Here is a 72,089-nt window from a genome sequence, read left to right on the forward strand (position 1 = left end):
TAGACATTGTTCTCAGGACTTCACCTTACCTGATCTAATCCTCACTGACACTCTAGGAAGTAACCACATTATAAATCTCATATTGCAGCTGAGGAAAGTAAGATGCAGAGAAATTAAGTAGCTTGTTCAAAGTGGCACCACTACCAAGCTGAAGAAAACTATGGAACAAAAAAAAGTTGGAGGCCTCAGGGCAAAATTGGCCTCTGGAGCTACTTTGAGATGCCCAGAAATCACAACTTGGTACCTAACAACGTCAGGAACTGACAAAACATTATTTATTTTATTTTTATTATTTTCTTTTTCTTAAATTGGCCTCTCATGCTTTTAAGAGCCAGCCCTGTACTCAGGACGGCCCTCCGAAACTGAGAGGGAGACTGCTGTATGTCCTGCCGGACTCCTCAGTTACAACTGAAATTATTATTTTAGAATCACAGAAGTTAGAAGTATTCAATGTGCCACTAAAATTAGAGAAAAAATAAGATCCAGCCAGAGTATCAGAAATAAAACTAGACCCCACATCTAATAATTCCCCAAATCCAGTAAGTCGTACTCACTTACATATTTTGCATAAACATTCCACAGGAAAAATTTCATTGACTGCAGATGGAAAGTGTTGGTGATGCCAAAAATAAAATATAAACATTGAATCAAAAGTAATAAATAAGTTCTTTGCTCTCAAAGAAACAATAGTGTTGGGGAAGTGGGATAATGGACTCATCAGCCAAATCTGCCTGGGGGTACCAGAAGGACTTCAAATGGGAGAAAGAGCAAGAACTTTCAATAGAAGCCAAAGCAGAGAAGAACAACCCAGGAGAGGAGGTGAGGTCAGTCAGGAGGTGGCAGGTGAAGTTTCTGGGGACTGCAGGGGCCTGATTGCAGGAGGTAAGGCCGGGAAGATGGGTAGATAGAGTCATGAGGATTGCTTATGCCAGGTTGAGGAATAATTCTTTTTGGTGGGGGCGGGGGGATTATAGCTGTTGTTGGTCAGATTTGCAATTGGAAACAAATCAAAATTTTAAAAGGCTGTTGAGAAGGGCTTAGAGCTGGGTTGTATGCTGCGTGGGGGATTTTAAGCATGGAAAAGATCTGGTCAGATATGCTGGAGGGGAGAAGTGGGGCTGCCTCTGAGGAGCTGAGAGGAACATGAATGGGGTGCAGGGAGTCAGGTTCAAGGGCCATTGCATGAGTCGTATGAGAGCTCAAGAGCACCTGTCTTAGGCAAAGCTGCAGAGATGGGGGCAGAAGTGCCTTTGGAAGTAAACTCACAGGCCTTGGTCACAGAATAGGTATAGGGAGTGGAAAAGAATAGAAAGGCAAATCTGCCTCCCTGGTTTCTTTCTTTTCTTTTCTTACATATTAATTCCATATATATATATGGAATATATATATATGGAATATATATATATATAAACACAGATATATACATATACATTCCTTAAATAAATGTTTATTTATTTAAGATTTTATTTATTTACTTGTTTTGTTTTTAAAATTTGTTTGTTTTCAGAGAGGGGGGAAGGGAGGAGCGGAGAGAGAGAAACATCAGTGTGAGAGAGGTATACATCAATCAGTTGCCTCTCCCATGCACCCAAATGGAGACCTGGCCTGACTGGGGATCAACCAGCAGGCTGTGTCTGAATCCACTGAGCCACACAAACCAGGGTTGCTCCCTGGTTTCTGAGCTGGGAGACTGAGCAGATGGTAAAGCTTGCTGTTTCTTTTCTTTTTTCTTTTAAATCCTCACCTGAGGATATATGCATTGATTTTTCTCTTTTTAAGGGAGAGAGAAACATTGATGTGAGAAAGAAACATCCATCTGCTGCCTCCCACACAAGCCCTAACCCCAACCCTGACAAGGGATTGAACCCTCAACCTAAGCATGCGTCCTGACTGGGAATCAAACCTGCAACCTCTTCATGTATGGGAGGATACTCCAACCGACCCACTGCCAGGGCCCTGCTTCTTCTCCACAACACCTGCAGGTTGTAAACAATTCAAAAATGCAGAGCTGAAAGATGTAACAAGTATTAAGTCCCCTTCCCCTTGTCCTCCTTTACTCCAGTGCCACTCCCCAAGGTACAGCCACTATCAATATTTTCTGTATTCCTTCCAATGATTCTCTATATCCATGCCAAACTCAGTAAATTTTTAAACACAAAGAGAACTACTGCTGCAAAGACATATTGCCAAATCATAGAAGTCTCTAGAGGGAATGTGTGCAGTCAACCATGCATATCACAGTGTTGGGGGCAAAGCTTCAGGAACGGAGGCACACCTCTGGGAGTTCATTCTGGGCCACGTCATAGATTCAGCCCTTGTTATAGCAGTCATTCATACGCCCCCCAAAATGGCTGTACAATGCCCAAGTGTAGCACAGCAGTAATGAAATCAATAAACATTTTAAATTAACAATTCTCCTATAATATAGTTATGTTCATTTCCAAAGTTAAATATAAAATATATTACAGGGTATTCAGTGCCCTGGAAATGCCAACAGAATTGTTTGTATGTACATTAGCTTCCGTTTGGAGAATTAGCTATGGCAATTTTTCCTTCTCCTGTGACCTGGACAATACTACTTCTACAAATTAAAAATGAGGCAAATGTCATAAGGATATGAAGAGATAACTTTGATGGCAGATGAAACCACAGTTGGATGGGATCTCTCTTTTTCACTCTATTTCACACACATAGTATATAAAAATCATTCAAATTTTCAGAGGGAAAACAAAGTCTACCATTTTTATAGAGCTAAAATAAAATCATATTGCACACACTAAATTCTAAATATTTCTCTAGGGAATTCACTGGTTAGGAGCTGCTATCAAAAACTAAAATGGAATAAAATAGACCCACTTAGGAACTTTAAATCTTCCTAAAGTTATGTTTCAAAGAGAACCTGTATCAAAAAAATATATTAGAATGGTAGTAACTACATCTTCTAGGACATTAGGCAAGAAAATAATTTAAGTCTAAATTTGTCAAAAATTTAATCCATGTTTAGTACTTTTAATATGAAAATAAAAACTAATATTTATCAAAAATTATTAATTCATTGATTTTCTTAAAACATGCTTATTATATTAATTATTTCCACTGATTCATCTCCCTAGCTCAGAAAGTAATTATAATATGGACAACAATTATTATAATAAAGAATAGCTAACATTTATTGAGCATCTATTATGTGCCAGTTATTATTATTCCATTTCATCCTTGCAGTCCATTATTACCTCCCATTTTAAATATATGACCATTCCAGACTTCTAAAATTGGGTGTCATAGACTCAAGGGATACTTAAGCAGGGTACTCTGGGGTGACAAAACATTCAATGGTTTCAAAAACAGTTGTGCAAAGAAGCCCTGTCCAAATCAGATATTTGGAGCTGCTTCATGACGAGGAGTAAATTGCCCAGGTAGGTTACAGTATAAAGTGGAACTTAAGTCCTTGGTTCCACCCCTGGCACACAGAGTCCAAACTTAGAAACATTATCCTTTTGCATCTTGGACTAGTGGTTGCCAGGATAGGGTGTCCAATGTGGATGCAAATGAGAACTGCTTCCAGATCTTGAATTAAGGAGACAGCATATATGTCTGGGGAAGTTGCAGTGGGTGGCGGTGGATACATGGACAGGGCACATACATCGTCAGTGAGATATCGCTCCAGACAGAGTTGTTGTAAGTAGAATTTGTTGCTATCAAACAGCCCAAGCAGACCAAACAATCACATGCCTGTTCCCATAAGAATATTCACAAAGACATTTGATTAAATGAAAAAAGTCAGATGTATAAGAGTTCATGTGGTATATTATTATTTGTTTAGAAAGCAGGTGGTGGAAGGAGAATGTATTTAAATCTATGCTAAGATAATCAGAGAGTATAACAGGAAGTTCCATAAGAAATTCCCTTGGGGGAGGAAGTCTTTGAAGGATAGAAAATTTAGTTTTCACTGTTTACCATTTTATCATTTTTAAATTTTGTAAATAATGTATATGCATTACGATTTCAGATCAGTGATGATGGTGATGGTGATGATAGATAGATAGATAGATAGATAGACAGATAGATATAGGTTTTGATAATCAGCAGGATTTCTTTCACTTGCCCCTTCATATCCACATTCCACTCTTCTGTACCTTGCTCTATGCCCTGAGAAGCAAACCATTAGTACCCAGTTGGATTTGGCCAATGAGAATACCAGCAGCAGATCAGAGAACAGGAAAGGAATAGAGTCAGGTCAAAGTACTTATTTAAATTGGCCCTCCAAATTAATCATATAATGTAATTTTAGGTGGCAATGTGAAGAAAATAAAACAGTCCAATGGCATGGAGAGTTGTTATTCAAAGTACGCTGTTTAGGTGCAATGGTCCAGAAGGACCCTCTGAAAAGGTAATATTTTCATACTACCTGAAATCAGCATGGAGAGAAAGGACCAACTATTGGAAGATCCAAAGGATAAGTGTTGTCAGCATGGAAAAGGGCAAGGGTGAAGTCCCTGAGGTGGACACAAGCCCTGAGTGTCCTAAGAATAGAAAGCAGCCTCACATGCTGAGTCCAGCATGAGAGGAATGAGAGATGGCATGGGGTAGACAAGCAGGACCACAGGCAACAGTAGACTCCATACTTGTATTATAACTGCAATGGGAAGTCACCAGAATGCATCCATCAGGAGCATGGTGAGACCTGACTTGCATTTACATTTATGAAGGATCATTGTCTGTTAAATAGACAATGAATTGCACAAGGGAGAGAAGGTAAAGGCCATTGCAAGAGTACAGGCCAGAGACAATGATGACAGGACGAGGGTGACGGCAGGGGAGACAGTAACACATGGTCAGGATCAGGATATTTTGGAGGTAGAGCCAGAAAAATGTACTGATAGATTGAATGCGGCAGTGCAGGCATGATGCCAAAACTCCAGAACAACTCTTTGGGCTTTGGCCTGTGCTGAGGCAGAACAGGGGTGCCCTTAACAAGATGGGAAAAGCTCAGGACTGGGGGACAGGGAGTACGTTTTGTTTTGTTCCTGTTAAATGATTTACCCAATTACCATAACTTCATGGTTCATCTTTCAGAGTTCTGGGGGAGACACGGATCACATTCTTATTTTTGGAACTCCCCCACCCCCACCCCATAAAGAAAAGAACCAGAAAAATCAAATAATTAAATTTTTCTTCCTTCTATTTTCATGCAAAAGAAACACATGACAAATAAACCAAAGTGGATTTATTAAAAAAGAACTCCCAGCATGTCATAAGGTTGATAACAGTTTCAGCCTAATCCTCTATACCAACTGTACCCAGCTCTGCCTGATGGCTGATGGTCTAAGTGGCAGTGGTGATGACCCCAGTCACCACAGAGTATTAGAGTGTCTTCTGAATCATCACAGAAGACTAACTCATGTTCAGCATAAGGGTAATGTCAGGTAGGCACTGCCTTACACATTTTATGCCCTCAGCAGAACACTGGAATAAACTAATATGCTTCTTAGAAAATACCTGGAGAGCTGTATGCTTAGTGGTGGCATTTCAATATAAATTAATTGTTTATCTTTCTTATAGGTTATATTTACATATAGCAGAATTCTCCCCTCTCAGGTATACAGTGCTAAAATTTTTGATAAATCTTTTAAAGCATGTAAGCCGCCATGGTCACCACCTCACAAAGTTCCCTCCTGCTCTTCAATAGTTAATAGTTAATACCACCTTTACCCCTAACAGTCATCAGTATGATTTTTCTCCCAACAGTTTGCCTTTGCCAGATGTCATGTGAATGAAATCATTCAACAGAGTCTGACTTTTTTCACCTGACAAAATCCATTTGTGATTCACCGTTTTGGTGTATGTGTTGGTAGTCTGTTCCTTTTTTGCTCCTGAGAAGTATCTCATTGTGTAGATGTACCAGTTTGCTTACCTACCTGCAGTTGGGGGACATTTGGGTCATTTCCATTTGGGAGGCATTTATAAATAAAACCCCTATAAACATTTGTGTACAGGTTTTTATGTGGCTGTATGCTTTCCTTTTTCTTTGATAAATATCTTTGGAGTGGGATTAGTGGGTCATACTGAAAGTATATATTTAACTGTTAAAGAACTGCTAATCTCTTTTTCGCAGTGGCTGTGCCATTTTCCATCCCTACCAAGATACGAGTATATGAGAGTTCCAGTTGCCCCACATCCTCATTAGGACTGGGTATTATCCGTTTTCAAAATATTTTTGTCATTTTAATAGTGGGTTATGGTATTCCCTTGTGGTTTTATTTTTTTTAAAAGATTTTATTTATTTATTTTTAGAGAAAGGAGAAGGGAAGGAGAAAGAGAGTGAGAGAAATATAGATGAGCAAGAGAAACATTGATCAGTTATCTCTCACACACCCCAACCAGGGACCTGGCCTGCAACCCAGGCACGTGCTCCGACAAGAAATTAAACTAGTGAGGTTTGCAGGTTGACACTCAACCCACTGAACCACAGAGTCAGGGCCCATTGCAGTTTTATTTTGACTAATGATATTGAGAATCTTTTCACTTGCTTATTTGCCACCCATATGTCTTCTTTTATGCAGTGTCTGTTAAAATATTTTGCCTGCCCTGGCAGTGTGGCTCATTTGGTAAGAGCATTGTCCTGTAACAGAAGGTTGCAGGTTCAATTTCTGGTCAGGACACAGGATGCAGTTTCAATCCCAGGACAGGGAGTGTGCTGGAAGCAAGCAACTGATGTTTCTCTCTCACATCGATGTTCCTCTCTCTCCCTCCTTCCTCCCTCTCCCTCTCTCCCCCTGTCCCCCTCTCTCCCATCCACCCTCCCTTTCTCCCTAGAAGCAATGACAAAATGTCCATAGGTGAGGATTGAGAAAAGATAGTTTATTCAATAAATGGTGTTGGGAAACTAGGGCAGATATGTGCAAAAAAAATGAAACTAGACCACTTTCTTACACCATAAACAAAAATAAATTCAGAATGAAACAACATCCAAAATGTTAGACCCCGAACCATGAAAATCCTAGAAGAAAACGTAGGCAGCAAAATCTTAGACACTGCTTGTAGAAATTTTTTATTGGCTACATCTTCCCAGGCAAGGGAAACAAAAGAAAAAGTAAACAAATGTGACTTTATCAAACTAAAAAAATTTTGCACAGCGAAGGTAATCATCAACAAAATAAAAAGACAACTCACAGAACGGGAGAACATATTTGCCAATACATCTGATAAGAGGTTAGTTAGTATTCACAATTTATAAAGTACTTACAAAACTTGACACCAAAAAAAAAACACCCCACAAATGACCCAATTTAAAAAATGGGTCAAGAACCTGAATAGACACTTCTCAAAAGAGGACATACAGAGGGCCCCTAGACAAATGAAAGGATGTTCACTGTCAGTCATCATCAGAGAAATGCAAATTAAAACCGCAATGAGATACCATCTCACACCTGTCAAAATGGCTACCATCAATAAATCAACAAACAAGTGCTGGCAAAGATGTGGAGAAAAGGGAACCATTTTGCACTGTTGGTAGGAATGAGGATTGGTGCAGCTGCTGTGGAAAGCAGTATGGAGATACATTAAAAAATAAAAAAATGGATCTGCCTTTTGACCCAGTGATCCCACTTCTGAGAATATATCCAAAGGAACCCCCAAACATTAATTTAAGTGGACATAAGCACCCCTATGTTCATTGCAGCATTATTCACAATCAGCAAGATATGGAAGCAGCTCAGTGTCCATCAATAGATGAGTGGATAAGACAACTATGGGACATTTACACCGTGGAATACTACTCTAAACAAACAAGAATGTTTTACCCTTTACAACAGTATGGATGGACCTGGAATTATGCTAGGTGAAATAAGCCAGTCAGAGAAAGGCAAATGCCATGTGATTTCACTCATATGTGGAATCTAATGAACAAACTGACCTAACAAGGAAAATGGGGACAGAATCATAGATGGCGAGAGGGTGACAGCTAGTTGGGAGATGTTAGGAAGTAGAGGGATTGTGCAAAAAAGGAAAACGGACTCATGGACATGGGTAACAGTGTGGTGACTGCTGGGGGAAGAGGGGTATAAGGGAACTAAAGGGTAACGGAAAAAATACAATAAAAATTAAATTAAAAATAGTTGGCTCACCTTTTTTTCTTGAGACATTTGTTTCCTTATTATTGACTTTTATGTACTGTATACAAGTTTATATATATATATATATATACGTATATATATATATTTTCTCAAAGTCTGTGGCTTGCCTCTTCATTTTTTACAGTGCCCTTCAGAGAGTAGAAATTTTTAACCTGTCGATTTGTTTTTGAATGCTATGATTTATATTCTTTTTCTCTGAGAATCCTTTGCCTAACTCAAGGTCACAAAGATTTTCTCCTAGAAATTTTACATTTAAGTCTATAATATACTTCTAATTAATTTTTGAACCAGGTATGCTTTCCCTTTTAAAATGTCTTTGTTAAAATAATCTTTTTCAAAATGGTAAAACATTTCTTGTGTCACTAATACGAAAAAATCATTGGCTAGTCTACCTTGCATTCCAAGAGAAGTGAAGGTATGAAGTAAAGCTTGGCTCTCGGTAAGGATCCCGGGTTTGTAGAAATTATATTCATTCTCCAGAGTGCTCATGGCTCAGTGCCAAGCATCATTTAAAGACGCAGTGTACTGTCTGATCTGGCTTGCTGGTGATCTTCAACACGTGACAAGTCAAAGCGTCCTGTCTCCCAAGTACGGCAATTCCATCGGCTGTTCCCAGTCCAGCTTAAGTGTCCCAGCTCTCACAACCCCCTTACCCATCTGTGGCTGGTCATCCTGGAAAGTGACTTTAAACAGAAGGCATTCATAGTCCTCTAGGTCATCTGGTCTACAATTTACCTTTACTGTTATTTTTTCAAATAAGTACTATGCACAGAGAATATACACAGAGAAGTGAGAAAATTAATAAATATCTTATATTTATTTCAATCTGAATTTCCTGGCAAGGGACTCTTAACGTAGAAAATTTGCCTTCCTTTGTAAGTGTTTAATGAAACTCTTGGTGACTAGGTTTAAATATCCAGCTTTAACTTTTCACTGCTCTAGTGACTAGCCTATGTTTTACCATTGAGGAGTTGCTTTCCTAAGGTGTGTACATATAAGCACTCTATTCGGATCTTCTCATGGGCAGACAAAATACTTATTTTTGCTAATTAAAATGAGGATGGGAGGGAGGGAGAGAGTGAGTTAAGGACAAAGGAAAGCTATTTGAAAGATTAAGTTATGTGTATAGGGAGACTGAGCTGGGCCAAGGCCTGGAGTGGAAGACAAGTCCCCAATCACCGTAGCTCACTGAGCTGTTGTCCAGTCCCTCTCATGGTCAGCTGTGAGGCCCACCACTGGACCGCAGCCAGCACGCTGCCAACAGCAGACCCACAGCTGGGTTGCCTGTCTGTGCCCCAGACTGAGTTCAGCCCTCTTCACCTCCTTCTGTTCCTCTCCATGAAGGCAATTCCAGAAAGTTCAGCGCTTCAAGACCCCGTGGCTCCTCCAGGATTGGAGGGTGCGCCCTGGACACCTATGGGAGTAGTGATGGCATGAAAAAAGGGGCTCATCCCTGATAAAGAAGTGGCCAGACCAAAGGAGCCTGATTGACAGCTCCTGAGTCAGGGCGGTGTTAGACACAGAGGCCCTGCAACTGGGGACAGGTGGTGCTAACACACATGCCTGCGTGCCACACATGGGGGCCCGGGCAGCCATCACACAGCCTTCGCCTGGGTGACCGTCGCAGCCTGATGCACTGGATGCACTACACCAAGAACCACACCGTGAGAAGAGGTGAAATCAGTGCTTCCCAGGAGATTTCTTTAGAAACAAGGAGGTAAAAAACCAAGCAAACTTTGAAAGCATACCCCTACGCTTGCCTTCCAGGAAGGAGAAGGGTGATAGCCGGTAGAAAAACGGAGCCATCAGTGTGGGCAGGATGAGACAATTCAAGCCCTTCTCTCTGGACAAAAGCTCTACTTCCTGCTCTCTTTCCAGTGACTGGCGTCCAGTGCTTGACTCACATCTCTCACCGCCATGCCTCTATTTTCAGGAGATAGCATCTGATTGCTCCATATGTCTATTCTTAGTCAATGCAGGCTAGAAAGGATAGGTGGCAGAGCACAAATACTGCTGGCATAGATTTTCTATCTGTGGGTATTGAAGGAATTCCTCAAAGAAAGAGTCAAAGGCTAGATGGACACCCCAAATGTGCACGTTACACTGTCGTAGCATTTGGAATGGTCACGTCACAAATGGCTGCTGTGAGCTCATTGTCTAGCTAGTTATCTTTTCACAGAACTGCCTTCCAGCCCTGATTTCCCCAGGCAATCGCATTCTTAAACCTAATGACAGTCTTGTTGCTTTGGTCTCATTCTTATAAACTATTGAGATAACTTTGAACCTCTATTTTGTCTTCTATTATTTTTAGCTGTCTCTGTCCATAGTCAGTGCTCAAATAAAGGTTTGATATGAAGCTAAAATTTTGGATGATGTATAGTTTAGGTTTCTAAGCAAGTCACTGATAAAAATGTATGGGGGAATTAGTTTAAAGATTGCTCTAGCTGGCATTGCTCCATAAGGTAACACTCCTCATTTTGGGAGATTTGACAAGCTATAAATCCACCTAATTGTACTATTATCCAGTTCTTCAGCACAAGAATATTTTAAGAGACTTTGTGATTGGTCTGACTGAAAATTATGTTATCCTACTACCTGGCACCTCTTAACAGAGGAGAGGTAGGAAGTCTAGTGATTGCCCCAGTGTGACTGAAAAGAAATAAATTGATACATACAAAGTGTTTAGAATAGAGCTGACACAGAGTAAGTCCCCATGTGTATCACATTTTTGTTAATACTGCTGGTATTATTTTGATGCAGGGATCAATGAAATTATCAGTATTTTAAGTGTCGCACACCCAAACAAAGAAAAACAAGTACACAACAAAAATAATTGGTAATTACAGAATCAAATGACTTTAAGTTTGCCATCTCAACACATCTACTCCCAGTTATAGCGATGAGGAAAATTAGTATCAATTTTTCTGTACGAGGATAGGAATCGGGTCCATCTATTATTGTTAACATAGTTGTCTCAAACTGTGCCATCTCTCTCCACTTCTTGAGGTTGAGTAATTTTCCCCTCCTTCCTATAACAGCTCAGACATTCTGCTGGGATGAGGTTTAAGTATCAACATAGCCTTGGTATAAGATACCAACGAGAAACCAAGAAAACTCTGAGGGTGTCACACTTCTTATTTGACAGATCACACTAGCAGCAATTTTCCTCCACTTCTGGCTCTCGCTTTATATCTGCTCTGTCAAAGGAGCAGCCCAGCTCTGGAATTTACTCTAAATATCCCCACAACTGTCATCCACCCTGAAAATCCTTGTGCTGAGTTCTCCCTCCCAGTCCAGTTCTGATGTGGGTTCATCTGTATTCCAACAGAACTTTGTTTTCTTTTTCTTCCCTTCCCTCATCCCTTTTAATCCTCCGGTTCAAGCAATTAGCTCTACAAATAATAGCTGCAATCAGGGCCTAGCACACGTGGTAATTTTCCCCTAATAAATCAATCAATTCTTTCTGCGGAGTGTGGTTTTTTTCCCCCTTATAGTCATTAGAGAATTACAATGCTACTTGAGGATCACCAGCAACTCGAATTAGTCAAGAAATGTCAATCAAACCCACCAGATTTTGCTTTAAAGATGAGAAAAATGAGATAGATTCACAAAGACCTCTTGTCTTAGAATAGGAAGCTTGATAAACCCTTGCTGAATCTCTCTCAGGGAGGCCTTGGAATATAATGACCCATTTGGAAGAAAACCAAAGTCAGTGTTACTGATGACAAATCAGACAAAACCCAGAAACTCTCACTTAAAAATGAATAATTGAAACAATCAATTGGAATAATTGGAATTATTATTGCAAATATATTTGCAATATCTTTAACAGATATTTTATAACAGATAACAAGGGAGTATCACAAAGAAAAAAGGAAGAGAAATAATGTAGCAAAAGGACAAATTTTAATTTCATAACTAGCGAAGACATTTTTTAGTTGGAAGGGAGCTAAAGGATCATCTGGTCCGTGCTTATCACTGTGTTGCTCAGAGCTGACTTTAGGGCTGGAAGAGGGGGGCGGGGGAGGGGGAGGTCAGCGGCAGAGCCCCTGATCCCATCCCTTCCAGTATAGAAGCTCAATTTTTACCTCTTCATCCATCCAAGTGTTCCATTGAGGAAATGATTTCTCTGGTTAAAAAAATGTGAGAATGACCTATGTAGTCAAGACCACTTTTTCATGAATGAATAAAGTACATGCCAGAAAAATTAAACAATTCTTAGTTTAGTGATGGACTTGGACCCGTGCCCTGGATCACATATTTCTCCCAGTGCTCTCTCCACACCATGCTATGCCGTCTCTTACATGGAGGGAGCAGATCAGGTGAGAATTCCTGTCTTTGGATTTTGACTTTTTCAGTTTTGTGTTTGAATGACTACCAAGAAAAACCAATGAAGCCAAATTAGTGGGAGAAGAGGCACAAATGCACTACTGGAGGCAAAGACACGGCCTGCAATTGCACTCTTTCTCTGTATTCTTTCCAGTCACACTGAAGAATTATATCATCATCCAGAATCTGAACAGGGTCATGGGGGAGGATGGAAAGGCCTAGTTCCATTTTCTTATGTCACCAAGTGTATTGCTATTAAGACTGGGAGAGGTAAAGATTTCAGTAGATACTTAGTGAAAACTTGCTGACATTAATGACTCAAATTCTCAGATAGACTGCAAGGAAAAATGGTGTCATCACTGTCATTCAAGACATTTAAGATGAAATTTCAAAAGAAGGCTGTCAGGCATAATGACTGCCAGGTTCTATTATATCATTCCCAGAGGGTGGATCACACACACTACTATGCAGCCTGTGGGTGGTTGATATCGAAGTTTGAAAGGAAGCTGTACAGAGAGGAGGAGAGGTGGGCGTAGGACCCGAAGAGGCTGCTTCACAACTGGGAGATATCAGCACTGACATTCACACGGTGACTTAGGGTGAACCTATGATCCAAGGCCTGGTCTTTTATTTTGGATATGCAGAAACCTAACCCATCAGGACATTTCAACAAGATCAATGCTCTTGGTGCTGAACAGAACCAGGAAAGTTTGAGCTATAAATGATCTGTAAATTTATTAATTTACAGTGAGAATGCCCTCTTCTAGTGACTAGACATTTATGTCTCCTTGCATTCTAACATCAGGCAGGTGTAATGCCTAGTTGGTAATCACAGGTCGCTGTGAGAGAGTTGGGTGTAAGCCCTGGTTCTCAGCCTTGGCCGTACATTGCAATCATCTGGGGGCTTTAACACTGAGGCCATACTCTGAAATCAAATAAGCCTAAATCTCGGGAATTATGACCCGGGCATCAATAGTTTTAAAATCTCCTTGAAATGATTCCATTGAGCAGCCAAGGTGGAGACCCACCCGGTTAGAGCAAAGACCCACCCAGTCATCCAGGTCACTATGAGTCTTTAGGCCTCATCCTTTTCACACAGGGATCCACACTTGTGAATGTTATAGACCAGTGATGTTTTGTTTTTGTTTTGCATATTTAAGTTGGTAGCAGATAAAGGTTTGCCAATTTTTTAACTTGCCAAGCAAGGAGATTAAAAATTAAATTACTGGACTACCGGTCAAGATGGTGATGTAGGCAGACATGGCTCACCTCTTCACACAACCACATCAAATTACAAATAAATAGAACAACCATCACTCAGGAACATCAGATATTGAGTTGAGTGGAAGTCTAACAACTATAGAATTAAAGAAACCACATCTATTCAGACTGGTAGGAGGGGTTCAGATGTGGAAAGGGCTGGCCCCACACCCATGTGAATAAAAATTCAGGAGGGACATCTCAGGTGCTAGGAGTCCCAGATCCGCACAAGGCCCCCAGCCCAGGATTCCAGTGCCAGGAAGATAAGTGCCCACAACTTCTGGCTGCTAAAACCAGTGGGGATTGAATTGGTGGAGAAGGCTGCTGGAGTCCTAAGCAGTTCTTCTTGGGGAACCCACACAGAGACTCACCTCAGTCTCACTCCCTCTGAGCATCAGCACTGGGGTGGCAGCTTGAAGGGCACCAGTGGTACACAAGGAGAAACGGAAGGGTCTGGCATCAGGACAAGCAGAGGCCATTGTCCCTTTGCTGAGCCCTCCCCTCACAGAACCTGTAGGCTGGTGTCATATCTGAGACTCCATCAACCCGGCCAACACTGTGTGACCCACCTTGGAGATCCACAGAGGCTCTACCCCAGCCAATTTACAGGCCCACCCAAGCTGCTTTTCCATAAGAATGATTGGTCTTGGCTTCTAAATCCTATCAAACAAGCAACAGTAGGCTTCAGTGAGCCCTATAGGCAGCCAAATTACATTCATAGCTTGGCTTCACCTGGGAATCTCCAGGCCCAGCACAAGTGCCAGCCATCTCAGACTGCTTTACAGCTCAGGCAGGGTGACCCCAGGCAAAACACAGGTCAGGGCTGAGCTTGGCTTACATCACCTGGGAAACCCCACGCCCCACCCAGTGGACAGCTACAGACCATGTCAGAGAACCACTACCCTGCCCCTGCATAGCTAATCCTCCACAGAAGGCAGAGGTTGGTGGTCAGTGGTCAAAACCAGTCTTTGCAGCTGACTGGCCTGGCTAAATCCCTCCCATTGATCTGCCAACCGCAACCCAGGCTCAAATACAAGAGGAGGGTATACTCAGCCCACAAAGGGCACACTTGAGTACCCTGTTTTGGTGAAAGGTCCAGCTGTACTACTGGACACCTACTACCTTGGCCCCACTACCAAGGCATGAGGCGTCAAAGCAGCTCTAACTAATATACAGAGACAAACACAGAGAGGCTGCCAAAACAAAGTGACAAACATGGCCCAAATGAAACAACAGATCAAAACTCCTGAAAAAGAGCTAAATGAAATGGAGATAACCAATCTATCAGATGTAGAGTTCAAAACACTGGTTATGAGGATGCTCAAGGGAATTAATGAGGACCTTAGCAGCATAATAAAGACCCAGTCATAAATTAAGGATACACTAGTTGAAATAAACAATTTACAGGGAAACAACAGTAGAATGGATGAAGCTGAGAATCAAACCAGTGATTTGGAACACAAGGAAGCAAAAAGCAACCACTCAAACAAACAAGAAAAAAAGGAATAAAAAACATGAGGATAGCATAAACAGCCTCTGGAACAACTTTAAATATTCCAATATTCATCTCATAGTGGTATCAGATGGAGAAGAGAAAGAGCAAGAAATTGGAAATCTATTTGAAGAAATAATGAAAGCAAACTTCCTTAATTTGGTGAAGGAAATAGACGTGTAGGGTAAGTGAAGGCAGACTGGCTTCCTACCCCAGCTGTCTGGGTCACTAAGGGAAGCAGTGTTCCCATAGCCTTGAATGGACCTGGTCAGTAATGTTCTCAAAACCTTGAGACTGGATCTGACATACTGTTCCCATAATATGAAGTGGGCTCACACTTGCAGAATCATGCTATGTTATATAATTTTTTTTGCTTTTGGCTAGCTTTGTTTGTCTTTAGTACTTACACAAGTAGGGACTCCTTGCTTGGTGCCAGAACATGTGCCACACAAGGGGACAGGTGACATGCAGTGTGCCACACAGACATGCAGAGGCTTCTCAATAGAGATGTGCAGCTTGCAGCTTGCATGCACTGCCCACCCTGGAATAAAGGCATGTCAGACATCCCCATTGCTCCATGAATATTCTTTTGTCTGTCCGAATACTGTGAACCTGTCAGGCCTTGAACAGTCACAACACAACATGCAAGGGCAGGAAGCACAGAGTCTCAGTTATGATGGACGCAAAGAGGTCTACTCCAAAACACATCATTATTAAGAGGCCAAAGGTTAAAGTTCAAGAGAGACTCTTAAAAGAAAGAGAAAAGGAGTTAGTTACCGGAAGGCTGCCAGATGGGAGGGGGAGAATGGGTGAAGAGGTGAGGGGATGAAGAAATACAAACAGTAGTTACAGAATAGCCATGGGGATGCAAAGGAAAGTACAGGAAACGGAGCAGCCAAAGAACGTATACTTATGAGCAGTGGGCATGAACAATGGTGGGGGGACTGGCTGAGGGAGTGGGGGGCACTGGATGGAGGAGGGAATGGGGGGAATCAGGACAACTGTAATAACATAATCAATAAAATATAATTTAAAATTTAAATTACTATTATTTAACTCACATTCCTACTTAATCTTCCTGATGACTTTGTGTTTTGACTCCCTCATGAATTACCTCTGCTTGGGCCCTTGCTTTTATGTGGCAAATCCTTAGAACCATCTATCTGACAACAGTCTCTTCTTCCCATGACAGTGACCTTGTCTTCTTTACAGCTTCTGGTACTTCTCAGACTCAGAATGACTTTCCCTTGCTATTGTCCTGAAGCAGCCAAATATTTTAATAGAGAGCATTTAGAAACCTAGCCATTTGCACCTGCATCTCTATATTCCTGTTTGCCAGGAAAAACTTGAATCAAATTCTCCATTGACACATTGGTTCTAAATCATAGATCTAGGAGAAAAGGAGTTAGGAGGGCAAGCCCTGCTGGTTGGTGTAGGATACTTCTGGTCTGTGCAGGACCCAGTTTAGTCCAGTATTTTGGCCTGCTATGAAGAATAGTTTCCAAATTCAGTTACTATCCTTCCTGCCTCTGCCAAGACTTCTCTTCCACCGCACCAAAAAAAAAAAAAAACCACAAAAAAAACCAAAAAAACACCCCACAAAAATAAAAACATATTGATATATGACCTTCTCACGTTGCTGAAAATTGCCATAGGAGCCAAGCCTGTTTCTGAAAGTTTCAACTCATCCAATCAGACAAAAAGCTGAGGACAGGGGAGGCATTTATCAAATTACACGGAGGACTCCATCTGTTATCTTAGACCTTTGTTACCAAGTGACACAAGAGGAGATACTCAGGGCAGTTTCAAAGAGTTTTATTTTACAGATTCTTAGTCCAAAGATTTCAAATTAGAGAGAAGTAAAAGCAAAAAAAGAAGAAAAGCCAACCAAGTGTGATGAAGAAGCCTTCTTCCTGGCATACTACTGACATTTAACCTGGCCAGAGCCTCCGGAGATGATGGAGTTGCCTTTTCAGCTGGTTTCTGCCTGTTCAGCCTCTGTAATAAATGCTGGCAAAGGGGCAGTTGCTTCTCGTCACTCACAAAGGTCTTGGTGTTGAACCTGACCCTCACAAAAGCCACTTCTCATTATGCCAAACCAACAGAAGAAAGTCATTTTTTGCATGGCCGGGGTATTGAGCTTTGTGTGTGCCCTTGGAGTTGTGACAGCCCTGGGGACACCTTTATGGATCAAAGCCACCTTCTTCTGCAAAACGGGGGCTCTGCTAGTCAATGCCTCAGGGCAGGAGCTGGACAAGTTCATGGGTGAGATCCAGTACGGGCTTTTCCATGGAGAGGGCGTGAGGCAGTGTGGATTAGGAGCAAGGCCCTTTCGGTTCTCATGTAAGTAGCTATTGCATTTTGTTTTTTTAATATCTTAGGAACACTTCTGCAAGTGTTGCAAGAAATTGTTTTTAAGTGCCTTGCCTGTTGCAGGATTTCTTATACAGGTATAAGCCGTTTGAATTACCTAGGACAGTTCTGAGCAATCTCTTCTCCCTAGTATTAATTATTTTGTGTTTATTTTATTAATTATTTCATCCTTGCTATTTTTAATAATGACAACATATAGTTAACAGGTTGCTATGAAGTTATACTTTTTAAAAAGATAAAAAATTAAAATTCTTCTTGGCTATTAATATTTACATAAGAAACTATGGGTCTTTTAAAAAAGAGAAAGACTTAGAGAAATAGAAAAGCTGTGAGAGCTGATTTTTGTTTTGTTCTTTATTAAAAGGCCAGTCAGTGTTGTGGGCTCCTTGACCAGCCCTAGCTGCTTTTCTACCTTGCTCATGAATTTGTCTCCTGTCCCTTTTCTGTTATTCTTGCTAGATCCTCTCCTGATGACACATATTCTTTTAAACCAATTTAAAAGAGTCACTTGGCTACAGGAATTTAAAACAATCAGCTTTACTAACTGGGAAAGAAATAGTTACCTATTTAATATATAAAGTTTGCAAGTGACTGACCTTCAAATCAGGTAGACAATGTGAAACAGATTTTCCGTCACAATTTTTGTGAAATAGAAGTCTTAACCTCAATATTTATAACCTGTTTATCTTAGGAAGAGAACTTTAAAAAATTATCATGTGAATAGGCAACTAATTAAATGAAAATTAATAAGAAGTCATTTGTTATATCTCTCACAACACACATTTAGAAATTATTATTATTTCAAAAGGGCTGGTTTGAACAATCTTTCGAAGACATAACCAGTAAATTAGTGCATAAATCACTCTTCAGGAAAGGAGGTTACCAATCGAGGCATTTAAAATGAGTTATTATTTTGTCTGGGTATTTTTTCCTCTAGCATAGGTAGAAGGCTAAATAAATTGAATTTATTATTAATATATGCAGTGTCTAATTAAATTTCAGTGCTGACCTATTTACATCTCTGCAACTTATCTTCTTAGCAGTCACTGGATACCAACCTTTAACTCATATAGTGAGTTCATAAGTGTATGAATTTTCATAGGGCTCCAGAGATTCCTCAAGGAATCTCTGAAGATTAGTCTTCGGCTTTTCAAGAAATTGTCGTACACTAGATTTCATCAAGTGGATACCAACTCTTCATGGAATGGCTTTCATTTATTAAAGTTATAGGATGGGGGGAGTTGCTTATCTTTCAGGGGGGAGGGGGCAGAGAACAAAGCAGAATGTCACATGAGTGGCAGTTGTATTACAAAATAGAAAAAGGAAAACAGATGAGTGAAATTATTTAACCGTGAATTACTGGCAGCTTAAAGCATGAGTAAACACTTCTCACACATGAATTTAGACAAAAGCGGGGAGCTTACAGTGAATTTTCTGAGTCTTTGCATTTTCTACACTGTAATGTTTCAAAACAATAATGTTTTCTGAACACTTGCGAGACACTAAGCACTGTGCACATTTTGTCTCATTTAATCCTCGTGGGGCCACATTCCTCTGTGGTTCAACAAAAGGGTTTTCGTGGCTATGTCCTAGGCTGGCCCTGTCTGTGATGTTGATCCGATCAGGCATCGGTCCCCTTGCTTTCTGTGAGGACGCACTGAGCTGGTGGGCTTCAGACAATACCCTCACCTACCTCACAGAGTTACATTAATCCCCAGGAGACTCAAAATTTTCCCTCAGCCTAGTTAAGAAAATCTTACACTTGCTTGCTTGTTCTGTGGGGATAACCATCTCCATACACCATCCTAGACATGTTAAAACCTCATTCATTTCTGAGGCCCAGCAAAGTATACTTACAGTATAACTTTTTCTGCCTTAGCAGAAAATTATTTGTTTCAATGGAACATGAGAGAAAGTTAGAAAACTGTAGAATAAATGGATCCAACGGACTCCCTAAAAAGCATAATGCTCAATTAAATAAACACCCCCTCGGAGTGTTAAAAAAACTTCCTAATGATGTACCTTAGAACACACTGCACCCAGTTTGCACTTCCCTAGCAATACAGCTTAGTGGTCCATGTCTCACCATTCAAAATTCCGTCACCCTGTCCAGGATGTTCTATTAATGTAGCCTTGAAGGAAGAAAGCTCTCTGATATTCTTCCTGATGGAAAAATATAGCCTTGTCTATACAAGAGAATAACAAGCACAGCTGTCTTCTCAGTAACGGTTTCCATGTAGCAAAATCCAGAGACACTGAAAAGCTCAGAGTCCAACTTAAAATTAGAGCACAACTCACTTCCCACAACGTGATTAAGCAAACATTTGGATTTGCAGAACCTCCCCAAGTGTAGCAGGAATGGAAAAGGTAACTACTCATCAAAGTATCCGTAAGTTTGGGGCCAGTTTTCTTCATGTTGTCATGTCATCACCAGTGAATGTAAATTTATATTTCAACTTTGTTGCATTGCTAAATGTTACCTGGTTTGCCACACTTTTCACTTAGATCAGCATTGGCCAACAGAAAGGTAATGCAAACCATAAATACAAGCCACATCTGTCATTTCTAATGTTCTAGTAGCCATATTAGGAAAAAAAGTAAAAGGAAACAAGTGAAATTAATTTTAATGACTTATTTTTCCTTAACCCAAAATGTCCAGAATACTGTTGATTTAACTGTTGATATAAAAAAGTAACAAAATATTTTACATTCTTTTCTTTGGTGCTAAATCTTTGAAATCCAGTGTGTCTGTTGAACTTAGAGCACATCTCAAGCCAGACCAGCCAAGTTCAAGTGTCCATGGGCCATTTCAAGGTGGCTGATCTGTCACACTGCAAAGTGCAAATTTAAATGGAGATTCACTCTGAATCTCCGTATTCTAAATGAATTTTTGCTGGTTTCTGTATAAGTTTATGTGTGCTATTTTTGTGTGCAATGTTTTGGTAACTTTCAAAACCCAGATATATGGTGTAACATGAGGATGAAGAATAGACCAGAAAAATAGTTAGGCAGTGTTGTCCTTTTTGTTCCTATTGACTACTCCATCTCTTTTAATTGTAGCAAGAATCTTCCCTGCCAGCATGCACAAATCTGCTGGGAAACTTCTGCCTCGTTTACTCTGGCTGGTTCTCATCCATTTATGGGTCAGTGGTTCATTTTCTAGAGGTCATTAGCATTCATACCTACCACACAATTTCATTCATTATAATGAAGAACTGTTTTTCTTTCAAGGCAACACAAGTGGCGGGCTTAATTCTTCCTGATATGGCACCTGTAAATTTTTAATGATAATGTTTAAACTCTAAATATGCCATTGAGACAAAAACTGGCAGTTTTGAGCTCAGTGTGTGTGGGTAGGTTTCTGTTTTGGTGGTTTGAAACACTGCAGAGCATCATCAAAATAAGATACCCAAGCATCATATGGTATCAATCATTCCTAGATATGCTGGTCTCTTCATTGCCAAGACAGTAAAATGAGCTGGTAAAAACATATGGAGCCCTTTTTTGGTGGGGAGCGGAATATGAAAAATAAAATTTAACCAATCATTTATCACAGCTTGCAACTTCAGTCATACAAAGCATTTTAGTTTAATGATTGAAAATTTGTAAAAAGCTTCACAGAGGATTAGCTTCTTTCATATTTTAGATAAGCAGAGGTGTTTTTTTTTTCTTTTTTTACCAAATAAAGCATATGGTGCAGACTGCAGAGGGAATGTTGAAACTACTTCTATGAGCAAGGAGGTGGCTTCTCAAACATATTTGGGGGTAGAAGAGTTGGGATTCAGGATCTCTGTCACCTCTGACACTGTCTCCCTGGGCTCCTGCAAGTGTGACTGTTGTCTCTTGTTAAACCCACCTGTCTGCCCCAGGTGACTTCCTGGTCACCATCTTCACACCCTGCATCTTCCCCATCACCCTGCCAAACCACGCAGAGCTACAAAGTTCTCCCATGTACCTTCTTCTGATGATAGCACCTGTCTGGCCTCCCTTCCTTAGTGCATGGCCTGTGTGGAAGCAGGAGTGGTGGGTAGAATAAAAGACTGCCTGGTGAGAGGGATGAAGAAAGGAAGCGACTTGCATCATCTCACCTAGCATGCTTGGGCCTGCTTGCCTTTTAGCTTGGGTCCCTACTATCTAGTCTCACTCACCCATTAAAACTGTCCAGCATGGGGGTGGGCAGGGCAGGGGAAAGTGGTGGTGGGAAAATGGAGACAACTGTTTTCGAACATCAATAAAAATGTTTAAAACTGTCTAGCAGCTAGAGATTTTGTTGTCTACCCACTGGAAAAAAGTGATAAGAGGAATAGAAGAGAATAATATCTAAGAAATATCTAATAATAATAATATCTAGAGAATAATAATCTAAGAAACACCAGTGTAAAGAAAGAATCTTCAATTTCTCTCAGCCAAATAATTTTCCCCCTCTGTCCTTTCCAGACCTTGATGTTCGCTTTATTACTTCAAATCACCTTGTATTATGAGTATTTGAGATGTGTATTGCTCTGCAAGGGGATCCTGAGCCCCAAGAAGGCAGGGGCTGTGATTATTCATCCTGGTGCTCTCTCAAACAGGACCTAGCACAGTTCATGTCCCAAAGAGGTACTTAGTATTTTAAATATGTGGTAAACGGACACTATTTAGATTAAGCGACCTGGGTTTAAGGCTGGTCTCTGCCACTCACTGATGATGAGACCTTGAACAAATCATGTTACTTCATGTCAGCTCTTGCATCTATAAAATGGGGAGTAAAACTAGGTGATTTCTAACATCCCTTTCATTTCAAACTCTCTATGATCTGTATAAGATGGGGCTAGCTATTCTAGAACAGGTCCTTCCAGCTTTAAACTTGCATGACCCTTCTAGTGTCAGCCTCACAAATCCTTTGCTGACAGATTTTTAGTTCATCGTCAGAAGGTAAGTTTTGTGGGCCTTTACTCTTTGGTCCTCAAAGCTCATGATTCTTAAAGCATTTGAAATACCTACCAATTGTCAGGACTTAAATGAATTTTATTATCAAAGTAAATGCTTCCTTTTTTTCCATCATAATCTTTTACTTTTGGTGTAGAAAATTGCAGGTTAAAAAGAAGAGAAAATAAATGAGATGTCTTGGAAATCTAGGAAAATTAGTTGGCGGGCTCCAGAAAGCAGGAGCAGCCGCAAGCACTCAATTTGGATGGTACTATAGAGAAAATAAAACAAGACGGTTGAAAGACAGTGAGAGGCTGAGCTCCTACTTCCTCTGATGTTTTCTTTCTTCATTTTTCCTAGAAATTCTTCTTCAATTTACACTGTAAAATTTCTCTTTCCTGAATCTGATTTCTTTTTTAAAAAATATATTTTATTGATTATGCTATTACAGTTGTCCCAATATTTCCCCCCAGCACCCCCCCCCCCCCCCACTGCCTGGTATCCCCCTTCCCTCCAGCAATCCCTTCCCCACCTCTTAGTTCATGTCCACGGGTTGTGCTTATAAGTTCTTTGGCTTCTCCATTTCATATACTATTCTTAACCTCCTCCTGTCTATTTTGTACTTGCCAATTATACTTCTTAATCCCTGCACCTTTTCTCCCATCCCTTTCCCAGCTGATAACCCTCCAAGTGACCTCCATATCTATGATTCTATTTCTTTTCTGTTTGTTTGCTTAGTTTTTTTAGAATCAGTTGTTGATAGTTGTGAATTTGTTGCTGTTATAATGTTCACAGTTTTGATCTTTTTCTTAAAAAATCCCTTTAATATTTCATGTAATAAGGACTTGGTGATGATGAACTCCTTTAGTTTTACCTTGTCTGAGAAGTCCTTTATCTTCCTGTTGCTTCTAAATGATAGCTTTGCTGGGTAGAGTAATCTAGGTTGTAGGCCCTTGCTTTTCATCAGTATGAATACTTCTTGCCAGTCTTTTCCTGCCCACAAAGTTTCTTTTGAGAAATCAGGTGATAGTCTTATGAAATCAGGGAATTCCTTTGTAGGTAACTCTCTGCTTTTCTCTTGTTACTTTTAGAATTCTTTGTTTTTAATCTTTGGCATTTTAATTATGATGAGTCTTGGTCTGATCCTGTTTGGGTCCAACTTGTTTGGGACTCTCTGTGCTTCCTGGGCTTGTATGTCTATTTCCTTCACCAAATGTAAGTAGTCTCTCATTATTGTTTCAAAAATTTTTTTGATTTTTTGTTCTTCCTTTTCTCGTTCTGGCATCCCTATGATTTTGATGTTGGTACATTTCAAGATGCCCCAGAGGGTCCTGATACTGTCCTCATTTTTAAAAAAAAATTTTTTTTCTTCTTACTGTTCTGTTGAATGCTTATTTTTCCCCCTATGTTCCAAATTGTTGATTTGAATCCCAGCTTCCTCCCCTTTACTAATGGTTCCCTGTAGATTTTTCCTTATTTTACCTAGTGTAAACTTCATTTCTTCCTTTATGTTCGCCATCCTCAATGAGTTCTTTGAGCATCCTGATCACCAGTGTTTTGAACTCTGCATCTCATAGGTTGGTTATCTCCATTTTGTTTAGTTCTTTTTCTGTTTTTTTCCCTGTTCTTTCATTTGGTCCATATTTCTTTGTCTCCACATTGTGGCAGCCTCACTGTGTTTGTTTCTGTGTATTAGGTAGAGCTGCTTTGACTCCCTGTCGTAGTAGTATTGCCTGCTTATGTGAGGTGAAGACTTAGGTAATTGTCAAGGTGGAATTACCCACTTTATTGCTTTGTGGCTCTGTGGGAGGTGGGGGAAGGGCTCAGAGAGGGGACAATGCTGCTGCCTGGCTCTGGAGGTTTTCCCAGCACTCACTCCATTTCTAGTCACTTCACCTCCTATATGTGACTGGCATCCTTCCAGCCGTTGCCCTTGGTGCTGTGTCCCAGGGTGGGTGGGTTCGTGTATGTTATTAGTCCATGCTGGCCCTTTATATGGAGTCTCCTGAAAATCCAGCAGTTTCTTCCACCACCCCACCACCCACTGGTTTTTATAGCCAGAAGTCGTAAGTATTTATCTTTCTGGCACTGGAACCATGGGCTGTGCAGTCTCTGGCCTAGGGCTGAGAGGACTTGCTCTCAAGGTCTCCCTCCTGATTTGTATCCACCACATGTGAATTTGGGACTGACTGTTCTGCTGCACCTGCTACCTCTCCATGTTGCACTGCCTCTCAGTGCCTCTCCACCCATCTCTGCAATTCCACCCCTCCTACCCATCTAGATGAATGTGGCTTCTTTAAATCCTTGGGTTTCATACTTCCATACAGCTCGGTTTTTTGATGGTTCTGGGTGTTATTTGTTTTGAGATCTAGTTGTAATTCTTTCTGGGTTTGCACGAGGAGGCAAAGCGTTTCTACATACACTTCCATCTTGACTGGAAGTGTTCAATCTGATCTCTTGAACTGATAATGGCAAGAAGTTAGGAATGACCAATATATTTAATACTTCAAGGGTATTCTTTCCCCGAAGGAAGAACTAAAGCAGCAATTATCCTCGAATTGGTGAGAAATATGGGGAAATGCTTTTGATGCAAGAAATGTCTGGTTTTCTTCGCCTAGTCTAGGAAGACAACATTTATTTCTCCCTCCTCCCTAACAACTACCAACAATATTCTTACCAGAAAAAATTTTGACAGAAAGAGCTTTGAGAATTATAATTTTGCATATGTGTGTAAGTGTGCATATATAACACACACACATCTTCTTTCTTTTTATATTATCCTCTACTTCCAAACATCCAGATGGCAAATGATAAGATGGCAGTAGTATGTCCTTGTATGTCAATGATACACCCCAATGTTCACAGCAGCACAATTTACAATAGCCAAGAGATGGAAGCAACCTAGGTGCCCAGCAGTAAATGAATGGATCCAAAAACTATGGTACATTTACACAATGGAATTCTATGCAGCAGAAAGAAAGAAGGAGCTCCTACCCTTTGCAACAGCATGGATGGAACTGGAAAGCATTATGCTGAGTGAAATAAGCCAGGCGGTGAAAGACAAATACCATATGATTTCACCTTTAACAGGAACCTAAACAACAAAACAAACAAGCAAGCAAAATATAACCAAAGACACTCAAATAGAGAACAGGCTGACAGGAACCAGAGGGGAGAGGGGAGGGAATTTCAGGGGAAAAGGGGAAGGATTCACAGGAACAAGTACAAAGGACACATAGACAAAAACTAACAGGGATGGAAATGGGAGGGAGGGGGGAGCCCTGTGGGGGTGGGATGGGATAAAAGTAAAAGATAGAAAACTGTACTTGAACAATAATTAAATAAATTTTAAAAATCACTTTAAATGTAAGTGGGTGAATTCAGCAATCAAAAGGCATCAAGTGCCTGATTGTTTGAATTACCCTTCACCTTAACAGCCAGTAAGGTTGTTGACCAGTGCTTACCTGAGAGAAGAAGCAGAGGCTGATGCAGCTGCTTCTGAAGCTGCATGGCAGGTCCAAAGTGGGACTTCCAGAACCTAGCACTGGTGTATGAACTTGGGTGACTCCAAAATTGTTTTCACAATTTGCTGCTCTTCTAATCTCTGAGGGTGACTCCTCCAAGGACTTTCAGACAGAAAGTCCAGAAGAAAAAAAAATACTTATTTCAGCTGCCCGTTTGTTGGGTGCCTCATGGATGCCAGGTGTCTTGCATGTTTTATCTCCAACTCTTACATAGAGGTGCTATGATACTGCTTCTCCTAAACAATGGTAGAAATGGGAAACTCAGAGAGATCACAACAGTTTCCCAAAGTCACAGAGCTAGTAGGAGCAGACCTGGGATTGAAATTCAGATGCATATGATAGACCATGCTCATGGTTCTGTCACTTTTGGCCACCTTATAATATACCAAGGGGGTCACAAAAATGTAGGACTAGCCTTGAATTTCATTTAGTTAGAAAGGCATGTTAGGACTTTACGGGGGCCAGTTCTCATGTATCCATGTGATGGTACTTGGCCTTAAGACTTGAGTTTACTTATTGCCTCTTTTGTTCACAGTGCAGTGGCTCTGATGTCTGAGCCCCATCTTTGACTTCTCTTTGGATGGTAAAATAGCCAAGCCAAGCCTGTTTAATAACCTAGGTTGAGCAGCACACTAATTACTAATCTTTCGCTTTAGTAACCTTATTATCATGATGTTGACTATCAAAGTATGTTTAAGGCAGAGATATCTGATGGCATGTGTGGTGACCTGACTTAAGATCACCAGCAACAAAAACCTTCATGGTACAATCTTCAGAGTTAGTTACTTTGACTCCAACAATCATTTCACCCCAGCAGTTACCCAAATGGCAGTGCTTTCCTCAGATGGCATGAACAAAGAGAAGGCAGGGACAGAAAGAAAAGCAGACGAATGGCATTTTATTTGTTTTTCAATTACTCCCCCCACAAAAATCATTAAAAGCCAATGGAAAATTTGAACATAAATTAAAATCTCATTTTTTAAAGAAGAAGCTCATTTTTATCTCTCAAGCATATCAGGAGATTCATAGTTAAAGGTATGTTTTTAAAAACAGAGCTCACTTACATTAAACAATGACAAATTTGCCTTCAATCTAGTCATGCAGTCGAACACCCAGACTGGTTGTGGTGTGATACACTCTCATTACTGGTGTGATAGACCTGACTAACAGCAAACTGTCCCTGGCAGACTAATTTACGTACAATTCATATTTTGCTCCCTCCTAGCATGTTATAACTGTGGCAAAGCCATTCTCAGGAGTCATTTCCCTGACATAATCATACCCTGTGGATTAGGAGCAGTTAAATGGGTTCTGTTATCAGAGGGGCATAGGTGCCAAAGCAGCTGGAGTCCCTCAGCCACCCCTGGTGATTCAGGCTCACGGATGGGGCTGCCTCCACACAGGCCTGAGTCAGGTAGATACACTTGAGCTCAGAGGAATTCAGGTGAGGTGCTGAGAAAATTGTATTTTAAATGGTTATATCAGGCCATCAAGTCTCCCCCTTTTAAGTGCTGGGGTCATGGATTTCATTCTCCCTGACCACACAGCCATCAGAAGCCTGGCTCAATACCTAGGTGTGAGATTATGGGGATATTAAAGGAGATGAATGCACTGAGCGTATGTCAGGGGTTGCCTTTTACTGAATTTTCATGACTGGCTGCAGATGAGCCAAGGGGAAAGTCAGATCAAGAGCATTTCTGTAAGAAGAAAGAAATTTTCCTTCTTACTCCCTTTCAAGAAAATGAATAGCTGAGCACCAAGCGGCTAAAGACAACTTTTTTGATGTACCTTTTATATGTGAAGGACAAGTTGCAAAGGAAAACAGGACCTCTGAAGCTACCATTATGGCTTTAACCTAGGAAAAGTTGCTGCTCCTTTGCTGACATCAGTGTCTGAGTCTGCCTTCGTTCTGAGAGCTTCACAGGTGGTGTTACCTGCATTTTACTTCTGGCCAGATGAAGGCAAAAAGGGTTGATGAGACTCAAACCATTAGATCAGCGGTCCGCAACCTTGGCTGCGCTTCACAGTCACCCAGGGAGCCTTTAAAACTAGAAATGCCAAGGCCGCAGCCCTTCCCAACTGAATCAGGCTCTCTGGAGGCGGGGCCTGAGCACAGAATGGTTTGCAGTCTCCCCAGGTGATTCTAATGTGCAGCCAAAGGTGAGAACTACTGAGGTGGAAGGTGGCCAAAACAAGTGGAATCAAGTGAGGTCCTGGGTCAGAGCCCTCATTGTTAGGGAGTTGCAGGGGGGACGACACATCAGAAGGCAGACAGAGGGAAGAAGTAGCACTATTTGTACACAGTTGGAAGGTTTTCTGGTCAAGCTTAAGCTGAGATCCCTGCCTTTCACTCCTTTAGCTGTTCCGTGAAGGGTCTCACACTTTGCCTACACCCACTGGACCTCAGAGGGAATGAGTGATCTGACTGATGACTTTGTAATAAGAAACTGAGCATACTTGCCTCTCAGGCCCTAGGCTCTCCCTCTTACCACATCTGCCCAGCAGTGACAGGAGCCTGCTCTCCACCCAGTCACAGCAAAGGAGCCAGTTCTGCGCTGGACACCAGCGTTCCGGCTGTCCAGCCTTGCCTACGGCTGGGTGGATGAGGCTGCCTAATGCAGCAGCACTTGGTGGATGATGTAACCCACGTTCTCCATTGGCTTTATCAGAAATAGAACTAACATTTTGACCTCCATCTGCCTGTCACCTGCAGAAGGGCCCTGCTCCTTCCAAAGAGACTATCCACCTCCTCTTTACAAAGAGGTGTGCCATCAGCCCAGACATCAACTGAGACTACCCACTGCAGGAAACTCCAAGAAATTGCACAAGGAAAATAGAAATAAGAACGGGAACAATATGTCTGATGCTGAGGAAAACAGGTATCGAATAAGTAATTGAACTATAAATCCAAAGTTCCTGGTTTACTTACAGCAATAGTCACCCACCTGTCAGGAAAAAAAAAAGTAAAAATCTGAGCTATAAGATAGAACATTCTCTTGAATCCCATGTAATGTAAAAACTCCTGTGAGGGGATCGTTGGTCCCACATGTACTGATATGTGCTCTGACCACCCATGGGCTCCCACCCACAATGACTAATCCTGAGATTTGAAAATGCAGACACTCTCCCTGCTCTGAGTTCTTATAGCTCCCATTTTTCTCAGTGGGAACACAAATCTCATCATGTTAAAAAATTTAGGCAATTACTTAAAATTTACAAAGAGCTTTCATGTAAATGATCTCTCTTATGAGATTATGGTGTTATTAAAGGGGATGAATACATTCAGCATATGTCAGAGATACTTCATACATCTTTTACTGGATTTTCATAATGACTGGCTAGGAGTGGGCTGAGAGGAAAGTCAGATAAAGAACTCAAACATTCTCCCCTGGCTGGTTTGGCTCAGTTGATTGGAGAGTCATTCTCCAAACCAAAAGGCCGTGGGTTTGATTCCTGATCAAGGCACCTGCCTAGGTTGTGGATATAGTTCTCAGTCAGGGCACATGCAAGAGTCAACCAATCAATGTTTCTCTCTCACATTAATATTTTTTTTTCTCTCTCTCCTTCCCCTCCTCTAAAAAATCAATAAGTATATACTCAGGTGAGGATAAATAAAACAATTCAAAAGTTCTAGGGTTTATTTCTATTACTATCTTCATTTACAGAAGAGAGAGCTGAGGCATGTAGAGGTCCACATGAGTAGTAAATCACAAAACCAGAGTAATCTCAAAGTCTTCTAACTCCAAAAGTATGGTTCTTTAAAAAATTATTTATTTAATTGCTGTTCAAGTACAGTTTTCTGTCTTTCACTCATCCCAGCCCACCCACCCAGTGCTCCCCACCTCCCTCCCATTTCCATCCCTGTTAGTTTTTGTCCATGCATTCTTTGTACTAATTCCTGTGAATCCTTCCCCTTTTCCCCTGAAATTCCCTCCCCTCTCCCCTCTGGTTCCTGTCAGCCTGTTCTCTATTTGAGTGTCTTTGGTTATATTTTGCTTGCTTGTTTGTTTTGTTGTTTAGGTTCCTGTTAAAGGTGAAATCATATGGTATTTGTCTTTCACCGCCTGCCTGATTTCACTCAGCATAATGCTTTCCAGTTCCATCCATGCTGTTGCAAAGGGTAGGAGCTCCTTCTTTCTTTCTGCCACATAGAATTCCATTGTGTAAATGTACCATAGTTTTTGGATCCATTCATTTACTGCTGGGCACCTAGGTTGCTTCCATCTCTTGGCTATTGTAAATTGTGCTGCTATGAACATTGGGGTGCATAGGTTCTTTTGGACTGGTGTTTCAGGGTTCTTAGGATATAATCCTAGCAGTGGAATTGCTGGGTCAGAAGGCATATTCATTTTTAGTTTTCTTAGAAAATTCCATACTGTTTTCCATAGTGGTTGTACCAGTCTGCAATCCCACCTACAGTGCAATAAGGTTCCCTTTTCTCCACAAACTCTCCAACACTTGTTGTTTGTTGCTTTATTTATGATGGCTGTTCTGACTGTAGTGAAGTGGTATCTCATTATGGTTTTAATTTGCATCTCTCTGATAGCTAGCAATATTGAGCATCTTTTCATGTGTCTCTGGATCCTCTGTATGTCCTCCTTGGAGAAGTATCTGCTCAAGTCCTTCACCCACTTTTTAATTGGGTTGCTTGTCTTCTTAGAGTGGAGTCATGTAAGTTCTTTGTATATTTTGGAGATTAAACCTTTGTCTGAGGTGTCATGGCAAATATGTTTTCCCATACAGTTAGTTCTCTTTTTATTTTAATGCTATATTCTTTAGCCATGCAGAAGCTTTTTATTTTGATGAGATCTCATTTGTTTATTCTTTCCTTATGTCTCTTGCTCTAGGGGACATATCAGGAAAAATGTTGCTGCGTGAAATATCTGAGGTTTTTCTGCCAATGTTCTCCTCTAGGACTTTAATGGTGTCACCTCTTATATTTAAATCTTTTATCTACCTTGAATTTATTTTTGTGTATGGTGTAAGTTGGTGCTCGAGTTTCATTTTTTTTTTTTTTGCACGTAGCTGTCCAGTTCTCCCAACAGCATTTGTTGAAGAGACTATTTTTACTCCATTTTATGTTACTGTCCCTTTTGTCAAATATTAATTGACCATAGAGACTTGGGTTTATTTCTGGGCTCTCTGTTCTGTTCCATTGGTCTATGTGCCTGTTTTTATGCCAGTACCAGGCACTGCTTTGATTACAGTGGCCTTGTAATACAGTTTGATATCAGGTATTGTGATCCCTCCTTCTTTGTTCTTCTTTCTCAGAATTGCAGCTGCTATTCAGGGTTGTTTATGGTTCCATACAAATTTTTGAAGTGTTCTTTGTTCTATGTCTGTGAAATATGTCATTGATACTTTAATAGGTATTGCATTGAATCTGTAAATTGCTTTGGGTAGTATGGACATTTTGATGATGTTAATTCTTCCAATCCATGAACACAGTATATGTTTCCATTTGTTTGTGTCTTCCTTGATTTCTTTCTTCAGTGTTGTGTAGTGTTCTGTATACAGGTCTTTTACCTCCTTGGTTAGGTTTAGTCCTAGGTATTTTATTTTTCTTTTTGCTCTATTGAATGGGATTTTTTTCTTGATTTCTGCTTCTGCTGTTTCATTGTTAGTATGTAAAAATGCCTTTGATTTCTGGATATTGACTTTGTATCCCACTGTTTTGCCAAATTCATTTATTAGGTCGAGCAGTTTTGGGGTAGAGAAAGTTACGCTTTTTTCAACCTGCCATGTTACCTTTCAGTTAATGCCTCACTGTTCGTCTCCCTTCCTGGCAACTCCTCCAATCTTCTTGCTTTGGTGGTGAATGATATTTCAACTGCCTAATACTCTTGGCTAATTATAGGTTAATTCTTGTTTTAAAAGTTGTAAGATAAAAGATGTGATTCTTAGACTGGAATCAGTAATATATAAAAGGCTGTATTTAGAATAAAATATAACAGAAGAACTCAGCAGATAGAAATAAAATAAATTTTAAGGCAACTGAAATGAAAGCCATACATTTAGAGATATCAAATAAAGATGAGTTAAGGGCAAGCAACAAAGGAGCATACTTAGGAATTAGTAAAAACAAATTGTTTTTTATCTCCTTCTTATTACCTTCTAATGATCTATTGAAAATATCATTACTTGGCATGTAAGACAAATTCTTTGTAAGTTAAAGGGTATACATACTAGGAAAAACAGAGACATTTATTGAAGAAGATACAAGATACAAGAAACATTACATGTAGAACAATGACACTTCAGTCCCCTTCAAAGCAGGCACCTTGGGGACTCACACAGTTCTCCGAATTGCCATCAGCTGCCCCATCGTATTTTCCTGAATTCATCAAGGTTCTGAAATCTCTTCCTTTTCAAAGGTGATTTTAGTTTTGGGGAAAGCCAGAAGTTGCAGGGCACCTAATCTTGGCTGTAGGAGGACTGAATCACCTACATGATTTCATGTTTCATCAAAAAATTCTGCATGAGATGTGATGCATGAGTGGACACGTTGTCGTGATGAAGCTGCCAAACACCAGTTGCCCATAGCTGCAGCCTTCTGAATCATTCAAATATTTTCTTTGGAGGAATGTTCAAGCTCAACACAAAATTTGATGCAGATTCATTGCTCTACTTGCTCAGTCATTTTGAATGTGATGGCCACACAATACAAATGCTCACTCAAAGGTGTCTACTATCCTCACAACTAGTACAGTGAAGGTGTCATTGTTCATGCATGCACATTCCAGTCCACTCTCTTTGGCTGCCAGGTTACAGTGATGTCGCACAAACCATTCTTGTTATTTTAACTATGGCTGGAATTTTTCTAGACAGACCTCGTATATGTCTCCGATCCCCCAACAACAATAAAAGATCATAGGGTACCTGTTCTGTTCCTAAGCATTTTTCTAAACTGAGGAGATGAAGGGAATAAGAGAGGGCACATGTTCACAAACAACTCAGGTGTTAGCAGAAGTGTTTTTAAATAACCAACCCCTTGTAAGAGCTGTGCAGGTATATGTGAGAATGGGCAAGTTTATGTTTTAGTAACAAGTCCAAATATCACCGATTTAAGTCAACAAATACTTACTTTTTGCTCATGGTACATATTCTTCAGAGATCAGCTATAGGTCATTCCAGGATGCAGCCACCATCTGGAATGTTGCCATTTGTTGTAACAGAGAGAAAAAGTTATAGAGCATTTCACACTAACAACTAAATTCTGACTTAGAACAAACACATGCCACTTCTACTCACAAAATATTTTGTTGGCCAAGTCATGTTACATGGCCATACCTAACTTCAGAGGGGCCAAGATGTGCAATCCTACCATGAGCCAAGGATAGGGAAGACCAGAACTATCGATGGTTGAATAACACTAATTACCATCACAAAAAGCTTCAAGAAGATCCAGAAAGCTCCAAGAAGAAGAGTTACTCTCAGGTCAAGGCACAGGGAAATCAGAGAAAAATTCTTAAGCATAAGTTAGATTTCACTAGATGGCACTGAAGAAGTCATGCCACACAAAGGAACAGCATGAGCTAAGGCATGAGGAGTCTACTGTGTCCACAGTACAGAGTGTGTGAGAGAAAGGGGGAGGAGGAATAAGGTGGGAGAGGAAGGCAGTGAACAGAATGTGAGGGACTTTGCTTGCTGTATTGAAGCAGTTAACTTTTTCTTGTAGGCAATGGGAAGCCATTTAAGGATGTTAAGCAGTATATGACAGGACAGAAGATGGATTGGAAGAAGACCCAGAGAATTGGGGAGGCCAGTCAGCAGGTCCCCCTAATATTTGTGGTCCCAAACCAAAGCATTGTCAGAGGGATGGAAAGGAGAAGAAATATTTCCAAAATAGTCAGAAGCAACAATCAAAAGAACTTGGTGACAGGATAAATACCAGATTTCTGCTAAGCAATGGTTGTCATAACTCACAAAGATGAGGACTACAGGAAGAGAAAGTTTAGAGGGAAGATGACATTTTTTGTGGTCATGTTGAATGAGGTACCAGTTGTGAGCCAGCAGCCAGACATGTCCATGGGTGATGCACAGTTGGAGGGCATGAGAGGGCATGAGAGGATGCAGCTACAGAAGCCAGAACCAGCAGATTAGAGGTGGTAGCTGGAGCTGGAGCTGAAGAGTTTTCCCAGGAAGGGGAATCAAATCGGAGGTGGACAAAGATGTGTTCTAGGAAACACCAATGTGCCTAAGTAGAGGAGGAGGGACTTGCAAAGGAAACTGAGAGGGGAGAGTCAGTGAGCTGGAAGAGACCCACAGGAGAAACCTTGAACAGGGAAGGCCTAACCAATGGTCCTAAGCACCACAAAGATGTCAAATGAAAATAGTCCTTTGAAATTTTACCCCAGAAGTTCACAGGGCTGCTTTTCTAAAGCAGTGCTGATGAAGTGGTGGGGAAGGAAGGTCCTGGTAGCAGCTGAGGAGGAAGTGGAAGTTGAGGACCCAGAGAAAGGCTTAGGTCAGGCTGCAGCTAGAACCCAAAGGCCAGCCTTGGTGCATGTGTGTGTGCATATGTGTGTGTTTATAAAGGGAGGATCTTGAGCTTTGAGCATGATTCTATGCTGAGGGAGCAGACAGTAGGAAGGAAAGGCTGAAGACAGATAAGAGAGGTAGTTGATAGATCTAGAAAGTACCCTGCAAAAGTGGGAAAGTGTGGGTCTGATACACGGAAAAGGCCAAGCCCTAGACAAGAGAAAAAATTTTTTCACTAAGAATGCAGGAAAAGTTGGATATGGACCAAAGAGAAAGTGTGGTTAGATGGCAGCGGGGGGGCTCAAAGGTTGAGAGAATTGCCCTGATAACCTGTGTTTTCTCTGTGAAATGGAAGAATTCAGTTTACTAGAGATTTTTAAGCCTTTTGCAAGCCAGGCATATAAGACTAAAGGAAATGGAGGTGGGGATGTGATAATTGCTTAGGAGTCAGGGGAATTTTGGAATATTTGACAAGGGATAGAAGATGAAAAGCCTGAAAAAGGCTTTGCAAATGGGGGGGACCACAGCTTAGAGGCTTGAGGAGTCACCATCTGACCAGGAGCATGGGCATGCAGAGGCAGGGGACACAGCCCAAAGAATAGGGTCCCCAGCAAATGACTGCAGAGGGTAAATTTCCTACAGAGAGCATCCTGGGGACTGTTTTCACTCTATGTCATTATTGTGACTTGGCTTAGATTCAAAATAGCAGACTATATAAAGGAGAGCATGGCAGCCTTACTCTGCATGCTGAGCAACTTATCCAATGTAAATTACCTTTCTTCCCCTCTGCCTTCTGAGACTTGGGCACCTTAGCCTATTAAGAGAGTGAAGCAATAATAAGTTTCTCCTAGCTCCCTGTCTCTGGCTAGAAATCTTATCAGAAACCTCTGTCTTCAAGACTTCATGGAGAAGGAACTGAGCTTTGAATCAGGGTTGAATGGTGGAATGTAATATGTTTGTTACAAAATATAACATGTTCTTTAAGTCTCTCTCTTTCTCTCTCTCTATATATAATATGTTTAATTTATATATATTTATGTACTACTCATATATAAATATATATAAATTAAACACACACACATACACATTCTTTTAGAAAGCACTCTGACCCAAGTAATTCCTTTCCTGGGAATTCATCCAGAAGTTTATGCACATTCATCGACCACCCTATAATAAGAAAAAATGGTATGTACTTGAAGATGTTCATGAAAGCATTAGCTAGGAGACTGGAACAGTAGAATGCAATAGTTTGTCTTACACCAGTTTGATGGAAAATCCATGTAGTTATCTAAATGATAGTTTTGAAGACAATATTTATAACATGGGAAAATGCTTATATTCTGAGAACAAGAATAGACTGTGACCTCAAAACTACATTTCAATTATAGTAATATAGAAAATAAATATTAACATTGACAAAGATTTCAAAAGAATAAAAATAAAGGAAAATTTTGCTTTTTATGTTGGTAGGATTGTGGGTGAAATTTTTATCTTAATTTCCATTTCATTGTTATAATGTTATTCATTAAAAAGAAAAGTCTACATAGTTTGAGTTTTGGACAAACTAACAGGAACAAGGGGCAAATGTATCCTCCTACTGGCCTCTGGCCCTGCTAACAAAAGAGCTTTGTCATGTTCAGGTTTGAGATGAATTCTTTTCCCAAATCCCAGACTTTAAACTTGGTATTAAACAGTAGTCGGTTTCCATGTAACATGTCGACAATCACCCAAGTACTTTGGATTAAAGATTTTCTTTTAATAAAGGGATTTGAAATTCCATTCCAGTTGCTAACAAGGTCTTTCAACTGCTGAAAAAATAAAACAAAACTTACAGGGTTCTATCACCTATCTCCGTTTTATCTCCATTGACCTAGATTCTCTCTAAAATCTCTTTCAATGCAGCGTCTGTTACCAGCTCCCAGAAACGGCTTACATCAAGGTCAGCAGTGACTGCCTGACTCAACAAATTCTGATTCTTAACCAGAACTCTGGTCACACTAAACACTGCCAGCCTCTCTCTACTTCTCCTCTGGCCCATGTTGCTAAGTGGACTAATCGCTCCTCTTCTTCCTTCCTCCTCTCCACGGTGGTGCTAACTCCCTCAGTCTAAATCAGTGGCTTCCACCAAGGAACCTGAGACGTACTGACCACCTCAGGCTCCGTTCTTGCATCCTACTTTAAGCAAAACATACCCATCCCACAAATATGTGTTCAACAGCTACATCATGCATTCTTAACAGCATGTGTACCCCTGGCGGCATGAAAGTTGGCTCTTTGAGAAAAAAAAATGCCTTACTTAAAAGGTGTTTATGTGCTTAAAACACAGATATCAATACAACACAGAAACAAATATACAACATACCTGCAGTATTAAAAATTTCCTTGGGGAAGAGTAACTAGAAGAAATGTCTACAAAGACTCCTGGGGTGGGAAGCGACAATAAAAAATGTTGAGAAATACTGATCTATTGTGCCAGGCATCTCAAGGTACTAGGAATACAGCATGAGTAAAATAGACCAACACACCTGCCCTCATAGCATGGGGGGAACAAAGAATAAACAAATACATAAAAATACAGAATTTGTCGATGGTAATAAATGCTGTGTAGAAAAACAAAGCAAGGAAAGGGGTTTGGGAGTGGGGCGGTGACTGGACAGGGGTTGCAACCTGAGATAAGGTGGTTAAAGGAGGGTTCCCTGAGGGAGTGACATTTAAATAAAGACAGAGAAAGGGCAGAGCAAGCCAGGAGGATATCTAGGGGCAAATCCAGGCAGAAGGGACCTGCAAAGGCCCCGAGGAAGGAGTGTTCTGGCATGTCTTAAGTGCAGTAAGGAGACTGATGGCTGGAGCACAGTGAGCAAGGGAATCGGCGGCAGAGGTAGTTAGGGATCTGGCAAGGAGCCCAATCATGGGCCTTGCAGGCCATTGTAATGATTTGATTTATCCACTGGTTGACATTCGAGTCCCCTAGAAGGGTTTGAGCAGGGGACTGATATCAAGCAATTCAGTTTTCAAAAGTTTTTGTGGCTGCTGAGTTGACAGCAGGTTGTAGGAAGGAGGGGTAGAATCAGGGAGAGCAGTTAGGGACCTCTTGCAGCCACCCCAGTGAGACATGGTGGCAGCTCAGACCAGGGTGGGACAGTAGAGATGGTGAGAAGTGACCGGATTCTGAAGGTAGTGCCAACAGGTTTCCCAGATGGGCTGCATATAAAATGTGACAGTAAGAGAAGAAGAATCAAGGATAATGCCAAGGAAGAATGGACCTGCCAGCCACTGAGATGAAGAAAGATAAAGGAAGCAAGTGCAAGGAAAGAAAAAATATGGGTTCAGTTTGGGATACACTGAGATGCCTAGTGAACATCCCAGTCAAGATATTCAATAGGTAATTGGAAGCCATGCAAGTGTGCATTGAGGGGGAAGTCTGGGCTGGAAATGTCCATTTGAGAATGCTTCTAGGAAAAGTCATGAACTGGATAAAGCACCAAGGGAGCAACTGATGAGGGAGAAGAGAAGACAAATGAGAACTGTGTCAGCCTCTGGATGACTCAGATGAGGGTGAACCAACAAGTAGACCAAGAGCAGCTGGTGAGGAGCAACAAAATGAAGAAAATGTAGTCTCTGGAACCAGGGGAATAAAGCATTTCCAGGAGGAAGGAGTCAGCCACGGCATCAAATGTAGGCCAGGCAAGATGAAAATAAAGAGCTGACCATTGGGCTGGGCAGCTGGAAGCTCACCATTGCCTCGAGCAATGTCACATTTGTGCAGTGGGTTCAAGAGCAATAGCTGGAGGAGGACTTCGGTGAGGTTTGTTTTTAAGATGAAGAAACCACGACATGTCTATGTGCTGATGGGATGGATCCCATAGAGGGGGAGACTGGCGACTGACAGAGAGAGAAGAGCCTTCCTCAGCGGAGTCTTTGAGGAGGTGAGATCAAGAACAGCAGTGGGACGGACCTGCAGTAGGGGCACCGCAGCCACTGATGTCCATGACACTGATGTCATTGAAATCTCACAAACCCGAGACAGAGGTAGAATTAGCCTCATTTTTCAGGTAAGGTTTCAAATCCAGGTTCAGGAAGTTCACAGAGTTAGGAAAGAAGCTACAATACAAACCTCTGATTTCAAATGGTTGACCATTTCCCAAGGGACACCCTCACGTTGCAAGGAGGAAAATAGACCCCCTCACCTGCTGAGGGCCCTGCCACGCCTGGAACCTGGGTGTTCTGACTCTTGGCCCCATGCTCATGTCTTGTCCTAAAATCCCCTGTCCTTGCTAACTGGACACCTTTGCTGAGGCTGTCTCTCCAACCCTTCTGTCTCCCCCTAAATTTCCCTTGTCCCTCTCTGTGGTCAGTCTCCTCCCCCATCACCACACCTGGGAAACCACTGGTCTGTTTTTGTCCTTATCCAGTTGGTTTTTCCAGAAGGTCATATATAGAGAATCATACAGTATGCAGCCCTGTGAGTTTATTTCACTGAGCATAACGCATTTCTGAGCCATCCATGTTATTAGGCATAGCAGTAGTCGGTTCCTTTTTGTTACTGGGCAGTATTTTAGCATATGGATGGGCCATGGCTTATCTGGCTTTTCACCAGGTGATGACTCTTTAGGTTGTTTCCAGTTTCTGCTGAGTGTGAATAAAGCCACTTTAAACATCTGCATACAGAGCTTTGTGTAGACGTGTGTTTTTTATTTATTTAGGTAAATATAGAAATGGTATTGTGGGGTCTTATGTTAGGTCTACATTCAGCTTTCCAAATACTGAAACAATTGGGTATCTATATGTAAAAAGAAATTAAGCTTAGTCACATACAAAAAATTGCTCAAATGGACCATAGGCTTAAAAGCAAACTTGAAACTAAAAAACTTCTAGGAAAAAAACATAGGAGAAAATATTCGTGTACTTACATTAAGCAAAGACTTTTTGTATTTGACATCAAAACATAATACACACAAAAACTGATAAATTGGAATTCATAAAAATAAGAACTTTTCTTCTAAAGACACTGATAAGAGAATAAAGTACAAACCACAGACTTGAAAAAAGATATTTGTGAGTTACTTATCTGATAAAGGGTTGAGTGTGCATAAAGAATTCTCACAACTCAATAATAATAGTAATACCATCCAATAAAAAATGCACAAAAGATACAAACAGACACTTCAGCAGAAAAGATGTATGGGAAGCAAAGAAACTCACAGAAAAAATGCTCAACAATATTAGCCTTTTGGCAAATGCAAATAAAAATTGCCATGTGATAAACTACCCATATATAAACGGTTACAATTTTTTAAAATCTATCAAGTGCCAGAAAAAATGAGGAGCATCTGGGACTCCTGTCCTTTGCTGGTGGGAAGGTGGAGTGCTACAGCCACTTTGGGAAACCCCTGGCAGTTCCTGATAAAGTCACATGCACAGGAGCTGAAGGAGAGGGACGGGCTGACTGCAAACAGGAAACAAGCAGCCCTGGGAAAAGTGGAATTGCTCTAGATCTTCATTGTGGCGGTGGTTACACAACAGCACAAATTTGTCAAAATTCACAGAACTATACATCAGAAAGGGGGAAGTTTTTAGTGTGTTAATTTTCCTTTAATCTTAAAAATGCGAAAAAGAAAAAGCAAAGGCATCCAACATACTGTGTGACTCCAACTCCCCTGTGTCTTGGTTTTAAAAAATCTATACATTGAAGATAAAATAGTACCTTCCTTATTCTTATACTGTTATGAGAATTTAATATGTCAATTTATGTAATATTTATAAAGTACCTAGAACATAGAAAATGCTAAATAATTATTGACTGTTATTTTTATTCTTCTTATCACTCTTGTACTTTGAAGAAGTTAGGTAATGAAATAATGGAGAGAAAAGAAGGGTAATTAGGGTTTTGGAGTGGTTTAAGTATGAGGAGACCAAGACACATTGACTCATAGACAAAGCGGAAGAAACCAGTGATAAAAGAATGAAATGTCATTCTCAGAATGTCATTCTGAACACACAGCCCAGTCCTGTGCTACTAATGTGACATCAGCCACCATCTTAAGAAATGACTCCTTTTCACTTGTCAACATCTAATCAAGTAATTTCTAGAGGCTAGAAGTGACTTGCTGCATTAATGAAAGTGCTTCTACAGATAAAAATGGGCAAAATTTTGTTAGTGTTGTAATCCTAAATCTAAAAGAATGAAAAGGCCATTTTATCAGATATATCTCCCCAGGCAAGGGAAACAAAAGCAAAAATAGACACATGAGACTACATCAAACAAAAAAGGTTTCGCACAGCAAAGGAAATCATCAACAAAGTAAAAAGGCAACCCACAGAATGGGAGAACATATTTGCCAATACATCTGATAAGGGGTTAATATCCAAAGTTTATGAAGAACGTACAAGACTCAACACCAAAGAAACAAACAACCTAATTAAAAAATGGGAAAAGGACCTAAACAGACACTTCTCCAAAGAGGACATACAGAGGGCCCATAGACATATGAAAAGATGCTCAACATCACTAATTATCAGAGAAATGAAAATTAAAACCACAATGAGATATCACCTCACACCTGTCAGAATGGCTATCATCAATAAATCAACAAACAGGTTCTGGCAAGGATGTGGAGAAAAGGGAACCCTAGTGCACTGTTGGTGGGAATGCAGATTGGTGCAGCCGCTGTGGAAAGCAGTATGGAGATACAACAAAAAATTAAAAATGAATCTGCCTTTTAACCCAGTGATTCCACTTCTGAGAATATATCCAAAGGAACCCAAAACACGAATCCAAAAGAACGAAAGCACCCCTATATGTTATTCACAATCACCAAGATTTCGAAGCAGCCCAAGTGTCCATCAGTAGATGAGTGAATAAAACAACTATGGGACATTTATACCATGGAGTACTACTAGTCCTTAAAAAAGAAGAACATTTTACTCTTTGTGACAGCATGAAAAACATTATGCTAAGTGAAATAAACAGTGAGAGAAAGACAAATAACCTTATGATTTCACTCATCTGTGGAATGTAATGAACAAACTGAACTAACAAGAAAAATGGGGACAGGCTCATAGATGGTGAGCAAATGACAGGTAGCAGTGAGGGAGATTAGGGTGTGGAGGGATTGAGCAGAAAGGAAAAAGGACTCGTGGACATGGACAAAGGTGTGGTGATTGCTGGGGGCAGGAGGTATAAGTGGACTGAATAGTAATGGGGGGAAAATAAAGACTAAATTAAAAAAAATTAAAAGGCCAAACACATCTACCTCCTAGATATGCAATATCCAATAGGATTAAAGTGGCACTTCCCAATATTTATTCAAATGGTTTGTTCTGAGCTTCAACCAAGAAAACGTCATCTTAATGTTAGTTGGGAAAAGGAACGGCTGTTACCAGAGTTCTAGATGGTCATTACAGACACAGGGAATTTTCATTAAAAAAAGAAGAGAAGAAAAGAAAACAAACCTGATAAAATGTAAGTATAACAGGCAGGGATGATTTTAACCTTCCAGGTGACTTTCTCCCCACCATGGGAATTTTAAGAGACTTCATAAGAATTAAAATGCTGCACATAATTTATTTTAGCTTCTGGCTTTTCTTTCCAGGAGGCAAATTAGTGAGACTTCTTTCTGCATTTATTTCAATGTGGTAACAACCCACAACTTTCAGACAGGTTTTACCTAGCTACCCTATTGGAAACAAAGAGATTGCCCCCTCTTTATAAGCAGGGAGATAAAAGGAAGCAGTTTTTTGATAACTGCTGGTAAAAACCAAGTTGACTGTTGATTGAGTGCAAGAATAGCAGGTTCGATTGATTGAGCTGTCTCAGCAGTTGGAAGTACCAGAGGGCAGGCTATCATAGTGCAAGACTGGCTGGCTCCCACTGCACGCCCAGCACCCGGGCAGCATGGACCACGGCGATCACTGACAGCGAGAGCTCAGTACCTGTGAGCTCCGACCCGCACTGCCCCTCCTGCATGTCTCCTGACAGAACTGAGGACTCTCCTTACTCTCTCTCCCATTCTCTTCCTCTCTTTTCTCTCCATTCATCCACATCATTTTGGATTGATAAGGACTTTGAAAAACACAACCACAATACATTAACATAAGCACCAAAATCAATAATACTTATGTAATATTATCTAATATTCAGTCCACATTCAATTTTCCCTGGTTATCTCAAAATGTCTCATACCTGGTGTGATCAAGTCACAAATAATATCCATACACTTCATTTGGTTAACACATCTCTTCAGATTCTCTTAATCCAGAATCACAGGAATATTTTGTCTTCATTGATACTTTAAATTAATTTTTAAAAGTATTGTGTATTCATTAAGTACATAATACTTACGGGGCAGTAAAAAGAATTTTTTGCCCAAATAGTGCTAAAAGGTACATAATGAAATATCGCTCAGTTTCGCTCCCCAGAAGCGAGATCACCAGCTTCACACATAACTTTCTAGAAATAGTCTCTGTCTACACAAGTATGTCTGTCCCTGAGGCCGATGTAGCCTGGTGGTTAAGAGTGAGGTCATGAATTAAAACCTCTACTCTGCCACTTACTAAGTATATTGTTCTTTGAAGAAGCTGTTTTATTGAGTATAAATCTTGGACACATTATATTACCTCTGACCCACAGTTTTTTCCTCTGGGAAGTGGAAAGATAGGAACTAATAATAGTACCTATCTATCTTATAGGGTTGCTGAGAGAATCGAATCAGGTAAGTAAAGTACTTAAATAATTACTTGTTATTACATGCATTTCCCTTTGGCTTGTCCTTCAATGACAGAATGATGCACATTTCTATTTATTTGTTTGTTTGTTTTTTTATCTGACATCACATTTAGATGAGACGTCCATATCTTTTCTTATAAGATTCATTTCATTGTTTGTAATCATTGACTTACACTCCATTGTATGGATGCCATACTGATAGACATCATTCCTAATCTTTTGTTACTACCAAAAAAAGCACTACGATGAATATGTTTACAATATTTTATTGGATTAATGTGCAAAATATCCATAAAATCAACTCCTGGGAATAAAATTGTTCAGCTTAAAAATATGTGCATTTCAATGCTTTAGAGAGGTATTGCCCAAGAAAAATGCACAAGGGCCCCCATTTCTCAGTACCCCAGTTAACCAGAACATTGCTCAAAGTTTTGATCTTTGCAAATATGATTTGTGAAAAATGGTATCTCATAGATTTGTAATATACACTTATTTCTCTTATTATGAAAAGATAAAAGAAAAATAGTGCGACTAACCCTCAGCAGTCAAATGACCTGCCCAGGACACCGGAGCAGGGGCCCTGAGTGAACCCCACCTGGGTACAAACGCCCTTGTCTGTGCTCATGAAGTGGGTGCCCCTGCCTGACAGCACTAAGCATACTGCATGCATGGACACAGGGAGTTAGTTACATCTAGCAGTGGTGAAGGGGTCGTTGTGAACCAGTGCAACTCCCTCACCTGGTCCCTTTCTGACACGCCTTCCAGAGCAGTGCACTGTGGCTACTGGCGATGCGTCTGTACAGCTGACTCCTTCCTCTTTCTTGGAACGTTTTCTTCCCTTGGCCTCCCTTCTGTCCCACTCACAGATTTACTCCTAAGAAGCTCTCTTTCTTAACTCCTTGACTGACTTCTCTCTTTTGCGTGGGAAAACACAGAGGAGCCCTAGGGATCCTTCCCAGCCTTCCTTTCCTCTAACTATACAGCTTCTCCATGGGTGATAACCTTCTCATAGCTTTACATTCTGGGGCCAGGACTAGGGTGAGGCCATTGAGGCAGCCAGGACATATGATTTAGGGAGACCTTCTGTCTCATCTCTGTAGGCGCAGGGTTGGCCCCAGAGAGTGACCATCTCCTCAAGTTTGATGCCCTAGTCCCACCCTGTTATACACCCGAGGCTTCTCCCTGGAGAATAAATCACATAAATCCTATCTGACATCTCTACTTGAAGGTTTTAAATGCAACTCAAAGTCAAAACATCTAAAACAGAACTCTGGCATCATTTCTCATTCCCATGCCACACCTGCTTCTTGTGTCTCTGCTTTGGTTAAGAGCATCGCCTTTTATTCAGTTGCTCAGGTCAAAATTCTAGTTATCCTTGATTTTGCTCTTTTAGCAAGTCCTGTCTTCTATCTCCAAAATATACCCCAAATCTGTCAGCCGCTCACCACCTCAACTCCTACTCCCTCAGGCCAGGCCCTGTCTCTGCCTGTTGTGTCTGGCTGTCCCCCAGGTGTCCCCCGTCCCCTTAGTCTCACTTCTCAGTAGCCAAAGTGGTATTTTTACATTATCAAGGAGATGGTGACACTCTCCGACTGAAAACCTTCCAGTGGCTCCCAAATGAATTTAGAATCAAAAGCGGACTCACTTCCATGGCCAATAGACCAGCATCTGGCGAGGACAGCCACCTGAGCTCAGCATAGCAGTGTCACTCCCACCTCCCCTCATTCACTGGGCTCACTGTTCATTGCTCCCCCAGCTTTGCTCCTCTTCCCTGGGATGCTCCTCCCCAGATCTTTACATAGCCACTTCCTGTCAACATTCAGGTATCAGCTCAAGTGTTACTTTCCTGACCACCCCCACCACTCCCAATCCCATCACCCTGCTTTATTTCTCCACAGCATCATCACCGTCAGAAAGTTCTTATTGTTATCAGTCACATAATATTCACCCAAAGCTCAGGGGCTTAAAATAAAGGTTTATTAGTTCAGCTGGACAGTTTTCTCGTGTGGTTGCAGTTAAATGGCTGCTGAGGTTGACGTCCTCTGGAGACATTGCTGGGCTGGACATCCAGCACTCTTTCCTCCCATGCCTGGTGCCCCTCCAGGTGGTCCCTCTCTCCTGCACAGTAGGCCTGGCCTTCCTGAGAGGCAGTTCAAGCCACTCCAAAAGTAAAAATGTGGGAGCTGCTGGTTCTCTCATAGGCTAGGCCTGTAACTGGCACAGTGTGTGCTGGTGGTCAGATGGTCATAGACCAGCCCAGATTCAAGGAATTGAGCAATAAATTCTACCTCTTAAAGGGGAAATTACCTGTGTGTAAAAGGAAGGAATTTGTGGTGGCCATCTTTGGCAGTAAGTTTTCACATTTGTTTGTTCACCTCTTAATTGTCTCTCTACTCTCATTAGATTATAAGCTCCACAGACAACAGGGAGTTCATCTATCTTGTTTGATGGTTCTCTTTCCAGTATCTAGAAGCACACCTGGCACATAGTATGTGCTCAGTAAATAAATTAAACACTTGGTAAATGTTTCAGAAACTAAAATAGACTGAAATAAACTTCCCCAGACTGGTTTGGTCCAGTTTGCTCATGCTAAGCATGCCCAAAGCTCACCAGATAAGAGAACCCTACATTTATAAAGCATTTTATTTCCTCTGCAAACAAGAAAAACTTATCCCGAACACAAAATCTAGGAATAGACTTGGCATGTTTTCCAAATGGAAAATATTTCTTGTGTCACCAGAAATTATTTTCCCACAGCTTGTGCTATATCAAAATATTGAAGTTGACTGCAAATATCCTATTTTTTAAAGTTGGTATGGGCTAGAAACAATTTTTGTAGCAAAGGAAATATAAAAACCTCCTGCTATTTAAACCCTCCCAAAGATTCTCAACCTGAAAATGTCATTATAGGTAAGATAGAGTAGAAAAAAAAAAGACTGAGAAATGTGATTAAAATTTTAGTCATCAAATTGATGCACAATTTTTGTTTATAAAGCCAGCACTTGTTTGTTTAAGTAATTACATCTCATCAAAGCAGTAAAAAAATTCCCTCAAATTTCTCCTTTGCTACATTTTACTGGTGAGTTCTATAAAATAATCCCATGTTTAAATCTTGTTATAAATCTTTTATAAATGGTAAGAGGAGGTACTCGTCTGAAGGATTTTAGTGATTTTTAAAGTTAAAAATGTAGGGATTTAAGTTTTAAAATTCCTCTTGCAGACAGTAATGAATTAAATGTCTTCTAATCTTCGTTTCATCTTCAGTTTTCCCAGATCTGCTCAAATCAATCCCCGTGAGCATCCACGTCAACGTCATCCTCTTCTCTCTGATCCTGGTCGTCCTGACGATGGTGGGCACGGCCTTCTTCATGTACAACGCTTTCGGCAAGCCTTTCGAGACTCTATATGGTCCACTAGGGTTGTACCTTCTGAGCTTCATTTCAGGTAACAATGAAATTCTACCGAAGGCAAATGTGTTTTTCAATGTCAAATACAGGTATACTCAAATAACATAGAGTTACAGTATATATCCATAAATGTTCATAGTAGCATTATACATGATAGCTAAAAGTAGAAAAAATTATCCAACAGTAGAGATTTCAATAAGCCTGTTATAGTAGTCTGTATGAATAAATGTGATGGTGATATTAAATTATATGTTTGAATAAGAGGTGATCAAAAGGATAAACGCTTGTATCAAAAGTTAAGTGCAAAAAACAATATAAAAATTTTATAAACATGGAACTAATTTGATTTGCATATGTAGAGAGAATATATCTAAGTTATATTGAACATATGCTCTCTCTGTATAGCCTCCATATATGTTACATAAATACATATATAGATAAAGATATATAGAGACAGACAATTCTGTTGGCAGTAGTTACCTCTGATTATAGGTGGTTTTCATACTTTTTAATATTTACAAATGTTCAATAATGTGCATTTATGTATACATAATCAGAAAAATAAATCAAAGTCATCACCAAAAGCAAAGGACCGGTGTTCCACCCACGTGCAAGTTGCCATATTCAGTCCTGCAGGCACCTGGTGCAGCCCAGTGGTGGGTGCAGCTGGACAAGGATACATTCTGAACCCAGAAACTAATTTGTTGATAAACACGTGCTACTCATAAACCAGGACAATGAAAAGAATATAAAAGCCAGTCAAGGCCACAGGGTGCTTAGGATATATTTACCAGAAAGGAAAACATTACAAAATAATTTATGTCTCTGATTTCATCCCACTCCAAAGTTGCAAAAAGACAATACTTTGTCACAGTCCCAGGAAGCAAGTAGCTTTATTAATAATTTCTTGGAGAGGTGTGAGAGAGATATCGCTCACCAGCAAAGAGTGTACTGAAAATCCCTGTTCCCCTGTTTCATTCTCCTCTGAAGTTGTCCTGTGACTGTCACCAGCCCCCAGGCCCCTTCTCTCTCTTCATCACTCCCTCCCCTCTGCATAATTCAAGTCCAGCCACAGACTGCGTAGCTCCCTCTCCATGAAACAAAGCCTGGCCATTAGCAGGCATTTGAGCCTCTGGCCATTACTGCTTGCACTCACTTCTTCTGGTCTTATCTCACCATCATCTTAATAATCAAATGATACACCCTATCAAAGTAGTTCTCTCTCCAGTGGAGGATCTACTAGTATTTTTTCCAGATCTTTCACAAGCAAATAATACCATTTTCAAACTGTGTGGAGGTGATTAACCCTATGAGGGCAGAGTCTAAGTCCTTCTCATCTTTTTGTCTCCAGCAAAAGCATACAGCATGAGGCTCTGCACACAGTAAACCATCAGTATGTACTGCGGACTTCAAAAAGCAAGCCCAAAAGATGTTGACTTGGCCACTTAGTACAGGTTAGAGAAGTCAGAAATCAAATGATTTGGAATTAGCAGAGCAGGCCCATAGGGGTGGTGGGGCATGGGCCGGGGAGAGAGGGGCTGGAAGCTCTTAAAGGGAAGATCATCAAAGGAAGCCCAGGGCTTTGCGATCAGGGCAGGGGAGCAGAGCGCATGTACAGGGTGTGGATGGACAGGCCTGGATAGTGATTCAGTCTCATGGTCCAGGTCAGAAGCGGGTGTTGCCACTGCTTCCCTCCACCCGACACACCAAACCGAGCTGGGTGGTATGCTGTTTTAGTGAAGGCCATTGAATCAACCAAGTCAGGGCATACAGAGTTACAGTGGTTCTTAAAGTGGGGTCCCAAAGACCAGCAGATCTGCACCCCTGTGAACTTCACAGAAAAGCAAATTCTCATGCCCAATCCCAAACCTAGTGAACCAGAAACTCTGAGGCCAGGGCCTGGCAGTCTGTGCTTTAAGAAGCCCTCCAGGTGATTCTGATGCGAGTTCAAATCTGAGAACCAGAGTCAGTGCGAATTGATTAAACAGGTGTTAGAGAACAAAAAAAAAAAAAAATGAAAAGGAGACCCTGAGATAACTCAGAAACCGTAGTTCAGAAAGCAGCTACCATCCCCACGGCACAGAGAACCAAGGAGAGTCTGGAGTTAGCAGAACCCAGAAGCTCAAGGAAAGACCCAGGGCACTGGGGCTCAGACCACTGAAGAGAACACAGTCACAGGACTCCACGAGGTGGCTGTGTGAGTGTGGGGAGGTTTGGGAAGCTCCCACCTGAGTGCCAGGAGTGGTGTCCCCGCCCCTGCTCTCCATTAGCAGAGCCTTACGGGGAGCAGCTGATGAGGCAGGACTGGAGTCTGGGGAGTCCTAACCCAGCACCACAAAGCAGAGAAAAGAAGAGCTGGTCAGCAGCCAAGATACAACAGCTTATTAAATGGCACAGCCATCTCATGCTAGCTTCTGAATAAAATTCAGAGCAACAGCCCATTTGGAAGACAAATTATTTGGCAGTCTAACGGACAACAAAACTAACAGTATGTGAAAAGCAAGATGACTCAGAGAATGCAGAATTTAATCCAAGTCCCAGATCTTATCTTGGCCTTTGGCCAAGTCTAATGCAAAGAAAATGTGAGCACAGAATATATGTAGGAACACACAGACCCTGTGCTTACGCTATATCTTATCTTTGGACTAGTTGCAGAAGCAGGTGTTCGACAGCATTTTGTGGATGAGGGAAGGAAGAGAGCAAGAGAAATGAAAAGAAGGAGCCAGTTCCAATCTGTGTCTTGCAGAGGATAAAGGCCTAGTGTTTCTAGAACCTCTTGTTTTCTTATTTGAAGCCCCAGATTCTTATTTTTAAATACCAAAATTTTCAATAACTTTTTTTGAAAAAAAAATGTATTTTAATTGTTGTTCAACTATAGTTTTCTGTCTTTGACTCCCATTCCATTCCACCCCTGCAGGGCTCCCCGCCTCCCTTTCATTTCTACCTCAATAGCTTCTAAAAATATATTCGAGGGTCACATGGACTCAATTTGTGACATTTGGGGATGAACAGTCACTTGAATCACGGACTCCCTCACTCCCCCTCAACCTACCGACAGTACCCAGAAGCCCTTGGAGGTTTGGGAAGGTCTATCTAAAGCTGTAATATTCATGGAGACCCCCAGCTCTAACTCCTGATGTGGAAAGGTGGGGATTTTACAGCCCTTATCTCAAACCCTCTGAATGTGAGCCAATAAATTTCACAGTCAGAGGCTAGAGCCTCTGTTAAGAGGTCCTTTGGTTCCAGTGGGAGCCATTTCACTAGACACCCCTCAGGGGGCAGCTCTTTTCCTCCTTCTGCCCAGGTGGCCTCCCTCAAAGTCAGCAGAGAAAAACACCTTCTTCCTTGGTCTCCTTTCCCTTCCCCTACTTCTCCTGTGGTGATATCCTTTCCCTGTGCTGATATCATTGCAAGTCCATTTCTCCAGCTGTCTCGTCCTGAGGCATGAAGGCAGAGAGAAGGGAAATGGAGAGAGGTCCTGCTGTCTAGCCAGGACCTTCCATACTCCCCGAAGTAACAATGCTATGCTCACCTCTGCACATTTCCTCATGTGGTGCATGCAAGACCCTGGACATAGAAAGGAAGGGAGCAACACTTTATATCAGGCCACCAATGGTTTCAGTCCCCACAGCTTGCTCACACTATCGCCCTCCTGGACCAGGAGTGCCTTCCACTTCTCATGGCCTCCAGTTTGGCACATTGTATTCTCCAACTTACTTAGTGTAACATTTCTGACCTCTCTCATTGTTCCATGGAACCCATGCAAGTCAGTTCTGCTCTCTTATCCCATCAATTGTAAACTGAGTCTGAGAAATCATTCCCCTCTTTGGGATTTTAGTAACATCTTAATAGGCCCCCACAGTTATTTTGGACAGTGATTCTGTTCCTGGACTGTACATCAGAGTCACCTGAAGAGTTTTCAAAAATACTGATGCCAAGTCCCACACCACACTACTTTAATTGCAGTCTTTGCAGGTGGAAGCTGGGCATTGGTATTTTTTTAAGGTCTCTTAGTAATTCCAATGTGTGATGAGTGTTGGGAACCACTGGTACAGGCGCATACATTTCGTTTACTACACAAACTCTGAGTGAGTGCTCACTGAGTGCCACTGTAATAGGCACCGTGATATCACAGTGAACCAGGCACACAGTCTTGCCTTCGTCAAGCCTACAATGCTATGGGACAGTCAAACAAAAGTGTATGCAGGTAATTAAAGATCACAGTAATTACAATCATTGTGATAAACAGGCTGCTATGACAGAACATGGAGGGGGAAAGGAGAAGGGCTTCGATGTGTCGGTCAGTGACGGGTACTCTGAGTAGCTGAGTTCTAAGGTACAGAGGAGCTGAGGACTATCAGAGAACTTCCCAGGGAGAGGAGAAGACATGGGGACTCTGGGGAAAGAGCTTGCCTTGTGTAGGAGCTGAAGGTAGGCCCATGTGGCCAGGAAGTAGGCAGGGATGGGAAAGTGGAAAAGAAATCAGATTGGAGAGGTCAGTTGACACCAGTTAAGGTTGGATCTCTACAACCATGGTGAGTCTTTTAGAATTGCTTCTACCTGCAACGAGAAGCTTGTGAAAGACTTTAAGATGTCACATAACTGATTTACCTTCTAAGAAACATCTGGGGAAAGACTGGGCTATTGCACTGGAGATGGAGAAGGATGACGAGATTCTAAAAACATTTTGAAAGTAGATCCAAGGCATTGTGTAGGTAGCTTAAGCAATTAGTAGACAGTGGTGACATTAACCTGGATAAATAAGATAGGACAGGAACAGACTGAGAGTTCAGGGCAATAAAGAAGCGGGGAGAGGAGCTCAGCGCTAGAAACCAGGTGTTGTATTGGGAGCATGCCAAGTTTGAGATCCTGTGAGGTGCGCAAGTGGACATGTCAAGTAGACGGTCAGATATATGAGTCTGGAGCTCAGAGAAGAGGTCTAGATTAAAAATGTAAATTTGGGAGTTGCCAGGATATAGATATTATTTAAAGCAGTGACAATAGATGAGATCATTTAGGGAGAGAATGGAGTCAGAAGAAAATTGGCCCAGCACCAATCCCGGAAGAACATTATCAGTTAGTTTCGGGTTGAGGAGGAGAAGAAGCCAGCACAGGACACTGAAAAGGAGCATCCAGAGGTGGAGGGAAAAAACCAGGAGGCCACAGTGTCCCAGAGGCAGCAGGAGGGGATGTTTCAAAAGTATTTGTCAAAAGCGAGCTTTGTGAAAGAGTCAAAAGGAGAGTAAATGGGAGGGAAGGAAAAGTGGCAGGAGAAGGCAAAATGAGGGGGAAGGGTGAAAAATACTTCCCTTGAGGTTTAGAACACAGTAGAGGAAAGGGAGAGATCTGTATAAATTAAGGAGGTGAAGAAAGAGAGGAAGCCAAAAAGAGGACCGAGGACAGAAGCATCTGGACCCATAGTTTCACAATGGAGCGTTGATGTATGAGGATATGCCTTTGTGTGTTCCATTCTAGAAGTTTGCACTTGGTGGATGAGTCCCATATCTGCATGTAAAAGAGAGCAGTCTAGGTAGAAGACTCGCAATGAATTAATGATAGAACATCTTAGGTAGTTCAGCGAATAATTTCTGAGGCTTATATGAAATGTATTGGCTTAAGCAAGCCTTTTGGAGATGACGAAAAACTCCAAAATGTGGGCTTATTGCCAACTGCATTTATTATGTTTTCTTGTACATAGGGCACCATGTTACAAGTTATACCAAGCAAGGTAAACAAATAAAATGAGTGTCTTTCTCTAAAAGGGGCATGCTACTTTATGGGTCTAATTAATTATGGAAATTACAGCTGTGGCAGGGAACATAAAAAAGCACAGTCATATATGAAACATGAAGACTGGAAAATAAGGAGCAGGACAAAAATAAAAGAATGCTGACATCATATATCAGTTTTAGTATCACTAATGTCCTGTCCTCTGTAATATGTCCAAGACTCATTATTCTGCAACTCTCTGCATCTTGTTTTACTTCAATCCTTGTGGAAGGGCTGTTTTTAGAGTCTGAGAAAGACATACAGGGTGTCCCAGCATCAAAGCCATGGAGCCTGAGGAAGAATAAGGATTGAGGTAGGAAAAATCAGCAATAAAAATATTCTACCAGTTTATTAGTGTAGACTTTAGAAAGGAGGCCACAGAAAGAAAAAGGAAGTTAGCCCACCCGATGGCAATGGGCAAGGAATTGTTTTGATATGCAGGCAGAGCTGAAGGGTCAGAAGTGTGGTGAGAGGTTTGCACTCCAGGCCACTCCTGTGGGAGGTGCAGTATAACACCTGTTGAGCTCACTCTGCAAAGGGCAGAGCCATGACCTTGTGCAAGGAGATGTTCAATCTTGTTCCATCATGATTGTGGAGAGACTCCTTACCTGCTCAGAATGTGCATGTATGTCTTCTCTTCTTCACTCAGAGTCAAAGCCCAAGTCCTTGCTACAACCTCCAAAGCACCACTTGATGTACCTACCCCAGAAACACGCACACACACACACACACACACACACACACAGCTCACCTCCTATACCTCTCCGCCGGGCTTTCTTCCTCTCTCCAATGTCACCACCTGGTTCCTTTGCACTCACTGTTCCCTCAGCCTAAAATGCTCTTCTGCTCAAATTTGTGCATTCTCACTCCCTGGCTTCCTTCAAGGGGCTCTAAAATGTCATCTTTTCTCTGGGGCCTTCCCAAGCCTTCCCCCTTCCCTGTTTTGTTTTATTCTCCTTAGTGCATATCACACTCCCATAAACTAAAGAATACACTTTACCTATCTTGTTATTGCCTCTCTCTCTATTGCCTCCAGCGTCAAGAAGCCATGAAGACAGGGATCTCCCTCTGGTTTGCTCAGCACTGTGCCCCCTGGTGCCCAGAGCAGTGTGTAGGCCCCCAGTAAATATTTAGGAGCAGCCCTGTGCATTCCCTGGTAAAAAATAGCATTCTCCCTTTCTGGAAATCAATTCAAATTAGAAAAAGACTGTGTTTTTAGACCATTTCTTCTTTGCACAAATCATCCTTTACACTAATATGACATTTGTGAAGCTTGAGTTAGCTGTGGCCTTGAACTTCAACTTTCCACTACAGAAGAGGAAGACAAAAGGCTGGACCCAACTGGTGTCACATCCATACCTACTCTTTGGACACATGTGACCAACTTGCTATCCATTATGACCTCCAAATCTCCTCTTAGGTACCAGTTTGTTTTGCTTGACCTCTGCCCCTTTTCTAGTCGGGAGCCACTGGTCTCTAAAAGCAGTGGACACTAGAACCACTTCCTTTCGGGAAACAAATCATTGCTAGTGATCTGACCTTCAATACCTGCTTTCTCGTGAGAAAAAAAGAAAATTAGTACTTACCCCTGCAAAGATGTGGCTTTCCTGCCCCCGACTTATTATCTCTCAAGGCTCCTTAAAGAAGGAGATTAGCAATTTTTCATTTGGGAGAGGAAAATGAAATACTTCTGTTTGTCATCTATAAGAGGGTTTAAAGATGACATGTTAGCTTTTGGGAAGTGTTGGCTATTACTTTCAATGGAATTGAAATTCTAATTTATTACTTTCCAAAATACAGTCTCACTGATAATGGGAGAATGTTCCATAGACTTTTACCTTTGAAGACACTTCTCTACCAAAATTCATGTGACCCTGGACTACCCCAGATCCTGGCAGGATGTTCCCATCCATAAAGGCTCAATCACTCTCAGGGGCCAGCCGGCAATAAAGAGGCAGTTTTCTTGTCAGCCATGACCTTTGTTCACTATACCATAAGGACTGTGGGAGAGAGGTGCCCAGTTCTCAGACAGCTGCTGGAGAGAGAGTCATGCGCATGCTGTGTCTAGCACATTACAAACGTGTGGTAATTGACTGATAATTTATGGTGTGACAGCCTTAGAACTCAGCAGTCCTATTCAGTCAGAAATTAACTCAGTAATCAAAGTCATTAAAAAGAAAAAAAACACTATAGTACCAGCCAGATGGTGGGGAAATCTAACACATGAAGGGAAAATGGCTGGTCTTTGAGTAAAACACTGGGCAGCAAAACCTGGGTCCTCTGCCTGTTTCTATTCCAAATTCTAGGTTTAGCAAGGTTTCAGGCTTTCCTGAGTCTAGCGTACTCTAACCTCTCTGTGAGCAGGGCCAGTGCTGGTCGGATGGACGGATATGTAGGGTGTCTGGCCAACAGCCCTGGCTGAGTTTGAGCTTTTAGTGCACACGGAAAACTGAGAAAAGGAAGAGGGAAGCATGTAGACCTGCTCTTAACATTTGTAAGGCCTTGGGCAAAAGTATGAATGAAAGCTCACATACCCTGTGTTTAAACATTTAAAAGTTAAAAGCTAATAAACCACTCACTGAGACATGTTCTACCCTCCTGCCTTAACAAATATCTCTCCACAGGATCTGGAAGGCCAGATTCAAATTTAGAATTCTCGAGCCCTGGGAATTCTCCACTTGAACGTGGTGATGGGAGTCGGGCTGGCCTCTGTCTGCCCTCTTTCCTTCCCACATCTGATTCCATTTATATTGTAACGGGCCTCCAGCATATGCATCGGAACACTCCCCTGCATATCTGTGCTCTGACCATGCCCCCAGACAGCTGTGCCTCGGATACCTTCAGGCATCAGGGCTATGTACCAGGCACACAGTCTGCCCCTGGGAGGACTGACCCAGGGAAGATGCCCATGTAGCCCTGGAAAGTGCTTTTCTCTGCATCTTCAAAAGAAAAGATACAAAGAAAACAGCATTGCAGCCTTTTTGTTGGATCTATGGGGAAGGAATTCCCTGGTCCCAGCAGTATTTCTAGAATGTGAGTGAGGGGTTCTAGATGGGCCTGTCCCATAAACTTCAGGAATTCCTTATTCCATGCAAGGGTGCTCTCCAGAAGAGAGAGAGAGAGAGAGCAGGACCCTTTGAGTGGGGGACCCTAAGCAGGAGCCCCTCTGCTGGAATCTAAGAGCTACACTAGAAATGTGCTAAGCCCTGTTCTCACCATCATTCACATCTCTTACAACCGTCCTCAGCATGTTCCTAGCGGACCATCAAAGGAAGCACTGCATAAGTACCTTTTGGTTCATAAGTCATAAATAGTTTCCTTGGCCTCATGTCTCTTTTAGAGCCAAAAGCAGAGAACAGCACAAATATTCTGAACTCACACTGAGTTGTTCCCCTTCACCTCTCTGAGCAGGGCTGGCAGAGACTCAGGCTGGGCTTCTATGACCTGACTTAGAAATGGTAAAGTTGACCACGTTGGCCAAGCCCAGAATCCAGAGCCAAATTTTGGACCATCCTCTCAACTACTGGACCATGTGTTCTTGTTTGAGAGCTTGTGATCTTAAAGTATTAGCTACAGCAAAAGGCTGTGAATTTAAGACACCCCAAGTACTTTTACTTTAGGAATTTGAAATGCAGTCTCACTAGGACGCTGTCTCCTTAACAAAGTAGTACCTTTAAAATATTTAACAACTTGAAAAGGAAACCAAGCTTGAATTTTCCTTTCAAGCACTAAGGAAATAGTGTTTCTCTTCTGTCTGGAATTTACCGTCTCAGACAAAGAAGGCTCTTCTGGTAAAAGCAATGGTCTTTTCTCCACCATTTTCAAATGAAAAGATACAGAGAAAACAGCATTGCAGCCTTTTTGTTGGATCTAACAATAAAGGAATAATACAGTTTTGCCAGCGGAAAGCTTTGGTGTTAAGCTCAGAATACAAAAATAGGCTGACAAATCTTACAGAGGAATATTCTCAACTTCTACTCCGAGGCTCGTGAGAAGTGAAATTTCAAGAAAATTATATCATTTGATTATTTTTTGGGGGGGAGGTGGATATTACGAGGATGATCAAGCTGATGGGACCAATCTTAGATGAAATTCTAATAAAGAAATGTGATTTCCCCTTTCCTGTTCACCCCCATCCCCCACCCCCCATGAGCCAGGCTGTACCTCCACCCCAACCCAAACCTGGCTTCCGGAAAGGGAATGGGGGGCGGGCATTGCTTGCTTTGCAGCTCCCACATCTGGAATGCCCTTCCCACACACTGTCCAGCTTCCCTTTGCTGGGCAAACTTTCCCTATGGCCATGTCTGAGGAACCTTCCGTGATGTTGCCCACCCTCTCCGTGACAGCCCTAGCCTGTAGCTCCCTTCCTCTCACACTCACTGCTGTTGCTTTAATCATTGTTTTATCTGTGTTCCCCACCTGATTTTGCACTCTGTTAGAGCAGAAACCATATGCATTTCCTTTAATGTTTAATTCTCCATCACTATTCCCATGCTTGGCATGTAATAAATCTAGCTAAATAAATGAATGAGCGAGTAAATCAATAGGAACTTAAGACGCTGTGTTGCTGCTCTCAGGGTAGTTGAATGAGCTATAATTAAAGAACCAAACTCACTTACCCCTCCCATGGAGTCATAAATGTAATGGGAGGCACAAGGCCCTGATACATTCTTTTGCGTTGCCTACCTGATATAGAGAGGGCTTTTTTGGTGTGGTGGGGTAAGAAATTATGGTAAAAACTTTTGAAAATAATACATAGAAAACAAAGGAATAGCTACCAACTGGTAAGCATTTATGCATGTCAATTCTAATGCCAAATGCTAATCATGTATTATCTCTGTTATACACATTTTATAGATAAGGAAATCAAGATTTGCTCATTTTAACTGCTTAACTTCACAGGTTATGAACTCAAATTGGTTTGATCTAAGTCAGAAAACCATCTAGCAAGTATCCTATTAACTGGCACCCCTTTGTGATGGCCTGGAATACACATTCCTCTGTGCTCCTGACCCTGGCCCCCCAGCCATCTGCTTCTGCCACTGTGCCACCCCCCACCTGGGGGTCCCCCATTCTTCATTCTCAGGGGGAGAGGTCCTATCAGATTGTTCTGGCACCAGGAGGTACGGATGCCACATCCTGCCAAGGTGGGCAGGTCTCATCCAGGTGGCAGTTGCACCAGTTAGGATTAGATTAGGCTACCAGTTAGTGATAGGTAAGAGAAAAATGAAAACAGTGGATTAAATAAAATAAATGTTTATTTTTCTCTCACACAAAAACCTAATCCAGGCAGAAGTCCAGGGTTAATCTAGTGGCTCCAGGCCTCTGGGATTCAGATTCCTGCTTTCTTGTCTGGTCACAGTACATGGCTTCCAGTTCTGAGACCACCTGTTCCAAAATGGGTTGCTGGAGCTTCAGCCAACGCTTCCCTAGTCAGTTACAGGAAGGAGGAAGGCCCTAATACATGCAACCTTAAGGAGACTTTCCTGCCCTTACATCCCAGCCACTCCCAGCCAAACAATGTAGTCTTTATTCAAGGCTCCATGCCCAAGTGAAAACCCTGAGCTCCGTTACAAACAAGGAGAACAGATAACTCTCTGCCTCAGCATCCTAACCATGACTCCTTTGGCTCAGGGGCTCCTCTGGGCAACTGCAGCCAGATGGGAGCAGCAGGAGTCATGTGACCCTCTGAAGGAAGCCCTAGCACCTTCCATGGGCAGCTGTGTGGCTGGCACTCATCCTTCATGACCTGTGAAGTATTTTGAGAAATTTGTTCAGAGAAATGTTGCTCTCTTGAAGCCACATCATAGCAGTGGCTGCTTTGTAGCCTGAAAGTTTGTGCTTTTAAGGTGCCCAGTGACTCAGCCTCCTCATCATGTACAGAAACGTCTCAGCCTTTGTAAGATCAGGGACCCCCAGGGGTCATCCCACTCAGAGTCATCATCCAGGTACCACCCCCCATTGGGTAGGAAATCAGACTCATGACTGCTAATTTGAAATGATATACTTTTGCAGAAAAATGTGAATGAGGGTAAAAGGCTCTCTTTTGTTTGCACATCCACCCCCTTCCCTGTCTTTACAATCAGGAAGTACGTGTCCCAACGTGTTGTTTGTTCCTTCTGTTGCAGGCTCCTGTGGTTGTCTTGTCATGATTTTGTTTGCCTCTGAAGTGAAGATTCACCACCTCTCAGAAAAAATTGCAAATTATAAAGAAGGGACGTATGCCTACAGAACACAAACTGAAAAATACACCACCTCATTCTGGGTCGTTTTCATTTGCTTTTTTGTTCATTTTTTGAATGGGCTCCTCATACGACTTGCTGGATTTCAGTTCCCTTTTGTAAAATCGAAAGACACAGAGACGACGAATGTAGCTGCGGATCTAATGTACTGAAAGGCCAATGTCTCTGTGGTTTTCCAAGGCAGTGAGTGGGCTTGCTTTGGTCACTTGGATATGGTTCAGTTTGTCCATCCTTTTGAATGCCCCAATTAAAGCACCCAAACCCTTGGTGATAATGTTTACAAACTATGTACTAAGGACACAGGCTGGAAAGTAAAGGGGGCAGAGAGAAGGCTTTGGAAGGCTGTGTTGCCTGGGGGGCAATGGCTCCCCCCGGGGGTTTCAAGGCAGTCGACTGGAATAGACACGTTGTTGCTCCACACACGCATCCACAAGCACAATGCCTTTCCATCCCGGAGCCATCAGAAGGCACGGGGAATATATTTTAATACGAACAAATACCATTTCTGATCTACCCACATATGTGTTGCTACAGACACCAGAAAAGAGTACTCGAATAACTTTTTTAAATGATGGTGCATTAAATGAGCTTTTTAAAAAAAAAAACGTTTATTTAAAGCACAATCTTACTATCTATGCCTGCTGATTATAATTGACAAAACTCTAAATGTAAAAAAGAAGAAAAACAAAGCTAAGGGTACTTTCCCTTCTGTGCCTATGACCCCACTGCATTCACACAGTACATACAAGGGAGAGAACTGCGAGGCCCACTGAGGAATCATGAAAAATGAGTTTTCTTAGTGAACTCGATACAAAATGACCCATAGGGGCTGCTGCTTGCTACTTCAGTGTCTTGAGCACTAATTCCCAATTATGAAAAGTATATTACACTCTGGGATTATGATGGTAGCACTTCGTCCTCTTGGTTTCTGGTCTGGCGGTCGCAACAGCATGGCCCAGGTCAATTCCGCACCCCCCCCCCCCGAATTAGCCATGAAATTGATCTGTGTCTGACCAACTGAGCCCGAAACCAACCCTTCCTCTCTCCTCAACCTCCTGGCCTCAAAAAAGCACACAGGAAGAAGCAGAGAATGACAGAGAACACATCACCAGGCCCCTTGCCATTGTTGCTCAATACTTAGTGCTCATTCCAGGGTTTTGAAAGTGCTTGTTTAAAAAAAAAAAAAACAACTTTTTCCCTTTTGGAAAACTTGACAAGAAATGAAGACTATTTGCATGCCTGGGAAATGACTTACACTGGTGGTGATGGGCCCACAGGCTGACTTGACACCACACCCTCTGTTTCCAGATGCTAGTCCCTCTTCCTTCATTCAGGAAACACACCCAGAGAATTTCTAGAAGACCACAAGCCAGTCTAGTGATAAGGGAACCTTTGGTTCAGTGACGAGCTAGAGCCTGTAAGAAAGAACTCTTCAGCCAAAATGGTTAAATACATAGAATTGGTAGAATTGGTAAGCTAGGAGTGAGCAGGAAAGCAAGGACACCACCCTGTGAGTAACTGGCCTGAGATCCCTAGGGCCAAATTCCCCACAATTGCATTTGACACCTCTTTCTCTCTCTCTTTCTCTTCCTCAGAGGTTTAAAAAACTTCTAACACCAAGGTTTCTTCTTTAGAAAACAAGTCTCTGTTTGTTTTCTGTAAAAAGAGAAAACTTGGAGCCGCAGCTGAAAATTCAACGAGAACCTCGCAGGCTGACTAACAATGTTCCTTCGGGGGAGTAGAGGCTGGGCTGCCGGTTTCTACAAACTGTGCTGCAGACAAAAATAAAACGAGGTACAATCTGGCCCTCAGAGGAGTGCACGTAAGTTGTCTCCCTGTCTTCTCTCAGAGGAAACGTGTGGTCATTGGTGGCCTAAGGGTAGCCCTTAGAAGAAGGATGTGGCCGGGATCAAAGGCTGGGGAAGTACATTCATTGTGCTGTATGGGACCTCCCACCCAGGTGGCAGCTGGCATTCCCACATTCTCACAGGAACACAGGGTCCCCTGCGGGCTCCAGGGCCACAAACACAAGGCCACATTTGGGAGCTCGGTTCAGGTGGTCGGCAGACACCCTCAGCACCAAGAATATCAGCAATTACTATATGGTGGGAAAGAATGGCAAGAAGCTACGAAAGCCAGCTGAAGTCCTCTTGTGTAGACCCTACACTGAACTTGGCAAGACAAGGTCACTGGAATGGGAGGAATCTCCTGGACTAAACTATGCAGAGGACAGGCTACAATGAGAAAGAGGGGGGCACTTTACAGATGACAAAGTTCTTTTCCTCTGGTGGTCCCATCTACTTCTCTAAAACAGCCTCTCTCGAGTCAGTTTATAAGCTTTCAATATGGGATGTGGATGAGTTTGGCTGGGCTCACACATATTGCAACCCTAGGGCACATTCTTTTTCCTCCCTCTGCCCAGTTTCAGGGGGAGAGGCAGTGGGTGGAAAGAGGAGGGGTTTGCACTGGCCACATTAGCGAGCACCAGCTCCCAGCTTGCTGATAGAAGGGATATTGGTCCCAACCATTTGTCTATCAACACCTGAACAAGAACCAAGGGTGACTGGAGGGTATGTGGACAGCAGAAGAATTACCCCCTCTCTCAAATGTCCTCAATCTCTCCCCTTCCAGTGAGAGCCAGTGGAGGTAAAAATAGTGTGGTTGTTACAAAAATGCTGCTCCAATACCAGTCCCAGGCCACCTGCCCTAATTCCCTAACTGCCTGCTGACCCTGATCAGATACTCAGATACCCTGACCCTACTCAGACACTTGGAGTTCGTGCTATCCGTGCACTCAGCATTGGATCCCCACGGCAGTTGTTCACGACTCAGGGCAGATAAGCCCCTTCCTCCAAGTGATAACAGACAGAGCCCTGCTGACGGGCAGAAAGAATGACTGGGCAGGTCTGGGGTCCCGGATTCTGGGATGAAATTCCCCTTCAGGGAAAAGCCTTCTTGTTCATCAAAATGCTAATATAAACTCAATAAATTTAGATTTATAGAATTTGTGATTCTGCTGCCACCACCCACTTACGTAACGGGTCATACCTGTGGTGTCACAGCACAGAGGTCACTAGGCTATTTCTGAAGCCCAGAGGGGCCCAAAGCTGACTGGGTGACTCAAGTCAGAAATCTCCAGAGAATGTCCCTTGCAGGGCCTAAAGGACAGTATCCGACAGTATCAGGCAGTATCAGACCTGAGGGTGGGGTGGCAGGGAAGAACAGGTACGATGCTGTGTGAGCCACCTGATAATTAAAGGCAAGTGTCTTAAGGGATTGTGTTGCTTTGCTAGAACCCTGGTCTGAAGGATTTGGGCCTCTGAGAGTGGAGAGAACAAGCAGCAAGGCAATTGTCTCCTCAGTAGGCCAACGTCCACTGCTGCCGATGTGGGTCATGACTGATTCTGGAGGGAAGAGAGACACAGGCACTCCTAAAAGCCTCTGTTCTCTGCCTCCTCCAGTCTGACTGGTAAGGAGTGGGTGGCCTGGGCACCTCAAGCAATTCAAACCCATGCCCTCCCAGAAACACGTGATCTCAGTGCACATGAGCGGCTCACCTGTCCTGAAGTTTCCTCATCTCCTATTCTCCATGTCCTTAACCTGGGCAAAAAAGTGGATGTGTCTGACTCAACGGTATGCATTCTGGATGCCCCATGAATTTGCACTTCAATTGCTACCCTTCCATTTAACCAAGAACAATAAAGATTGCGTCTCAGCTTAGGTAAGGACACTGTCTGCTGGACATCCCAGGCCAGAGACCCCAGTCGAAGCTGGTGCATTCCCTTTCATTTGCTGCCATTTCAATGCTCTCTCCATGCTCCTTTGCTGGCACCCTTTCCTCACTGACTGACTCTCTGTGGTAGACAGTACTGCCTGTTCCCTATCGCATTTCCTTAGGTACAAGCTAAACTACATTTCTCAGCCTCCTTTGCAGATGGGTCTGTGTGGGTGAGTCCAGACTGGTAGGATGTAGGCCAAAGTGACTCACGCTACTTCCAAGCCCGGCCCTGGAGAATACCCCATGCTGCCCTTCAGTTTTATCTCCCCCTGGTTTTGCAGCCTGGGAGGTTGTGGGATCCCGAGGGCAAGGCTACGAAACAGAGACAGGCTTTGTGACCTGAACTGGAGTGTAACAAGAGTGATAAAGCAACTTTCTGTAAAGCTACTAAGTTTGGATGGTTATTTGTCACTGCATCTCAGCCTGCCATAGCCTAGCCAATAGGTGCTCTTCTCCGGGATAGCTCTCCTGTTTCATGCCAGTGAGGCACGGCTCTAGGTCTCTCTGGGTGTAGCCCGAGGCCGGTGCCCCCTCCACCAGCAACACTGTCTGCGCCACTGTCCTTGAAGCTGTGGCCCTCTGGTCACATGGCCCATTACCTGCTGAAATGAGGACCAGAGAGAGAATTTTTTTGCAAAATCTCTAAAGAGTAAATAAACACCTTTGCTTATGCTGGCATCCTTCACAGTTCTTTCCAAGTGGCAATTAATAAGCCCTTCTTCATTCATTCAGAAAGACTTTATGTTGCATTTGATCCACGATGGATCCAGCTGTGTGTAAGGCACAAAAGATTTGGGGGAGGAAATGTAAAAAAAGAGTAAAAGATTTTTTTCTGCTTGATCTTTGGTTAGGAGTAAAGAAGACTTTCTTTCGAGACGTTCCCTTCTTTGTTTTTTTCTTTTGAAAGTTCAGTTTATTATTAAAAGCAGAGTTTTCCAAGTTTCCCAATAAAAAGAACAAACTAATCAGATGAGATTCCTTTACTACATAAATCACCCCCAAAAATCAACAACTAGAGTCTCAATTTCCACAAAATGCTGTAAGAACTATGTACTTCATTTAAAAAATGCCAAGTAAAGTTTTGTAGTGTATCTGAAAGAGCCAGGAGGGAGGCTTCCATCACTGCGGGAGTTTGGAGGTGTTGCCTGAGGGGTGCTTGGTCAAGAAGCCACTCTCCCTTCCATACCCTACTCTCCTCACGCCCTCCCTCCTGCGGGGCTTTTCCACCGTTCTGGGTCAGGCAAGGCCTGAGCAAGTCCTGGAGCAGCACAAGGAATGTAGCAATAACTTAATAACTTTGTGTGGTGACAGATGGTTACTAGACTCACTGTGCTGATCACATTGTAAGGTATATACATGTCGAGCCACTGTGTCATACACCTGAAACTAATACAATATTGTATGTACTACAATTGTACTTTAATTTTTTTTCAAAAAGTCTTGGAGCCCAAAGCAGTATCCCTCCTGCAGGTTGGTTGACCGGCCACCTACTTCCTGCTGTCAGCTTGGGCTTCATGTGGTGGCAGTGAGGACACCCGGACACTGATTCAGTTTCTCCAGGGTTCTCTGGGACTGGAAAAAAATCAGGACTTGCTCCTGCAGAGATCCCAGGCTTCATCCAGGAGTACCTCTCTGCCCCTCCCACTCAGCCCTACTCTTAGGAATTTTCTTGCTAGTTTGGAGACAAAAAGCAAATGTGTTCAATGAGAGTGTATCTGACTCTGATTTACATCTAAACAAGTGACTATTGAATTTAACATCACTTTTTTAAGTTCACCCTAGTCACCGCTTCTCTCCAAAGTGTATGTGTAGCTGCCCGGGCAGGGCAGAGGTCCCCTGGTTACAAGGGAAGAAGTGGACGGAGCACAGTGGGCAGGAAAGCGCAGCATATGGGCCCGTGAAATAGTATCTCACCACACACGGTAGCACTAAACTGGACACTCTCTGCTTCAGCTTTTCTTAAAAACTTTTCAACAGACTTCGTAGCTGCCCCACCCACAAAATATACTTGTTATTTCCTTTTTAAAACACATAAATATATACAAATGTGAAATACATTTGTCATATCAGTTAACTCTCTAAAGGAAAGAAAAGCTTCTGTTTTACTTAATAACTTGGTCAGGATGCATTTCATATGAGAAACAAAACCCCACTTGAAACATCTTAAGCAAAAAGCAAGAGCGGAGGAAGAGACGGGGAGAGAGAAATCAGAACGGTGAAGCGCAGCCTACGAATCAACTCTCTTGGGTCAGGCACCCACCCCTACTGCACACAGCTAAGGTGAGGAGGGAGGGTAAGTCATGGCTGCAGGGATGGGCTGGATACAAAGGATTGGTGTGTGTGTGTGTGTGTGTGCCTGTGTGTGTAGCAGGGGAATCCTCACAGAAGATGTGAGTTTGGCAAGTAACCCTCAAAAAAGTAACCCTTCAGTACCAGTGCCTCTGTTTTGTACTAGGAATCTTTGGGCCTAAGTTCTAGCCTTATAATGACTGACCAAATTTCCTTCACAATTTCTAACCCATTTTATTTTTTGCTAAAATTAGTGAAAGAAAGACATTGAGATACATTAAGAGAAAGACGTGGAATCACAGCTTAGCTGTTCTGTGTGTATCTATCTCATTCACAAATAGCCCAATTGACTGAATAGTACTTTTCAGTCAATTTTTTTTCCAAAAAAAGGCTATCTAGATGATTTCCACTAAATAGGCAAAGAAATAAGTCTATTTTTAGACTTATTCATCTTATTCTAACATGACAAAATGTTTCCATCCTTTCTCTCATTCACATCACAGCACACCTATGGCCAAACCCGTAGGGATAAAAAGAGCCATGGAGCCCAATGGCCTAAGATTAGATTGCTCTGATCATGTTTACAAACACACATTTCTATGCAAGATGCTGACATCAAGTTTTCTTATCTCCCTTATGCCTTGCTTCCAGCTATCCTGTGAATCACATTAAGTTCTTTATCTCAGGAGACACATGCAAGATCAATAGCCACACCTTTACCATATTCCATGTCTGTGCTGCATTCAGCTTCAGGGACTGACTTACCATGGGCATTCTTGCCCCTAGTTACTGCCTGGAGAAGGGGTATGAACTCAGAAAGTCCCAGCCAGGGGATTTAAGGTGACAGCTCTCCCAGACTGATCTAAGGGGTGTTTGGCTTGCGATGCAGTCCTGCAGCACATACACGGAGTGTCTCGTTTTTGGAGGATTCTTAAAACAAATGTTTTTCCAGTCATAGTATTAGAATGTGTTGTTCTTCTCCCAAAGAACTGGTGTTTTTTTTGTTTGTTTCAGTGGGTGGTACCGTCACTCTACTTTAGTCACGGAAACACTTAAACCCACATCCGTGGCCCAGTCGCTGAGATGTCTAGGATTTTCAAGGTGCATGTTGTATCCTAGTAACTAGCTTTATTTCTGGGATGGTTTTGGGTTTTGATGCTTTCCAAAATTATAAAAACTCATCTTTCTATTTCTACTTCTATTTTATAATTTTATAATCTTCTTCTATTTTATAATCTTCTTCTGAATTGTATACTACTTCATAAATTGCTTTAGGTTTTTTAGAACAAGGTGGGATATAAATTTTACTAATCTAAGTCTTTCCATCATCCTAGGACTATAAGAGTGTCAATGTAAGAAATGTCCAAACCTATGGAGAATTTTTATAAGACTTTGTTTGAGTCACACTGATGACATACGCCAGGGAGCAAGATCTCGAGTGCTCCCAAGAACAACAGGTTTTTAGTTTCTTTTATGGTTATGAAGTTCAGGAGGGCATGCAAGGAAGACTGAAGAAAGCAAGACATGTATTGGATTATAGGATAGTTAACAAGACTATATGTTCTCTTGAGGGTTAATACCCCCTTTGGGAGCTATTACCTCTGTTATTTCAAAGGCGGGTTAATCTAGATGCACAAGAGCAATGGACAGCGCTTACTCAAACCTTTCATTAAAGAAGTTACAGGCCTGGGGTCTGTAACCTTGGTGGGTGGCCAGCCACCATGACCTGTCCAGTTAGAAATATATGATCAGATCACCCTGTGAGGTTCCTTTCCATAGAACCTTTTTTTCATTCACAGAGCATAAAGAGAGATATAAAAAAATATATAACCTGATCCTCGAAATGCTTTTGTTGTAAATCACTTCTCTTCTGTCCAGTGCTGAGTCCCCAGTCCCTAAAACAATGCCTGACATGTGCTAAGCATTCGATAAATGTTTGCTGCATGGCTATAGCCAATTTTCAATCCTTCTTTCTGTCCCAGAGACCTGACTGCTTCTGATCTTTCTGAAGTCCCTAAACTCTGTTCCCTTCCTAACATCTTGAGTGTGCCCTTCCCCCCAGTTTCCATCTCACCATTACCCTAATGGGGCTCTCACTCCCTCCTCTCAGAGGGGCTGGCTATTTTGAGACAGAAGCTCCATTGTGCTGCCATATCTTCCCAAGCCTTTGCCAGTAACTGCCCACAGTACTAAGAGAAAATGCTAATGCTGGTTCTAATGAGTGACTCAAATGACTTACAAGACATCGATTAAGCTTCAACCTTGCCCTACAGGAAAGAGACATACAGGGCATGGCCCCTGCTCTTAGAACTTAAATCAGCTTCCTAAAATCACAGAAACTATACTGCCACTAAAATGTAGATTGTTTTCTCAGTAAGTGAATTCAAGTTGAACCAGCTTGTGGGAGTGGGAAAGAGACTGGATTCAGGCCCGAACCCTGCCTCTCACCAGTTCTGTAATGCTGGGGCATCATCTAACTTTTCCCAGCTGTGTTTACTTATCTGCAACTCATCTAAATGCCCCCAGATTTCTGCAGTAGATGAACATAGATCACAATCATACTCTGTTTAATTTCCAAATTTTTATAACTCTAAATAGATGGCCCTCGGCCAAATTGAGAACCAAGGCATTGTTCCCATCCCTGCCCTCTTCCCCAGTCCCTCCCACTTCATTCTGGGAGTTTCTAAGTCCTGTTTCCTTAGGAACAAGCCTGTCCACACCAACACAGCTCACAGCTTACCTGGCTCTGAGGCTTCTGTGAGGAGGCTGATTTCCCAAGGCAGAGGGACTACTCCCTGGGAGATGCTCTGCAACCCTAAGGTTCCAGAATGCACTGAGGTCTACGACAGAGGGAGCAGGATGGAGAAGAGCCCCTGCCCAATGCTGTCACACTCTTGGCCATCTGTGCCCTCAACTAACCTTGTCTGTGTCTGGCTTGTCACGTATCTTCCAAGAAGGTTCAGAAACAGACCCACAGGCTGAGTGAGACACAAATGGCACATGCTTGCATTCTCTTCTATCACAAGTCCCTCTCCTTTCCTCTCCTCTCCTCTCCTCTCCTCTCCTCTCCTCTCCTCTCCTCTCCTCTCCTCTCCTCTCCTCTCCTCTCCTCTCCAGGTCCCCAGATACAGAATTTCCTTCTCCAACACAAAAGGAGCAACCTCATGCTTATCTGCTCTTGTCAATATCTTATTAATGTATCCAGAAAGTTCTGGGATCAAATCCACAGCTGGATTATCCACTACGTGGAAAATGATCCATCCGAAAGATCTCTACAACCCATCATGGCTAAAACAGCCTATGAACAAAAATCTAGCACTCCCTCAAGAGCGCCGTCCCCCCAGGCGGCACAGAGCACCACTGGGAGCATTGACTTCGGACATACAGCATAAGCAGAGGCTGCTGGGGCCTGTCATCAACTGGCGGCCCCATACCACACACATTTGGGGGTCTGTTCTGCACAGGACCTGCCAGGCACAACAAGGAGACGAGGAATTGGACAGTCAGCATTTTTAGCCCTTGGTATTCCTTACTCATCTAATATTTGAGGTTCTTTCCCTTTTTTCATCTTCCTTTGTATTAGTCCTACTTTCCATTTTTCTTTAAGCAGTGAAAGGTTACATCACATTTTTTAAATGGCTCACTTTAGAAATTGAGAGTTTCTGTGCAGGAAAACTTGGGGGCTTTCCAAATCTGCTCCGTGCTCAGAAACTTCAAAGCTCTACCTTCAGCACCTAGTGAATTGCAAATCCTCCAGAGTCCAAGCCCAATTAATCACTGCCTCCAGCTGAGGTATCATCCCAGCGCTGTTAAAGGCAGGGAGGACATTGTTGGTGTAGCAAGCTGACAGAACCGGAGGAAAGCATATGCAAGGCTGATTTAGATTTAACCCGACAGGCTGGCCAGGGAGAGGTGCTCAGTGTCTTGGGGAGGCTGCACAGCGGAGGCAGCACAGGTCCTGGGGAGAGGCCTGTGTGCTGGGAGTTTCTCCAGCAGGTCATAGAAGGGAAATGGCAAAGCTAGGTTCCCGTGACAGAAGAACACCATGCTGGGGCCTGTTGAGGGATAGGAACAGTCAAATCCACCAACAAGGAGGTTTTACAGAAATTCACCCAGGAGACAAAGTGAGTCTGACTCGGGGAGGGGAGGGATGCAGAACTATCTATGAAGCAAAATACTCATAATTTGGTCATTGATCAAATGTGTAAAGTGAGGAGTAGCTGTCTTTGCTGTATTCAGACTTGAATTCAGTTCTATACTGAAGTCTCTCTCCCCCACTGTAACTGTTCGCATAAAATCTCCCTTGTCATTTTTAAAAAGTCTCTGGTGAGAACTTTTTCTTTCACGCCACAGAAAAGCCACCTAAATGCTATGAAGTGAGTGAAGAGTGGGAAGACAGAATGTGGGACTAGAGGTCTAGAGGTGGGACCCACAGCAGGAGGTCTAACTGCTTGGGAGGTGTTACGGAACAAGGAGAAATAGCCAGGTAACTATGAGAAGCCGGGGCTTCTGTCTCCAAATCCAGAACAGCTCAGCACACCTGTGACGGCACAGCGTATGGTATGGGTCTGTGCGATCGTGAAATCCACACAAGCAAATGAGGTAGCCACCTCCACAGTACAATGTTAAGTGGAGTTGCAGAGGGTTGAAACCTCTTCCCTTTGCCCAGAAAGTTCACCTCCTCATCGCTTTTCTGATACATAAAATTGTTTTATTAGGAAAAAAATGTTTTATTATGTAATTAAGAATTAAGGCTTACAGGGTCACTCTGGAGGTACGTACCTGTAAATTCACATATTTTTTACAATGTCAATGATTGTTGTTGGAGCCTTTTCTAATGGCTAATTTTGGTTGAAAAAGAACATGGAAACAGAAGGAAACCACAATTTACCTTTGACTTTGAGAGGGTGAAAGGGAACAGATTTATAACACAATGGCACTAACTGTTAAACTTTGCCAAATTTGCCAATAATAGAATTACTTAGCTGAGATATTTGTAAGGAAGAGAAACTAACACATTAGAAATGGAATGTCTTCGTTAGACTAAGGGGTCTCACAGAGTACAAGGACTTCCTCTAGGACTCAGGGAAGACTCCACGAACCCAGTGGTGCAGATGGTCAACCAAAGACAGGATTCCATTATTATCACATGACCCTCGGGTCCAGGGTCTCAAAGTAAACCATTCCTGAAGTAAACCATTAAGCCTGTTTGGGACAAGGTTTTATGCTTCAGTCAACCAGCTGTGACTGAAATGGGGTCATGTGCAAACACAGGTGCCCACTGTGAGAGGGGCAATGTGTTGGGTTTGGGGAGAGTTCAGTACACCAGGGCTCCCTTCACATATGACTCCCCAGCCAGTGGCTTTATCCTTTATAAAGCCCAGCCACTTCCCCACAACTCTTCCCATCCTCAGTTACCACATGAAGTAAGCTAAGCTGGGACTCTTTCCTATAATGCAGTGATGCCTTCTTCCAGGTGAGGAAGAGGAGGCTTACAAAGCTTTGGTGACTTACCTGTGATCACAGATAGACTAAGCATAGGAGGCAGGACTGAAACTCATGTCTCCTGAGTCACAAAATCAACTATGTGGGCATAGGCGTGGGAGATATGAGTGACTACATGTGTAGGAACTTATAAATAATAGGTTTGTGGGTGTCTGAATCAGAACCATCAAAACTGAAGAAATGTGGCCACTTGTGCTCCCCAACTAAGCTATTCACAAGAAGGCAGGGGAAGGGGACGAAGGACCAGAATACAGATGGAGGAAAGGAAAAAGCAACAAATAGACTCAGACCAAGAAGGAGACTCTGGGATCCACACATAAACATATTTATGAGGCATCCATGACAGAGGCTATTCATTGTCCCCCAAAAAGCTACCCTCCCCTTACAATGTAGTAGAAACAATCTTAGTAGAATAAATGGCTGCCCAGCTAAGGGCTACATTTCAAATCACCCTTCCAAGTAATGGCCACATGACTCTGGCCTATGGGATGTGAGCAGAAGTGACATGTGCAAGATCTGTATCACAGTCTTAAATGGCACGTCCTTTCCCCCTTTCCCCTTTCCACACTCTGGAACGCAGAGTTAATGGCAGGGGGTGAAACGGCCCTGTTGGACCATGAGAAGCAAGCCAAGTATGAGGGTGGGAAAGCCGCAAATTGGAAGCCTGGGTGCTGGGTAATTGGTAAACCACCAATCAATCAATGCCAACCCAGACTTATTTTGAAGTCCAAGAAATAATTTTATAACAGATATATTGGAGAAGTAATAAGATGCTATACATCATGCACAATTTCATAGTAAGCACTGGTAAGTGCTAAATGTTTCCATGACTCATAGGCAGGCTAAAAATACAAAAGAAAAATTTAGTGCATTTAGCTAGGGTATTAGTGATAATTCTTATGTCTTCTTTATTTATTTACTTTAAAATCTGAAATGATTATATACCAATAGTAAAATTATTACTAAACTATAAGTCATCAGGGATACAAGGTGGTGGAGTAAATGGAAGTTGCACTCACCTCCTTCCATGTCAAAACTAGAATTACAAATAAAATATAGAGCAATCAACCTGAATAACCAACTGAAGGCCAGCTGAAGAACAGTATTATAATTGAGGATTTACAGAAGAAGCCACATCAAGACTTGTAGGAAGGGCAGAAACACGAAAATGGTCGGCTCTGCTCCCATAGGCAGTGGCTGAGGTCCTGGAAGGATATCTCAGACATGGTGGGTGTTGAGGGGGGGGTGCATTTCCCTGAGGAGCATGAGGCCTAAACTCCAAACTGGAGTCCCAGTCCAGAGAAACAGAGCCAGGAAGAGGTGCCCATGTAACATCTAGCTGTGAAAATCAGTGGGGATTCTGTCCACCAGGGAGAGACAGAAATCCACTAGAGACACAGATGTCCTCTTAAGGGGCAAGTGCACAAAATTTCATTTGCAGCCACTCACCCTGGGCCCCAGCAGAGGAAGGGCAGAGTGGATTAGATTCACATGAGAAGAAACTGAGCTTGAGGCTCTGGAGAGGGAGCTGAAGGGACAGCCACCAGGGTCCCTACACTGAGTTTCCCTCCTAACTGAAGACGCCATCTTTCTTGAGTGAAACACTTCCCCCTCGATGGCATTAGCCTGAGGAAATGCAATGGCCCCACTGTTCTGACACCCTGTTAGCTCACCCCGAGGAGCTTGTGCCCTGCTCAGGATCAGGTGCCTGAGCCCAGATGTAGGGATCTGGGCAGACTTAGGGGGTGTCAGTGACTGAGCTGGGTGGCATTAGGGTATGGGTCATTCCCCGCCCTCTCCATGGGCCTGACTGATGCCTTACCCTACAGAGAAAGATCCTCTAACACCACTCTAGGGACTCCCAGTAGCCCC

At 42.2% G+C, this 72,089-nt stretch overlaps 1 protein-coding gene and 1 pseudogene across 1 annotated transcript; one reads left to right on the forward strand and one right to left on the reverse strand.

Moving 5' to 3' along the window:
* Window positions 1-307: 307 nt before the first annotated feature.
* Window positions 308-397, reverse strand: LOC118997958 (uncharacterized; annotated as a pseudogene).
* Window positions 398-16,979: 16,582 nt separating this feature from the next.
* Window positions 16,980-58,910, forward strand: CLRN1 (clarin 1). The gene is made up of 3 exons (XM_037061814.1): window positions 16,980-17,559; window positions 46,492-46,671; window positions 58,532-58,910. The coding sequence occupies exons 1-3, from the start codon at window positions 17,307-17,309 to the stop codon at window positions 58,795-58,797; spliced, it is 699 nt and encodes a 232-aa protein (XP_036917709.1). The 5' UTR covers window positions 16,980-17,306; the 3' UTR covers window positions 58,798-58,910.
* Window positions 58,911-72,089: the final 13,179 nt, after the last annotated feature.

Source organism: Sturnira hondurensis, unplaced genomic scaffold (genome assembly GCF_014824575.4).
Source record: "Sturnira hondurensis isolate 20B ecotype Veracruz unplaced genomic scaffold, ASM1482457v3 Scaffold0013537, whole genome shotgun sequence".
NCBI lineage: Eukaryota > Metazoa > Chordata > Mammalia > Chiroptera > Phyllostomidae > Sturnira > Sturnira hondurensis.

Excerpts from the sequence above, each read along its gene's own strand:
- CLRN1 (XM_037061814.1), top strand. The coding sequence starts at position 17,307 with ATGCCAAACCAACAGAAGAAAGTCATTTTTTGCATGGCCGGGGTATTG. Across the intron at positions 17,560-46,491 it reads AAGGCCCTTTCGGTTCTCAT|TTTTCCCAGATCTGCTCAAA; the intron begins GTAAGTAGCTAT and ends TTTCATCTTCAG. Across the intron at positions 46,672-58,531 it reads CCTTCTGAGCTTCATTTCAG|GCTCCTGTGGTTGTCTTGTC; the intron begins GTAACAATGAAA and ends CTTCTGTTGCAG.